The 72089-nt window shown below is 39.1% G+C and overlaps 1 protein-coding gene across 1 annotated transcript; it reads left to right on the top strand.

Annotated features, from left to right (window-relative positions):
* The first annotated feature begins 26139 nt into the window (after positions 1-26139).
* On the top strand, positions 26140-52526 carry OPRK1 (opioid receptor kappa 1). The gene is made up of 3 exons (XM_013954660.1): positions 26140-26399; positions 45492-45844; positions 51994-52526. The coding sequence occupies exons 1-3, from the start codon at positions 26140-26142 to the stop codon at positions 52524-52526; spliced, it is 1146 nt and encodes a 381-aa protein (XP_013810114.1).
* Positions 52527-72089: the final 19563 nt, after the last annotated feature.

The raw sequence follows: 72089 nt of genomic DNA, 5'->3' as shown, positions 1-72089 counted from the left end.
CAGGGTCAGAGTTGCTGGGCTGATTAATCTGACTCTTGGAATCATTTGAACTAGAGAGTAGGTTCTGTGGGAGGAAACCTCTCCAAATACCAAGGAAAGATACGGAGTAGCTCTAAGACAATAACTCACTGGTTTCACAATTGTATGTGGATGTAAATAAGAATGCTAGTCTATTGTTTACTAAAATAAAAAATGCATCCTGGACCACAAGAGAGCTGCATATGGTGGAAATTGCATTGTTCAGGCTCCTAAAGTCAGAGTAGGGAAATATGCAAGAGAACTATCCTGCGTCAAGAACTGTATTAGATGGGTGGACTACGGCTTGTTTATCTTCTGTGAATAAAAGGCTGGTTGGTCAAACTAAATGTCTGTGCTATGGTAAAGAGTAGTGAAGAGTAGTAACCTGAGTAGAAAAATACTGAAATAAATGAATGCAAATTAGGAACTGCAGAGTTTTGTCATCATGATGATAGCAACAGAGCAGCTCGTTTGATGTGATCGGACATACAATGTTATTTAGCAAGGGTAACACTGAGTGATGGGATATACTATTCTCTTCTGAGGGTGTCTTCCAGCTTACAACACCACAACACTTTTGCAGCTGGGATCAGTTCTGGTGCTGCACAGTAGGGCTGAAGAAATGACTTGGGACAGGGAATTTGGAATAAGACTTCAACTTTGTATGAAAATTTTCCAAGTACGATCAGAGCCTCTTAAGTTTAAAGACTCAAATTGGCTGTGTTTATATTTTAGCAGGAAATGAAGGAGTGTATGGGTGAAGATGCTCACTTCCTCTGGTTTAGCCCAGGATCTAGGTACAGATTTGGGAGGGATTTTTTTCCCTAGGGCAGACTGACAGACAGGAACCTTTAAAGGGGAGTTGTGCTCTCGTTTGGAGTTTGGGGACTGCTAGGATCATGGAGCCATTGAAGGAGGATGCCTGGGCACTGGCAATGGTATACTCTCCAACTGTGCTGTGTGTTAATTGTTTTGGAGGACTGGAATGTTTGGTGATATCTAATAACCACTTATATTCAGAAGCTTAGATTGTCTAAATTATCTTTATGATGTTTAAAAAAGTTTTAAAATGCAGTGTATATGCTACTACAGGAGCATGCGTATCATCTCTGTATAGCGCTTACCATGTGTATTGTCAGCAGAAAACTATCTACTCCTGTCTTGTGAAATAAGGAGGCATTCAGGTGTTTCAACAGTAATTGACTGAAAGAGTCATTGATCTCTTTAACTAGTGATCTGACGTCCCCTGTAATGGATTCCTTTTGGCGAAGGTAAGTATTATTCTTGTAGCACTGTTGTTGGTTCAGCTCTTGTACTTTATAGATAGCTGCAGATGCAACCATAGCTATTTTCTTTTTTTCTTTTCTTTCTTTTAGTGTGGAATTCTGGTCATTTAAAGCCTAAAAGACCAACAGTAGGAGTAGCCCTACTACCACATAGGGTTCAGACTAAGATTTCTTTCTGGTCTGTTTCTGACATATAGAAACAGAATAGGCTATACAGAACACTATACAGATATAGTGTTGTTTTATGATTGTTGATTACCTGTATGAGCATCCCATAGATTGTTGGTCATGATTCTTTTTTTGTCTGTGTGGTTATTATGTTGTTTCAGAGACACGAACACTAATAGGGCCTGACACAATGTAATAGTCTCATGTGAAAAACCAAGACTGTTTAATTTGATTTTACTCTTTCTGTGTCATCAGAAAAGTGCAGGTAGTCTGGCAACAACCTGGGTAAGGAAAAATCTTACTGTTTGTCACATTGGGATAACCAAACTCCTACTGCGGTCATCAGAAATGCGGTTATTCATTGTTTGTCAGACAAGTGTCTCCCTGGCTCTGCCAAGCCCTGGAGACATTGGCTACTCCAAATTTCCAACCTGAAGTTGAAAATGAGTAGTAGTGTTGCACATGGGTTCCCTTGTCATCCCTTCTCAAGAACAGTAGAGAGTCCTTACTGAAGGAATTTTACTATAACACTGGTGCCTCCACACATACCAGTAAATGGGTGACTTCTTCAGTCAGAAATTTTTTGGCCACTTAAGAGGATTAAAAATTATACTTATTCTTTCTAATATAATTCTCTTGGTCAACATTTATCTCTAATATTACAAAGTGCACAATTTCACATTGCTTGTTATCTCCTTGCTCATCTGTCTCTCTCCAAACATATTTTGCTCTTCTTCAAACAGCAAGTGCAAAAAAAAATGCCCAAATCTGTTAACAGAAAACACACAAATCTATTGTCTGTGTGAAATGTAGTCACTCTCATAAAGATCATCTGATATATTTAATTCATACCTCAAGTTTTTAATCTGCTCATTTGACTTTTTTGATATATTGTCAATAATAACTTTACTTGAATAATGAAATTTATCTGTTCCAACCACTAGACTGATTTACTGCCTTCACAGGAGGTTTTGAAAAGAATCATATCATTCAACTAGTACTAAAAGTGAATGATACAGTATTATGCAGTGAAATGGTAAATATGGCCTTTAGTAAATGTTAAATATAGTGAAGCAAATGCTTTGCAAAAAAATTCATGGACTATTTCTATCTTTGCTAAAAAATATAGAAATGATTCTTCAGCACCTTCTTCCAAGGGCTCCACAGCATTTTATGAATCCTCAGTTTCTTTTTTTATCACATTTTTTCATGTATGTATTGTAATCTGAGGTTCCCAAAAGTTTTGATGTGTTCATGTCAATGACCTTGTTTGAACCAATATTCAAATAGAATTGAAAAGATGCAAGAAAGCCTATGAGACACATGGCTTGAACATCATTTAAGAACCAGAAGAGGGAGGAGGGAAGAACAGACTAAAAATTTGAAAATAAATATTACTTTGGCCTGACTCTGAACTAAAGGCTTTCTAATTTGAGCAGGCTCAGAAGTGAGCAGATGATAAATGGATGATGAACATAACCGTGCTTCTTTCACCTTTCTTTCCAGCTGGGAAGATAAGTAGTTGCAATACATGGTAAATCAAAGAGAGTCTGCTATGAGAGGTGCTGGCTTTGTACATCTTTGCATATCCCCGAACTCAGAGTGGAGAGAGATGTTGCCACACAGCCCATACAGCTTCTTATTTTCACCCAGTGTTGAATTGAGACTTTATTTTCTTTTACAACTTTTCAGTCTATAGGTGAAATGCTGTTAAATTCAGCCTTAACTTGTCATTGTGAGTTTGAGGAATATTGCTGACTTCCCCTTAACAAATGTGATACCCAGCAGGACTTGTTCAAGGTCACAGAGAAAGTTCAGTCTGAGATTAAACTGGGATCTAAACTCCTGCAGCATCCCACAGCTGCAGAGAAGGCAGCGGAGTGCTCTGGATGCTGGCTTGCGCCCTCTGGTTCTCACGCTAATTATGGCAGATAAAGCTGTAGTGAGCTTTTCACTACACATCTCTGCTGAATATGTTCCCTGCATGAAGCAGAAAGCCTGAAGGTAATAAAACAAAGTTTTTCCTTTAAAATCTCCATGGTGACGCATATGCAAAAGAAGGAGAGCTGTGCAGATGAAACCAAGTCAAAATCAAATATCTTTCACTCTACCTTTTCTGTCTCTTCTGCGCCCAACCTGGGGAATTCTCCAAACTGAAAATGCTACCCTTAAATAAATAAATTGCAGTCATGTTAATTCAAGATAAATACAGTTTCCTCAGTAATCGGAAAGTGTTACTGCACATAAACACAGCACACAGCAGTTTCAAAAGAGTAAATCAATTTTTATAGTTGTGTATTTACATAGTTATGTGCATATATGTATATGCTTATACATTTACATTTATATACTTGATTTACCACAAGTCAATATAATATATTTTCATAAGAAGTTATGTGAGACTTGTTCAACTCCAACTTTATCAAAAGTTTTGTGTATTAATAAATATTTGCTAACAATGGTTTCTGCTTATCTGTATATCTGTAATATTTGAAAGAACATTTTGATACCAGAATCAAGACTAAAAATGCTCCTAAAATATGTTTTTAAAGCTTAGGTCAGAATTAAGGGATCTTGACATGAAATACATATTTCTTTGTATTCATTGCAAATATATATGGGTATTACAAGATGCATGACATCTTTCATGTTTTACTACTTTCTTTTTCAGTGTTTGCATTGAATAAATGTTGTGGTAAGTTTCTGTGACAAATATTTATTCAGCATTCTTTTTAATTGAGATTATGTTTGTTTTGGATGAGACAAACTGGAAATTTTTAGACAATCTGGACTTGATTTTTGAGTCCCACTGAGATCTCAAGACACCAAATGTGAAGAAAACTGGTTCACAGTTTTGGAAGTGTTTGTATAGTGATAATGACAGTGATATCAACACATATTGTCCTACTGGACCAATTTACCCCCAGAAATTTTAGTTGATAAGAATTCTGAATTTTAAGATGATAGTTGGTATTACTGGTGATAAAGTTAAAAAACACACATAAACAAACAAAACCCCAAAAACAACCACCAAAGAAAAAAGGTTGTTGTTGGTGGTGGTCTTGCTGTCTACGCCAGGGGAAAAGTTGCTCTGGACCCTGAACGCTTCAGCACACGAAGAGCAGGGCAGTCAATTCTCCTACTGTCACTACAGACACAGTGATGGTCAAGATTTTACAGTTCTTGTGTTTAAACCCATCCATCAAACTTTTTTCAGTGGAGGCACAAAACGTTGTCATCCCAAGTCTTACTGGACAACTAACTGAATGTTAAAGAGCAGTGCAAGGTCTTTTGGTACCACAGGCATCCTGTTTACAAGGTTAACAAGCATAGCTATGCTGTATTAAGGGGAAAACATTTATATAGAGTGTCGCCAAAGAACATTCCCCTGAAGCTTTTGTAGCTGCTTGAAAAACTGCAGCCTGATTTCCTCAGAGCCTTGTATTCTTTATAGCCTGACACAGGCAGAAGCAACAGGCTATGGTTGACAATTTTGGATGCAATCCTATGACTTCAGTGGAGCCAGGATTTCAACTCCAGGCCTACCTACAAGGAATAAAAATTCTGTTAATTAAAACATTTTATTAAAGAAAGTTAAAAACTGCCTTGCTCTTACCCTAGATAATGGCAGTTGTGTGGAAATAGATTAGCTGTTTTATAGTCTTCAGAAATTCATCATGTTAGAACACCCAGGGTCTTCTATGGTAAACATTGATCAAATGTAATAACATTTTGATCATGTTTTGGAGCACTTTTTGAAGCACTTTGAAACATGGCTGTTCTTATTCAAGCAAAGGAGCAGTTAGTGTCACACTGAAGAAATATGTTAGCCAGCATGATATGAACCCTAAATAATAAACCTAATAATGAACCCTAAATAAGATAAAGGAGGTGATGAGCTGATGAATCTCACTGTACAAAGTGTGATGGTGTTACAGGTGTCTCCAAAAGCATATGGTAAAGACATTGGGATTGCCAAAATGCAACCAAGGGGAAAACTTGATCTGCAGAATGTTTATTCCTGATTATAATGGGAAAAAAATCAAGAATTCTCCTAGTCTTCTAATCTGAGTTTAGTCTCCAAGGTGCAGATGGTTAGAAAATGGTCTTTTTATTTCTAAATTGAATATAGACTTTATTGAGGCACAATAACCATGAAAATCAGTGATGCCACTTTTGTGATATCCTATGAAGTGGGGGAGTACTCCAGAAGAAATGAAGGGAAGTAACTGTGCAGGGATATTGTATATTTTTTATCCCCTAGGAACAAAAATAATCTTGGTTTAAAACTCTTACATTCAAGTGCGAATATGTGTTGATATGGCAGAGAAGTAAAATGTAACAGCAATTTCAATGTAAATTTTGTTTTAAAGATGAATTTTCAGGGAAAATAAAAAGAAAGAAAATTTCCATGCAGTAAATTAAAGAAGCATAGTAAGAATGGAATTTAACATAATAATCACAGTCAGCTTTTACCATCAGGAGACCTTGCTTCATTCCCTCCAGACAGAATATAATCCAGCTGGAGAAGGGAAAAAATAGCTCTCTGTGAATCTCCAATGAATTTTTCATACCCTGTAGGACTATAATCTCCTCAGAGCAGGGAACAGGCTCTGAACTTTTTGTATGTAACACCAGAATATAACACGTACTGAACTAATGTGAATTTCTTGGGGGGGGGCGGGGAATTTTTTCAGTTCTCAAGAATTTTCTTTCCGTATTTCAAAATAACTTTGATACCAGGATAGGGAATAACACTAGCAGAGTTTGTAGCCATGAAGTGCTTGTCATCTAATCAAATGGCGCGTACCTTTTGAACTATGTGCATTGCATTGTTAAAACTGACTATTAAAATGTTAAAGGAAGCAAGGAATAAAGCACTAGCCTACTTACAGTGGCTATAGAATATTTATTCATCATGACCTTACAGAAAACCCAAAACTTACAAAGCATTTTATTGACTTTCTGGCTAAAGCAATGTGGGTAAGTCAAGAATTCTCTGGAGAACAGTTTAGTATACATTTGGGTTTAGTAACGTTTTAGAGAAGTTAATGATGTCAGTTATTCTTTTTATTGTCATGAATATGATTCAGGCTTTTCTTCAGCCTGATTTAATACTTGGATGGAATTCCCCTCCAAAATGCACCCTCAAAATAAAGTACATGATTATTTCATTTACTCATTATTTTAGGTTTAAGAAAAATAATCTGCGACTTCCTGATCTGGTAGCCATCTTCAGCACTGGGTCAGCGCAGCTACGGTAGGTGTCTGTACCAGTCATGGTAAGTGTCTCTCACCACCTGGAGAGGAAATGTGGAAGACCAGTTTTGAGCAGACAGTGAATACTCAGAGGGTGGAATGTGAATCACAGCCCTGGACGGGATCTGCCTGGTCGTCTTATTGCATAAGCAATCTGCAGTAGGCATAGACTACAGTTCGGTATTAGACAGCTCGGCATAAAGGATCTTCATTCTGGGTTGTGCTAAACATGCTGATGACAAGGACCAGTGACTTGATGGGTATGGAACATCAACCCTTTAGGGCAGCAGTATTTCCCCATGTCAGAACTATCTGCAAACTATTGTGGCTGATTATAGGAATCTCCTGCTAGTTTAACGGGAATCCCAGACCTGCTTCAAGGCCTCATAAATTGGGCTCCTGCCCTGCATGTGGAGGAGCAGGCAGGACTTCGCCCAGCACTGGTCATGGAAAAAGGATGTCTCTGGCAGACTCCATTTCTCCAGAAGTCCCTGGTGGCAGCACCCCAAACAGATGTCAGCTCTTTTAAGGCTCTGAGATCATCTAGTTAAGAAGCAAATTAGTTGCCTCAGGATTAGATGTGCCTGATTCAAGGATCAGAAATACGCTGAAATAATGTTAGCAGTTTCCTTTTTGAATGCTTTTGCTTTACTTCACAGCTTGTGCTAAGGACCAGGGTGTCTCATTACAGTTTACCTTCCAAAATGTTTCATAAGATTTATTTTCTCATTTTCTTTTGCATATATTACCCTTTACAAAGAATAATTTCAGTGCAAGTCTGCCATCATTCTTGAGGATTATTCCCTTTCCCCTGTAATTTAAGAAAGTCCTGAGACTTCTGCCTGCTTTGAGATGTGTTTTTTCAAAGAAACTTTCATCCCATATTCATTTTCAACAACATTTTCAATACAAATTCTCTTACTAATCTATTCTGTTACTGATTGCAGTTTTAGCAGTGCTTGATAAAGAAAAAATAGTAATCTACTTTTGCCAAAATTATTCCCCCTCTTCAAGTCCTTGTTTCCTGTTTCCTACTGATCTTGGAACTGAATTTTCCAGTTATATAGAAACATAAAAATAATAATATATTAAATATAGAAATAATGTGTCTATTACATATTATTTTATGTAGAATATCTTTTGTAAGTCTCTCAGAAAATTGCTAAAAATAATGTATGATAAACATATCTAAAATAAGAATAGATTATAAGTTTAGTCAAAGTGCTACTAATACTGTGTTGTTAATACTGTAAATCTATAGAAATATGAAAAAGGATGCTAAATTAATTAGGTAGTACAGAAAAAACCGAGGTGATAACTTATATTTAAAAAATAGCATGCAGTTGATTACTTAGAGTTTAAAAAAGAGGCAAGTAGAAAAAAAAATACTGAATTGAACATGATCAACATCATACTCCCTTTTTAAGATATGAGCAAGTTATAACCTCTCCTTAGAGGAAGGTTTTGGTTTTTTTTTTAATTGTCTTCACTTTGAAAAAGGGGAAATCTTTGTGTCTTTAGCTTCTGTGGGACAAGTATGTACTCATAAATTTCCCCTACACTGGTACCGGAGAGTAAAACAACACCATTTTCATAATGTTATCTTCTTTTAATCTCCAATCAACTGGAAATTGGTTAATTTTCAGTGTATGTCTTGATTGGTAGTGACATATTGTCCTACTTACAGAATATTTACAATTAGGAAGGTATCAAATTATGCCACTGACTTTTAGGTAAAAAAAAGAACAAAACTAAGTGTCATTCTGTACATGTATCTGTCTGTCTGTCTCTCCTGATGACTTCTGAACCTAGAAGAGTGTGGTGAAATGGGGTGACTGGACAGAGAAGAGAGCCCACATTAGGAGCCTCATCTGAGGGAGACACTAAAGAAGGAGGCTGGAAACAGAATGGGAATTGCTCCAGTACTGCTAGGACAAGTTATTTTATTTTAAGCAGTGAGTTCTTAAAGGTCAAATTAATTTTCTGGGGCACAGTGCCCTATTTTATTATTTACATCAGGAAGGCAAAAACAGACAAAGAGGATGTATGCCCAATGCCTTCCAAAGTAAGCACACTTTAAAAACATACTCTGTGATAAGTTGTTCAATAAATCTGTGTTTTCCAAGTGTCAGTGCATCATTTATTCACTTGGAACAGCGCAGTTTTGCCAATCCGTTGCTGTCTCAAAGTCTGTGATAGAGTTCTCTGGGAATAACGTGTTGATTAACTTTAATCACAACATGTAGCTGAACATTTTTTTCTCTAGACTGGGAAGATGTCACCTCTGTAGAAAATTTATAAACTAGTTAGAATATTATGTTGGCTTAAAGCATTAAATTCTAGATTAGCCATGAAAATTGTGTTAGCCTTAATACAAAAGACGTATTCATTATCTTCGCCATTTTTGAAGTATTAAAAAAAAAGCCACTGGATATCCATTCTTGCTCCCCCTTTTGAGAATCAAATACTCTACTTAATCATGTTCATAATCAAAACAGGCTTGCAAATTAAAAATAAATATGCTTTCATACTGAATTAATTTTATTTTCCTTAGACGCTTATGCATGCTGGTTAATTTTTTGTAGGGCTGATTTTAAGCAGTCAAATGTTGGCATAATTTTCCTTCCAAATTCAGACTTTTCTACTAACAACAAAAAATTCACCAAACTCTTCTTGTGAAATCTTATGTATGTATGTGGAGCATTTTCCGCATAAAAACCACACTGTTAGGTGAAAAACTTTGTCTTGAGAGGAAAAAAAGGCATGAGAATAGGTATCTAGTTAGGAGGAATTCTATGTAGAAAATTTCTATCTTTTGCATATAAAAAAAATTCAGTTTCTAAATTTCCTAAAACCCCTAAATTCTGAAAATTACAGATGAAGTCCTGACTGTAAAACAGTCAATGTGTATTTTTCTATTGACTGAAAAATGGCCAGGATTTTACCTCAGTTTTTACCACAGTTTTTATTTATGCCCATCCTATTGCTTACTGGAATTTTGCAGCAGGTTTACGAAGTAGTAACTGTTTTCTTCTCCAGACACATTTCTGGATCAAAGACTAAAGGATTTGGGGGAGAAAGGTGGAAGAGGAAGACAGAGGAAAGGGAAATAAATCTTCAGTCAAGGTTACATTTTCTGCTGTTTCAAACAAATCTGTTTTTTTGCTAATGGCAAAGAAGTTGTTAATTTCATTGTGGTGGGCTGAACCACCAAGATTCCCAGGCATTAGCATGGAGCAAATATGTATCAAAATGATGGTCCTGCCTGAGAAAGTGTGCAGACTCATAGCTGTAGAAGGCTGTCCATATCAGACTACACAAAAGCGGATAAAACACAGCGGGGAGGGTAACAAAATGACCCTATTGATAACAGTGATAGCACTGGTCACACTGCTGAATACCTGCAAGCATGATGGCAAGGAAACAACTAAGGAGCATAGGACTTGAGAGAATCTTTTTTTTTCAAGTCTGATTTCAGTTTATTACAGGGATTCACTTCAAATTTTCCTTTTTATAAACCTATGAAACATTATGAAAGGGGATAATTTCCTTGTCCATCTTGCAATGAAGTGGAAAATTAAGTAATTTTATGATATTTTCTATAGACTACTGAACTAGAAAGACAATATGGAGGAATGCATGAACATGATTATTGAATGTTTTTGCTTAGGAGGGGTCCTTCTGGGCATTGTTTGAAGAAGGATGAGCAGTAAGATAGATTGGAAAATGATTTAAAAGAGAATAGAAAGAACCTGTGCTTAGTAAAAACAAGTCTGAAAAGAGAAGGAATATGCTAAAGTAATGGTACAGAAAAATGAACTCAGAAGAACTGTTCTGAATAGGAATAAGTGGAAAATGAGCGTTTGTCAAGACCAGAAAGGAGGAGATTGTGCTAGTCAGATCCGGTGAGTGTGAGGGCCTGGATCACAGACATAGCTTGCGTAGGAACATAAATCTTTGGATCTTTCCAATGTTACACAGGAAAAGGTGTGTTTGCCAGTTACTCTGTCTTTGACAATCTTATAACTTAATCATTTTTATCTATACCTCTCAAATTCACATTACTTGCTTTTCAGATTCTTTCTGACTGGCTGAGGCTGCTCTGTGACTGTGGCTTTCCTCATTTTCCAGAAAGAGCTCTCAATTGCTTCCAGACTCGTTTGAGATGTCCTAGTTGCTTCCAGAGGCTTCCACTCCACTTACAGTTTCTTTGTTTGAACTTTTTACTTCATCCTAGTCTTCACTTTAAAATTTATTTTTATCCTACAGCCCTAGATCTTTGCCCTCTTCTGTATAGTCTGATATGGAGTCCTGAGTTTTGATTTGGTCCAGATGAAGCAAACCAAGGCTTCTGAAAGTTACTGTCCTGTGCCTGAATTTGGAAGAGACAGGGAGATGACATGCAAATCTTTGCATTTTTTAACTATTGTTCAATTATTTGTGTGCTGAGTGGCTACTGAAAATAAGGATATACTAGGAAAGAAATGCTAAAGTTGAATAGGTATGAAAAAGTACTTAGATGATCATAACTATGATCTTTATATGTCTGTTCACAAGCTTAAAATGAATTACAGTCTATTTTCTTAGACTGTAATCTCTCTACAGGGATAATCATTAAAAAAAAATCACTTTTTTGCTTGTAGTTGCTACAGTTATTAATTCACACTCTTAAGTAAAGGGAGTAGGCAAATGGCCAGCTGCTTTTGTCAGCCTCTGTCTCTTTCTCTGTCCAGTCTCCCCACCCTTCTGCTTCCCTTCCTTTCTGTCTGTGCTACTCTTTCTCTCCCTCTTTGCTGCCTTGGCACCAGTGGCAGGAACTGATGACCTGAGATTCCTGTGTTCAGTCACAGGTTAGACCCGAACCGTGCTTAATGTGACTCTTAGGAGATTCTTAGACTCTATGGAGATTCTTAGACTCTATGGAAATTTTGCCTCCCAAAGTCTGACAAGCCTCTTCAAAGCACTTACTAAGTGAGACTTTCAAAAGCTTCCAACAAAACACCATTTGGGGAATTTCCATATGAACAGTACCCACCTAGCTGAAGTGACTCTGTTCTGTAAAATATGAAGTCTGACTTCTAACTGTGTGTTAATACCAGAGTGCCTCAGCAAAACAACAAGGTAAAAACAAACTGCCTAACCTTGTTCTCAGAAGTGGCTGAATACTTTTCTTTTTTTCTGCCAATTTCTCTCAAAATCATTAAGCCAAAGGCAGAGAGTTAGCATGAAGAAAAAAGACAGATCCAGCATTAAAAATTCGTCAGAAAAATGAAAAAAGTGACTTGGAGAGAACACTGGTTGAGTATCTCTACTTGAATCCGTAACTTTTTAAAGGCTGTTTTTAAATCATTTGGGAATAGCCCTCCCTGGTGGTGGGGTGGAGGGTGGAAAGGGAGACAGGAACACTTTCTAATGCTCTGCCCATTGCAGAGGGAGATCACTCATTTTTTCCCCCAGAGATCATTGCTGATGCCTTTTTGTTGAGTGAGGCAGATGGGGACATAAACTTGTGCTTATTTTGCTGAATTTGGTAATTAGCCATTAGCTTATTTTTGTCAAAAAAACGTAGCCATCAAAGTCAGTGGGATCATTACCACAGTTTTCAGTGGAAACATATTTATGGCAGGGTGGGTTAAATATCATTTTAAAATATCATTCATTCTGGAAGTGTTCTTCTTGCTGTTCAGGCATCAACTGTTTTTGCGAGTTTGACAGTCTTTTGCTACTGACAATCTGACCTTACAGGAAGAGGTATCGGTAGAACTGTTTAAAGCCCTCTGAAGATATTTAATTTTGTTTATCAGTGATTTTTTTATATATATGTGTATATATGTATATACATATATACATACATATATACATACATATATACACAAATATACATGTGTGTATATGTGTGTGTGTGTGTGTGTGTGTTGCATAAATTAAATGCATGGTGTGTTTATAAAATAATTTTTTATTGAGGAAAAGTTGCTAAGCTCGTAAGTTTAAGATGAATTTGGTACTCCAGAAGATATGCATTCCAAATTTGAACCTGGGAAGCTGTTTTGCTACCATATCCCATATTGTATCTGCTACACATATTTATGTGCATAATTCAAAAGGCAAGTGGGTATACAGTGGAAACTAAGTTATGGATCTCATGGGCATGAGATCAGATAGTTCTGTGTTCCAAATTCAGTTGTGGCACAATTGATTGAAAAGGATGTATTTCTATTTTGCTGAGTGTAAAATGAAGAAACCCCAAGGAAGAACTTTGATTAAATGAAGACAGGAGGGGACTGGTACCAGTGCAGTTTGGAAAGATGGTCAAAGAAAGAAGAATATCTTTACCTATATTAATTTAGGAGCAAAAATATGTGCACCTTCTATTGCAGAAGGTCAGCTACGGATTCCATTATTTGATGGAGAAGAAATGACTTTGAGCCATTTGTTTATTTTGTTTTTAAAACTGATAGAATTTTAAAGTGCACAAATTTGAAACCTCCCAAAGAGGGGTGTAGTATAATTTGGTAGTTGCACTTTATATCTGTATCAATGTCAGAATTAAATGTGTCATCCTTTCTTATTTCTTGGTTGTACTGAAAAGATCATAAGGCTAAAACACTTTGATGGCTTGCTGTCTCTCATGTATGAATTCATACTTCCTAAGATATTCTTTTCAAATCTCCAAGATGTACAAAGTTTTTCATAAATGTAGGTTTGATATAATCATGTGTAATTAATTTGTCTCCTAGGAAGTGAAACAAAAACTTGTAAAGCAAATGGCATATTTCCTTTTTTATAGTTGTTGTAATTAAGCATACTTATAACTTCCAAAGTACAGTAGCAATGTAAGTACTAATTATTAATTATAAACATGCATTAAGTATTATATATATGTATTATATGTATTAAGTATATATTTTTATTTGTGGAAACAGTGTTTTCTAAGACTGCAGGTTGAGGTATTAGTCAGCTGCTAGGATGGCTGTTGTTCAATTTCTGAAATTACTGTCATGCATACTAATCAATAATTCTTTTTGTCTTGAAGGTACAGCACTAATGGGTCATGGTTTTTACGTCAGTAAAACTTCCATCGATCGTGAGTAAATAGGTTGCTTACATAATCCCTTTCATGCTTCCACATTGAATAAAGCCATATTCAGAATATGAAAGCTATTAATTTCCTGAATATGCAGGTAGTGTGGTTAAAAGGATAGGTCAAGATAGGTGGTGTGGATAAAAGGATAAGGATAAAAGGACAATAAGGATAAAAGTTTCCACAGGGTATGGTGTTAGGCATGCTAGGTTATTTCCTATCCCTATTATTAATGTAAAATCAGAGAAAAATAACCCACTATGTAAAAAGGCCTATCTTGTACTGCCTTAGTAATATGGGTAATTCATACTCTTGGACAAAGTTCTACCAACCTCTAGTGGATAGAGGTGGATACAGGTTGGTAGGTTTTTGATAGAAATGGACTATTTGACTCACAAGGGATTCTCAGGTCTGATGCATAATTAACTAGAGATATTAACACAGAGAAACATAGCGTTAGGAAGAGGAATGACAGGAATTCTTGCAGAAAGGCCAGATACATGGTCAGGTAAAGGAGAGAATAAGTAGAGAAAAGAGAAGGGACTTCTACAGTCTGCTTCTGGCCATACCTCTGTAGCTCTGGAAGTACAGTATAACCTTTCCATGTTTTCTCCATCTTACGGAGAGTCTTTTTACTATAACTGCCTCACAGCAGTATTGTGGTGCTTAAGCAGTCTGTAAAACACTGTGTTAGAATTAATCAGAGTGCACAAAATGAAGAAAGTCCCCATCACCATGATTATGGCATTTTCCTTCTTCCTCTACTTCTGACTTGTTCAGAAAATTTTGCCTGCAGAATTTATTTTATCCTGTCCAGTTATGCACAAAACAAGGCTTGTACAAAAAAAAAAAAAAAAAAAAAAAAAAAAAAAAAAGTTGGGGGATTTCAAAATCTTCTATTTACATGGACGCATAATTATGATGAAAATTGTTTTAGTTATATTTGGAGTGTGCCCCCCAAATCCTCTTGCCGCATTGCCATGGAGCATGCTGGGGCAGTCACAGAGGGCAAGAATGAACTCTGTGTATATGTTATATAGGTTGAAAAATGTTGAATCTGGATCTTCTCTTAGAGGGTCTCTGTAGAAAGCTCAGGTTATGTAGATAAGATCTACTATTTCACCTGATTATCATACTACCTTAGGTGTGTAAAAATGATTGTTCTCTAAACAAAAAAAACCCTTTAACCGGAATTATCACAATTTGTCATTAAACTTCTATTGAATTCTTAATGATTTCTTCTGTTAGATATAGTTGCTTGATACAACATACTAGCCCATGGTCATAAACTGGTAACTACAGACTAGGAATTGCAAGGATAATGGATGAGCCAGGAAAATTGACAATTTGAATGGAGGGCTAACAAGTCAAGGCAAACCACAGACACAGAATAGTAGCGTCAGCTGAAACACACCAACAAGTCTTCAGATTCCTCACAGAGCTGAACTATAGGCTTTTTGAGCCAGGCTGCCAGTTGGTAATTGCACAGTAAAGGCTTATCAGGGTGTACAGTTACTAAGAAGCTTCCATGGCAACATCTATGAAAAGGAACCTTACCTAAAACACAGCATGCTCATATGAAACATTTCCAAAGGTTATGGAATTGATCTAGCCTGTGAAGCTGGGCAGAACACCAGGGATGGCCATGAACTCTGAAGATCTCTGGTTATTTCTGTTGTCATAGACACACACAAAAAGAAAAATCTAATTATGAGAACTGCTTATCAGCTTTTTTCCCCAAAGAGATTTTTAGTATCTCAGGAATGTAACTCTTTGCTGCAACCTTGGGCTTATTCTATTTTTCAGAGAAAAGAAAGGCAAGAGCAGAGGCCTCTGTCTGATTCTGTCTGTTTTCAACTGGTCCTTGTCCAGACTATATTCAAAACTTAGGGTTGTAACCACTGTTGCAGAAAAATAGCTCTTCATTCTTCCTTCATCCTGCCCTGTTCCTAAAAGGTGGTCTTGTATTTTTCAGGACAATCAAAATTTCTAATAATAGAGGGAAAGTTAGTGCCAAGAGGTATCCTGCATTTTTTTCTGAAGAGCATAAAGAAGAACTCCTCATTCTGATCTCTTGTACTGAATAGAGCTGTCTTTTAAACCCAAATCCTGCATTTTCTTGGAACTAGGATTCATCCCTGCAATCATCTAAGACAGTCTCTGAAACTCTGTACTGACATAAGCCGTGATTTCTGAAAAAATACTTTGTAGGTCACTACTATGCAGCATTAGAAGGACACAGATTTTTCTATGCTGCAATAAATATTTTAATCTTACTAAACTCACCTGATTATTCCAGAACAGTAGGATACCAGTTATCTCAAAGAAGTTTTTCTTTCTAACCTTTAGCCTCTTACATTTCATTCATAAACAATAAACATATCCTGCTAGAGGACCCATGATTGGGTCCCAATTTATTGCTGTCTGCTAAGAGAATAAATTTAATCTGAATAGGTTTTAAGACTCTCCTAACTCTTTGCCGATTTAAGATGTAGATTAAGTAGTCTACTACCATCACGTGCCTCTGCACTATACACTATAAAAACACTTGGTAAAATTAAGGTAAATGACATTTAAAATTTACAGTAAAAAATTCAGATTTAAATGACTGAAGTGAGATGCTCAGATTCACACTGACAAGTTTATAGGAAGATTTTTTTCATTTTCATTTTGCATTGACAATTTTAAATTTTATTACTAGAATTTAGAGACTACTGAAGCTATCAGCAATCTAACTTCAGACAATAAGCTGTTTAGGGAAGGAATCTGATCTTTATATTTGTTTGTAAAGCATAATGTCCTGCTACACCACAATATTATATTTAGACAATTTATTTCATGAAATCATCTATTGTTAGGTTTAATTCTTTTATTTTGTTTTGTCTTTTCAAGATCCTGACAACTTGCTGTTTCATATTTATAAAATAGTTTTGCCTAGACAGACGCGTTAATGTTGAGCTCATATATTATGTTAGCCTTTCATGTATATTGGTTTTGTATTTCCTTGTCTAATTATATTAATCTATCAGAAACGTAAAAGTGTGTATTTTGGTCAGTTATACTGAAATGTAACCTTTAGTTTTTCTTTATGCCAGGAAAAATTTCTTGTATTGACTGCATTCACCTGAGGTCTTAGTTTTGATGCTGTGTAGATTTGATGCTGTGTTTTTGATGCTGTGAAGAGTTCTGTTTCCTAGAGAAAAAAAGTTTTAAAGCTCTGATGGGAGGACAAAGTGGAATAGTTCTGGATGAAAATGAGCATGTTTCTTGTGGATCACAATAATGAAAGGCTCACTTGGATTGACTGATAGCACTGTGGCATTTGGCCGGCATGTGCGAGATAAAGATAGTCATTATATTTGATTTGGAGAAAGGAGGTGAGCCTTGGCTTTCCACATGTCTAGAAAGAGTTTTAGCCACTAGACTAGAAAGCAGTCTGCCTTCCTCTGAATATTTGTTTCTCTAAAATGGACTGGGTCCAAGAGAAAAGACTGAGACCTAAAGCCAGACTGTTTCTGTAACCCTCAGCACCAGCCTATTTGTCAGCCTCAGCCACAAGAGCTCCCTCTCTCTCTCCCACTCGCCCTGTAAGGGTATCTATGCATGCATCTTCCATCTTAGGCAGTAGTAAAGTGTCATTGAAATAGATAGTTTCTATAAAATTGTCTTCCAGAAACGCAGAAGTTTCCAGTGGATAATGTTGCACTGGAAAAAGAACTGTACCTAGTTGTTAACAGATCTTGAGCTATTCTGGCTCAAGGAAAACCTGTTATACAAGACATTGTCTTTGCCAGCTGATCATGAGACAGCCCCAGGGAATTTATTTGTTGTGCAAAATTTTTTTGAGTCATTGGATGACACACCTAAATAAAAGCTTTTATGTTCTGGTTAACTCTAAGTAAATTTTAGGAGAAACACTGTGTTTTTAGTTATGACACAGCTTGTCTTAGAAACAGTGCATATCCTCTAAGATGGATATTTCTTAGGGGAAGAGTTTCTGTCTGTAGGATGCAAAGGATTACATGTCAGAAACATTACAGGCTGTAAGAATATCTCTCATTTTCTAATGATAATCAGTGGTTTGTTTGTGTCATATACAAATAAACACTTTTTTGTGTGTTTAATACCTTGTAATTTAATAGCCTGTGCAGGATAAAAACAAGATCAATAGCAGTTACCTGCTTAAAATGTCTGACTGGTCACTATCTCTGCCCCTACAGTGAAGCAGTTTCTGCCATTTTGCATCACAGAGCAAGTAAGAAGTCACAGGCGGTAAAGACACACTGGCATCTTCAGTTAAAGCATGTTATTGAAGCAATGGAACTAAAACTCCTGGGCCCTAAAATACTTTCTATTCCTGAGGTTTCAAAGGATCTTTGCATTTACCCTCCCCCTATTCCTCCCCCACCCAAATCCTTCAATACTTAAAGCAATTAGCAATCTTTTTTTACCACGATAAAGTACTTTGGCAAATTAGCTGTTAAGGGATTCTAATTTATTCAAAGTAAAAGGAACTGTCTTGGTGAGATTTACAATATGAATATGCTGATAAATTGTAATAATAGGCAGTTATAATAATAGTAAAAGAGGAGGAATCAGGGCAAATGCAAAGATAACCCAGTTGCATGCTATAATTCAAGGTAATGCCTAAGCTGTCAATAATTTTCTTTGTACCTCTGCCAAGTTCATAATTTATACTGGATGTTCCTTTTTGGTGCCACTTGCTTGACCCAATGTTGCCTAGTCAACTCTTTCTCCTTCTGTAGGCAAGTTTTGTTCAGCTTGGCTTGATCTTGCAGTTTTCTGTTTTATACTTCTAGTGTGAATTTTCTTTTCCCTCCTCTCCTCCTTGTCTTTCTCAAACAAATTTTTAGCCTGGTATTTTTATTCCATAAACAATATCATGAATTTAGTGGCACTGCACACAGCAAGTAATGCCAGTAAAATTGGGCTTTGGTATTTTATGTGACCCATTTAGTATCCTTCTAAGTGAAGTACCAGTTTTCTAGTTTGATTTCCAACTCAGTGTTAAGCAACTGACAAACTGATCGCAGACTCATTTTCCTCTTGCATCATTTATTTAAACATATGTCTCACAAAAACGCACTTCCATATGCTGCAAAACATTGGCATGATTTTTCAAATTCATTTCCACACTTAGGAATTTGCAATCTAGTAACAGCAGCAAACAATACAGTGTAAGATGCCCATTCATTCTCTTGGTTTGTGACTTCTATATATGAGTTGAAACGTCTTTTAATCTTTGTCTTCTAACACATGTTGCTGTTTCATACGTTGAAGCAAATGGCTGCACCACTGATAAGGTCTACAACACTTCACAGACAGAAAGCTTGAGCGAGACTTTCTGCCACTTTATACAGCTGAGTAATTACAATTGAGAAAAAAATGAATAACAGTATTTGATAGCATCTCCAAATCTTTTCTGTGGCCCAGTATGTGCCAGTAGATACATTGGGTCGATTGTCCAGTGGAGAGCACTCTGCAGCACTTTGAGAAGGGAGAAAGGGGATGGCTACAAGGAGGCCTTCGTCCCTCGCTGCCTGCCGGCATCAGCTGCCTTGCACAAGGCGAGTGCGTGAGCTCCATGGCCTCCCCTGCATGCACCCTACACGTGAGGACTGTGGCCACCCAGAGCGCAAACGACAGCCCCCGGGGCAGCCGGTCATCCACCAGCCTCCCACGCAGCTGGGGAGGTGGGACAGGTCTGCGGTGGTTTGCAGCATGCAACCCCATTTGGTTTTGGGTGTCTGGCTTGCTTGATGATACCATATTGTGGCACCTACACCCTCTGCTGTTTGTTCTGAAAATAGCTATCGCTGTGATTATGCTTTTATCTGCTTTCTTCATCAGTTTTGCTTTTTTTGGGTAAAATAGCAGCAGCAAATTAGACCGAAAGCCGGTAGTGCTGCTGGAGTTTTTGTGTGTGCACAGGCGGTATCTAATACGATCAGGATATTTGTTATTGTTGTACTGCTATATGTTATCGTTAGACACTGTAATCTTTTCTCCACATGGTTGTACCTCCTCAAATATCACTGTGTTTGTGCAGCTGGCTGATACACAGGTTGTTCAATCCCCTTCTGGTAGAGGACACTTGTTTTTTCCCCGGTGTGCCCTCCTTTCCTGCTAAATGTGCCCTCAGGGCAGTTTGACAAAACTTTGGGCTTCCAGCAGAGCCTCCTGTTTGAGTAATTGCTTACCAGTTCTTAACCCTTTATTCAGTGGTCCTCAAATAAACCCTGTTATTCAGGGTTTGCTTTGTGAGCATTGCTGGTGCATGTGTTTAAGCAGTCCCTCTTACACTTTTCTCTCTTGCATTTGAGGAAAGCTTTGTCCTCCATGCCTGATTCTCCGTGGTACCCTTGCTCTCAGCTTTGCTATTAGCACACTGTTCACTCCTACAGCTCAGGTCGGTTCTCTAAGTATCAGCTGAGCAACTAATAGGAGAAGAAGAGCGGGGGAAAGGGAAGGGGAGAATGACAGAGGGAGCTTCAGCCTTCCCTGCTCTACCCATAGGTAGTAAAGGCTGGTATGGTCACCTGTTGCAGGCACAACCTCTTATTCAGTGAGTCAAAATCACCCTTCTCTTATCACAGAGCTTTTGTTTTTAAAAAATCAATCATGTATGAATGAAGATACCAAAAGCTAGGGCGCAGAAGAGGGAAAGGAGGTGGGAAGAAAGTTTTTACGTCAAAAATTTTCTTTTTCTTCTCTCGCTTGAGCTATGTCACTTGTTTTCACTCTGATTCTTACTTCTGCTAGGCATCAGGAAAAGCAAACAAGCAATTCTAAGCCTGAAGCAAAGAGGTTTAAGATTGGATATCATTAGCATATATTTGCCACGTAGTTCTTACCTCCAGAAAATGCATCCTCTTTCTTCCCTTGCAGTAAAGGTAAGGAGAAGGCTCTCCAGGAGCTTGTGCTCTTTGGGGAGAAATTAATACTCATCCCACACAGTCCACTAGGATCTTCCCAAAAGAAATGGCCAGAATAATCTTAATGTAATTTTTATTTATGTCCATAAAACCTATCAGTGGCATCAACAGTTATGTGTATCAGAGCAGGAGCTGAATGAAGTTGGAGTGGTATTTGCTGATCCCTACTCCCTCCCCGGAGCCGTGCATCAGCTGCTGGCAGTACTATGCTATTGCCAAGCCACACTTTAACATGCTGGGCAGCCAAATTATTGCAAAGGATGATTAACTGATAGTGCTCCACAGGAAAAGGAGTTGTAAATAATCATTAGTAAACAATAATTAGAGAGACTTTTAGGATCAGGTGGTGGTGGTTTATTTTTTTTTAATAAGACCTGGACTGCAGATATCTGAGGGTTACTACAATTTTCTCCTTTAGAAAGGCACTAAAAATTCTCCCTCGGGTTGCCCTTCAGCCACTCTCAGTTTGCTTGCATTCCCCCTGGGAGCCCTTTCTGCCGTTTGCTCCAGAAAAGCAGGAACCACGGAAAACTTCCAGCTGGGGGCCTTAATTAGACAAAATGTAGGGAGGAAGGTAAAGTGCTTTGGCCTGCTTTGACAATTTTGCCGTTGCTCCTGAGACACTGCCCTGTACCTTGAGACAGGCTTTCCCGGTAGCACTGCCAAGGAGTGGCAGGGCCGGGGCCGGTGAGGGAACAGGAGTTTTTCCCCTTCCTTCCCCTTGCTATCCTTTGAGGCGGATAAATATAATGTTTTCCGAGAGCTGTGTTCACGCAGGCAACTAAGGTTTCGGGATGCACAGAGACAGGAGGACTTTGTTTCCCTGGCAACTGCAACCACAGGAAAGCTCTTACCGCATCTCCTCCCTTCATTCCGGCTCGCTATTATTGCAGCCTTTGGTCAATCAGGTAGTAAAAATAATTATGGAATGACCTAAAAAAAGGATTTGATAACCTGCTCCGCTTAACTCATCTTGCCTTCCTCCACACCTCTAGAATAAAAAGTGACCTTTGCAAATGATCCCGTATCAAAGTATCCGGTGTCACAGTTCATGGCTGAACTCCAAGATTTGCCCTGTTCTGAAAATCCAGCTTAAACCTTGAAAGATGCCATGGTCTTTAGGGGAACAGCACCAGAAACTAAGCAGCTTTTGCAGAGCACCAGCAACGTGCGTGTGCTGGAGGAGTGCAGCAGGCCCCTGCTGCAGCACCGCGAGCGGGTGCTGCACAAAGTCATATCAGTGATTCAGTGCGTCTCATTCATACCTCTGAGTCAGGGCTGAATTAATGTCCCAGCACATTGTTAATGTTTTGAAACACTGCACTGATGGAGGAGCAGCTTTTTAGCTTAGAATTTGGTTAAAAAGAAAAAGAAAAAAAAAAGGTAAAGACAATGTTGAAGCCCTTCCTACCTGATACTGTCAAATATCCCATATCTCCCTCCCCCCATGTTCCCTATTCATTCAGAGAATTTCACTAAGATTGCAGAAGGAAGAACTTTACAGTTATAAAATTCCTAGTTTATAGTTTTCCTTCCACCTAAATGTAGCCATATTGTGTAGCTGACCTGTGAATGAGGCAGGGATCCTAGGGAAAAGACAGCATGGTTGTGTAAATGCACCTGTATTGTACTGCCTTAGCTATAGGACAACTGGATGTGGTATTTCTTTACCTTTAAGGGCTAGAATTTACAACTTAAATAATGTTCCTTTAATACAGAGTTTGGTATGGAATTTTGTCCTTTTAAGGGAAAAAGGTCCAGGCAATTTCTGTTGTGTCTGCCAAAGTCCAGTCAGGTGAACTCTGAATCTCCACCATTACAGTGAAAAAATCTAGGGTCATGTGAGTCACAGATCTGCAAAATCAGTACTGTGGCAAAGCTGTAGCTGAGTGGCTGAGACACTGTGTTCTTAGGCTGTCTTTTTTCCCCAAGAACAGGACCCGCTGTCTCACATGATCCCTCAGAGCAGATAAGGACTTCTGGAAGAGTACTGGTGTGTGGACAGACTGGGTTAGGTTGACTGCAGACCTTTTCTTTCTCTTCCCTCATGAGGTCAGGAGACTTCTGTCCTCCTCCCAGGACTATCAGAAAGGGTATAAAGGCACTGAATGGTTACCTATTGAAGGAGATGAAGAAGGTGGCTGACCATGGTTCTTCCTCTATCCTGGGTTTTTCTTTTGATATCATTGCAGGTGTTTCCAGCCCCTTTGCTGAGCCCAGTCACTGCTAATAACCCAGCTATTTAAAATTTCCTCAAGAATGCAAACACAAAAAAGGAAAAGATTATTTTTAACAGTTTATGTGAATTTCATTTGACCTTCAAAAGAAAAGGCACTTCTCTAGACCAAGGGCTCCTTCCTGCTGAATTGCAAAGGCCTATAATGAATGATAGCTGGAGTTGAGCCTCTCACAGGGAGGACACACAGACAGAAAGCATGAGGCAACTTGTGTGTTGTCTCTGGCTTGCCCTATAATTTGCAGTATTCTGGCCAAATTCCACCTCACTTCCATTTATTTGTAACATACCCTTACTCCACTAAGGGACAGCGGGTGTGCTGTTAGCACATCTTTTTAGTGCTAACTCTGAGATCACTGAAGAGTTTCAGTGCAGAATTTAGCTAGAGAAAGCTAAAGGACAGTAGTCTACTGTCCAGCTTGAAAAAGCTGTCAGTCTACTGTTGTGCTTGAAAAAGCTTTGAGTTTACTGTTAATTAATCTTACTGATTTTTTCAGGCCATCTACGCTTTAGATTTATGCATAGCAATAATAGCCTTTTCTTCCCCATATGGATGTTTCTGATCCACCTATAGCAAGTGGAGAATTGCAAACTGCTGCTGATTTCTCCCTCTCTACAGACTAACCCTTAAAATGCATTTATTGATTAAATAGCTATATTGCAGTTGTGTATGCTTGCACTTAATGTACTTCTCAAAACAAAACAATTGCTCATAAGAAATGGATTATGCTAAAAATATTGCTATCTTATGGCTCTCCAGTATACTTTAATTCCAGAATATGGAGAAGTCCAGGGAAAATGAACTTCTCTGGATGAGATGAAGTAGCAGTAATAATTCCTTTCAGTACTTTTGCAGAGGCCAGTGGATTGCAGAGATTTAAAAAAAAAAAAAAAAAAAAAGGGACAGGAGTCTCTCCATTTTGTGTTAGGGCCTTGCTTTGTCTTCCAAGAAACTATTATTTTCTTAGGCTTGTGTTTAATCCTTAAAATGTGTTTGGCTTGGGAATGCTTTTGTTGTATATTTTCTGTCTTGCACTTGTTGACAACTTCAATAAAGGTTAAGCTTTTAAACAACTTTGTACAGATGGTAGCGAGCAAATGCTGTGATATACAGGTCTGTTCTGGACAAAGCAGTGACCACAGTCAGACCCACTACCACCTTTGATCTTGAGCCTCTGCCGCTAAGAGAAACGATTCTATACATTTTAAGTTTCCTTCATGACTTTCAGCTCTACAGCAGACATTGCAATTTCCTTTTTCTCACCTTGATTATAGGCTTAGAAAGAAAAAAAAAAATTTCAAATAGAAAGCTCAGCCTGATCGCAGAGGTTCTACAAGAGAAGCATGAAGTAAAGTTTCTACATTAAAAAAGGATGAAGGAAACCCACAGCCCCTTCTCTGGCCTTCTGAACTTCACCAAAATACAGAGAAATGCCTGGCAGTCTGCTCTTGGCTGTAGAGACCTGCTTTTCTGCTGTGTGTTTTGAGATGCAGCCAGTCTGGCTATATCCCACCTCTTCTGGGGGAGTGGGAACTACTCAGGGTCCTGTCTCACCTTTCCAATCTGGCATTTAGAGGGAGTTCTGGTGGGGGTTTCAAGGCCTATATGTAAATGAAGGGATCCTGAACACAGATTGGGATTCCAGTCCCTGCCTGATGGAATATTTTAGGAATTAGCTCTGAGGGGGTTGATTTCTGCACATAATGACCCTCCACCCTCAGCCACAGCTGGGACTGGAGGAGAACAGATCTCTGATGGTGGAGGTTAGTGTGTGGTGCAAAATGGGATTCTTGGCTTCCAGTACAGTGCAAGACAGTTTTAAATAAACTATGGACAGCAACTAGGGTGTGTCTTCAGCTATTCCTGGATCTCTCTCTCCTTTAGTAGCCAGCTTCCGACATTCCTCCAGGTTATAAGTATAAAGGAACAGCGCACAGCTACCCAACAAGAAGTGGCTTGGATATGCAATTACAAAGCTGAGTCACAAAAGAACTGATGGACCAGCTGAGGAGTCTAAACTGAAAATTCCTGTTTTATTCAGCATCTACTAGTCCAAATCATGTGGGATTCATTGCTTGAGGCCTGGGGTGCAGGGGAATGAGCAAAGGCAATTTGGAAAGTGTATACAAATTATGCATTCATTTAGTGTAGAGCTTATTTCTTCCATTTCTTTGAATTTGTCTGCCTCTCAGTGTTTAGACAGAAGTCATGTGAGCTTCTGAGCTGCAGGGATGGAGACAGAAGAGAAATGTGTGTTTTAGTGCAGACTGCTGCTGGAGCCCTGGCAGAGTAAGAGGGAGGCAGAGAGAGTGTGAGAGTGAAAAGGGGAAGTGGTGGGAGCTGGAACAGCAGCAACTGCTGCTACTGCGTCGCAGCTCGTGTCTGGGAATCAGCTCTGCTGCCAGCAAGTTCCTCCATCTCCAGAGGTGCAGGTGCCTCCGGTTCAAAAGTCCTAGAAGATCCCCGACACTTCCAGGAGCTAAGCGGGGGCTTTTTTGCTGTGAAGAACATCTCTTTGGGGACTCTGCTCTTTTTCCAGGACTGAAAGAGGTATTTTGTGTCATTAATGTGTGTCTTCTCTGAAAGCAGGTGCGGGATCTGAAAGAAAACAATGCAGGGAAGGATGTCAAAACAAATGTGGAGAGAGGTGGTGTATTTTCATATCTCTTCTCCTATTTAGGAGAGCTAAAGCAGTAAGGAGCCCCAGTCATTAGGATACTGTTTAACTAAAAATATGGAGGATGGGAGAGAGAGGGTTAAAGTGTGGGGGTGGATTGAAGCTGTTTCCCATCTGCAAGGTGTCTCTCCTGATTGTTTCTCTGTGTAATCTCTGGAAGTGAAGGAAAACTTTTCTTGTGCATCTGAAGAAGCAGCACTTACCCGATACATATAAAGATATAAAACTTGTATTTATTGAATCTGAATGTGGTTTGCTTAAATCTCTGCCTGGCAAATTACAGTTCCCGCCACAACAGAGCTCTCCTTAACATATACAAGTTTTTGAGGTCTTAATGTCCAGTGGCTGTGATAGCACTTCTCTTTCATTCCCTCTCTTCTATCTTTCTAGTGTACTTGCCTTCTGCTGTCTGCACTCTCGTCCAGGCCTCTCTCCTGCCCACGGGGGCTGTGGCCCTATGGACGCCCCGGTGCAGATTTTCCGGGAGGAGCCAGGCTCCACCTGCTCCCCAGGGCCCTGTCGCCCTCCCAGCACCAGCAGCAGCTGGCTCCTGGGCTGGGTGGACTATGACAGCAACGCCACAGGGACTTTTGGGGATGCCCAGCACAACCATACCAGCATCTCCCCTGCCATCCCCATCATCATCACTGCTGTCTACTCAGTAGTCTTCGTTGTTGGCTTGGTGGGAAACTCTCTGGTCATGTTTGTCATCATAAGGTAAGGGGAAACGGTTGGTTTTGGAGCACCAGTTGAAAGAAATGCACATGACAGTCCCAAAATTTGTTGAGGGGAGGGGAAGTAGTTGTGGCTTGAAGAAGCTTTCTGGGAGTGCATACATGAGGAACTGGAAAAAACTGACTGGAATGAGCTCAAATGTTATCACTCAGAGTAGTTTGCCTGGAAGTGCACTTAGAAACAGAAGGGAGAAGCAGGTTAAAAGTGATAAATCCTGCCGCCTGTGGGAAAGGTGTTATGTGCCTTGGAGCCATGTTCATCGGGTGCCCTCTAGGGATGAGAGACTGCTCTTGTCAAGGGAAAGCTGGAGTGGAAGAAGACAACCTCTGCAAGGCAGCTTTTCCCTGCAAGAAGTCCTCTAGAGAGCAGGATGGTTTATGTGTCTACTCTTGTGGACGCTGATATATTGCTGCCTTGTTGTCTAGTTCCTCATTTAGCAAGGTGGGAAAACTGAAAGTGATAAAAATATGTGGAAATGCTCAATGTAAAGCAAGGAATGTTGTTGCTCTGTTTAGTGGGTAGAAACTCCAGTTGCTGCTGTTTGCTTGATAAAAGCAAAGTAGATGCTGAAAGGGGTCTTTGTTTCATGTTGTTTTTCAAGAAACAGGAAGAAAGCAGTGTATCTGCACTAAGTTTTCACATTAAACTACTTAGTGAAATCATATTTGTACTTACACTTACACTTGTGTATGGTTGTATATTTTAGTCTGCACTCTCTTTTTGTCCTTTCTATTTGCAATTTATAAAAATGTTCTGGATAGTGCAGATAGTGCAGATCAGCAGCTGCGAAGGAGAAATTCAACTTTTTGGACTCTTGCTTCACATTCTATATGAAACTTGCAAAAAACCCTGAGAAAATAACTTTGTGGAGTATTCATTGCTTAAATGAAACCATCCTTTACACAAAAAGGAAACTGGAGGTATTCAAAGGTATCTTGTGAGTAAAGCATGCATGGTAAGGGTCAAACAATTGCAGCACGGTGAAATAACCTGTCGGACCTGATATAGGGGGAAGTTAACTACACTGGAAGCAGGGTAGTAATTGATTACATGCTTTACCAAAGATCAGTTATAACCACGTGAAAATCCTTGAAAAATGGAAATAAAATCCCCTTTAAAAAACAGTCCAATAAATAAAGATGCCTGTGGTCAATGTGGAAGTTTGCTCCGGCTTTGTGAGGCTGTAATTTTTATACTCTTCCATGCTGCTTTACCCATCATACAGAGTAGAGATTTCATTTCTTTTTGTATATATTTTGCAAGAATAGAGACGCCGCAACTGACACACTCTTTTCCCAGCTTCAAAGGCAGAGTTTTTCTAAGCCATCTGTCACTAAAAATGGTAGTGCTAATTAACTGCCCCTGGCCAGTGGAAATAAATTCAGACTTAGCCAGAGCTCTGAAAGTTCTCTCTCATGGATTACACTGTTTTTATGTATTTCTTTTTTCCACTCCTTCTTTTACCATCCTAAGATTATTTTTGTGAGGGTCCAACTAGCTATGACTCCCTCTCCTACCAGTCCCTGCCTTAGGTCTTTGCTGTAGTTTCCTCTTTGTCTATCTCCTAATTACGTGATCAAAGAAATAAATAAATAAGTACTACAAAACAACTTTTTCAGTATCTCCCTCTCCTAGGATTTCTCTGTGGCAAATGCTTTAAACATTACTAGAATCATTACATGAATATGCCTGTGGTATGTATACACACACCTGCAGATTCAAATGTTTTTATTTTATAAAAATATTTTTAAAATATTCCAGATGTTCATGCAGGAATTGTCTTTTTCTAATTTTGTCTTAACCACTCATCTTCCTCTGTTTCCCTTACAACTACTTTCTGCATGGCTGCATCTCGAGATGGGTATTCATGAGCCACTGAAAAATGTAGACTGCAATGATGTCCTTCTGTGTGGAAAGCCAAGCTCTGTGGGAATTTTGTGAAAGACAGTGGCAAGAGAGGGGGTGTCACAGCCCCTAACCATTCCACACTGCTTTTCCTTCAGCTGCTACAGATCTCAAGGAGGGTGGGGACAGACTGCAGCTCTTCTTTACCCAGCATTTATGCTGAGGATTTGTGTGAGCCCCCTTGTTGCCATTTCTCTTTTCTCTGAATCCTAGAGCTACCGTTCTCTTCCTAACACTTACTGGACTGGTAGGCAGCACAGGCCTGGCTCCTTCTTCTATTTCTCTTTTAAATAACATCTGATACTGTTGCACACTGAGTCATCTTTTGGGTGACATACATAAACAACATCCCTTATGTCCTGAGACTCTTGATGAAACTGTTGCCAAGTGTCAAGATTCAGGAGCCTCCGAATAGTCTTGAGATTCCTCAGAAATAGGCTCAAATCCAGCCAAAAACTGTGGAGTAGGCAGGCCTCAGCCTATGCCTTCCTTTAATACCCCCCTCAGGGATTGTTTTCTACTTCTATGCAAGGCTGCTGAAGAAGCTCGTGGAGACCAGTGAGTTGGTGTGGTGCAGAACATCTCAGCAGCCTATGCGCAGAGGGCTGCGTGTCTGAAATCTCCTTCAGGTGTGTGCGGGGTGTGTTTCTGCCTTACCTTTGTGGATGGCTGAGAGAGAAAAAAACACAAAAATAACAGGAGAATTGCAGCTCAATGACATTTACAAGCTCCTGTCAAAAAAGTATCTGAGTTTGATATGTCTATACAACTTTTCAGTCTTGATTAGGAATCAAATCATGTAATTACATGATTTAGTCAGGAGAATGTAGTTCTTCCAAATAACTGCCTTCTTATGTGACTATAACACCCACCTTACTGGAGGTCTGGGCTAGGCAACAGACCTTGGCTCTTTCCTAGGCCTCCTGTTGGAGAGCATATGTTCATGTATCTATGTGACTATGGAGGAAGTGTAATTTTCCTCCCCGCAGTGATGAGGAAAAGGAAAGAACCCTCACATAGAGGTTGTATCCCTCCTGAGATAGCAGGGAGGAATGAAAGAGGATTTTATACTCTAGGAAAGAAGCACCAAAGAATAGAGAAGGGGGAAAATGAACTAACGAAGACTTTTACTTAAGATAATACAAAAATAAAGAGAAAATTGCAGGTCAAAGAGTGTGGGGATAGGTGGTCTGCAGTCTAGGGAACTGTTATTCTCAGTAACTGGAGTGGAAGGGAGAGCCAAGAGAAATACAAACATTCCTAAAAGATCATCTCCATAGAAAATAAAATCTCTATCATGTTTTCTATGACAGAGGTCACTGGGGAAAGTGACAAGAATGCTTTCTAGGAGCTGATGGTGAAAGGGATGTCCTTTTGATGTCCTCAACTACGGAGATGGGAAAAGAAGGAAGATGGAGAAGAGAAACTGGTTTCTACTTCAGTGAATGAAGAAATGGAAACAGGAAAAAAAATAGAGGAAAAGTATTGAAAAGAGGTGAAGGAAAAAATAAACCTTATAGGTATGGGAGGCAGTGCTAGAGAGAAAGGAGTAGGTTGAGACATAGAGGTAGAGACATACTCTTTCCTATACTTTAAAGGCAAGGGGAGAGAAAATGCATTAATAGATTGGAGGGAGAGAGAGGGAGAAATATATCTCTTTAAACTGTTGAGAAATTTCTGTAATGAGAAAACATCAGAGCTGAAACAGGGTAGTAGAGACATTTTTCACCACTGTTCAAGTATCTAATTTCCTCATGTTGGTGACCATCCATTCCAGCTCCCCCAAACAGAGGTTTGTGTTGAAGTCAGAGGAGGAACGGTAGTCTAGTACTGTGGTGGCAGCATGGCCTGTTAAAACATGCCTTGGGAGATCTGAATTCTTTTTTTGGTTTTGCTACCAGGTTTCAGCACTTTGTCTTGACCAGAGAAGGTCGATTCATGGTCCTGTGGCTCAGTTTCTTCTTGTTTAAAATGGAGATATGGGTATTCACTGTCTTTAAACACACAAAAACAGTTAGATTTAAAAAGCAAAATGCAATCATTAAAAATCCTAACAGAACAAGACCAGGGCTGTTGTAAGCACTTGGGGTTCTTAAAGCACATTGTGGATGGATATTTTTAGTATGCACAAAGAGCTGTGCATTGTATATACAGTGCAATCTGCACTCTTCTCAGTGTAAAGTTGGGTCTCACAGTATGGATGATTTTCAGTAATTCTCCCTGTGTTTGCATCAGCTGTGTGGGGTGTGTACAAAGGCCCAAGGGGTCCAGTGTCAGACCAACAGCAAACTGGATGGACTGACAGTGTCTCACTCACACCATGCACATGCAATGTAGTGCTCTCTTGCAGTGGCGTCTTTTCCTGGGGAAAATATAAGACAGTAATAGGAAATCATGTTGCCTGCTGCAGTGGTGGGAAATTCAGATACTATGTGAGAAGCACAGTATAGTCCCTATAGAGGAGAATGGGAGGGATGAAATGGGTACATAGAAACCAGGTGGTATTGTCTGAACTCACCTGAGTAAATTTATATAGCTTTTTGTGTCTTGGCATGATCAGCTTCTCTATTTTAACCCCAGCCCTTTTTTTTGAGACTGGTTTTACCTCAGAAATCTTAGAAGATTCGTCTGGAAGTTAAATAGTTGGCTGAAGCTACTATATAGAAATACTCATTCCTGGAAACAGAAAAGTCCTTTTCCTCTCTTCCTCCTCCCTCATGACTTTTATTTCCCTAAAACTTACTTCTGACTTATAGCTGGAGGGTCCTCAGAAAATGGAATCTGGAGAAAAGTCCTCAGAATGGAATCTGACTTACAGTTTTAGCTATGGATTTACTCTTGTAAAAAGCATAAACATACTCCTGTAACAATCCTGTGAGAGCCATTGACAGGTGCCACACAAGCAAGCATGGGACTCTGGATGGTGCAGCCCATAGAAGAGGGGTTTGCTCTGGGGTGCTCCCCAGGAGTTAATGAACCCCAGGTGCATCAGGCCAGTACCATCACACTGTGGGGTTGTTGTAGCCTGGGGGCACATCCTCTAATGACCCCATGACTGACAAGTCCAGACAAAGGAGAAGTGACACTGCAGACCCACGCCATGGACATCTCGGTGCTGTGGAGCCATTCCTCAAAGAACCACCTGCTAATGGGCGCGTTGTTACCTGCTGAGCAGTGTTTGGGCTGAGCACAAGGTGACCTGCTGATGTGCACACTGGTATTGACTAGAGTCATGCAGCCTTTGTATGGCTGTGGACTAGCATTGTTCTGACTAGGTATAAAAGACAGTAAGCCACGTATGTTTGTTGTGGACTTTGACCCACAGTCAGCTGGCTTGAGGACTTGAAGACCCACCCATCAGCAGGGATGCCCCTGATCAGGGGTGACCCATAAGGGGCAAGAGTGGTAGCTGTAACGTGCACCCATTGCTTGAGAATCCAGGGAAAACTATACCGGAGGGGTGGCCCACAAAGGGTGAGAGTGGTCATTGTATCATGCACCTGTGATCGAACTGTAGAGCTCTGATATGTAAATATATTTTCAGTTCTGTTATATTTCTAGCTTTGCTATACTGTTAGCTTTGTTATAACCTCTTAGCTCTAATAAATTCTCACACTTGACAAATGATGATCTCTTGAGTTCAGTACAACTAACCCCAGAATCTGAAAGAATCCCGGACGCCAGTCTAGTGGTGTGTTACAGACATGTGGCTCTCTTACCCATTCCAGATCCCCCTTCTCCATGTACCCTACCTCCATTGTGCCTGAAGTGATTTATTGAGGAGAGCAACTGCTATCATCAAGATCTTGAATAACCAGTCCTGTTTCTTTTAAATTTATCTTTCAAGCTTGCAATGATCTGAATAATATTCTGCATTCGAAAACAGTTTTAACAAGAAGCTGTGTCACAGATATGTAGATTCATTCCTAACAGAAAAGAAAAAGCTTGTATTTCTCTGCTTAGTCTAATGTTTAAGAAAAATTATAACTAGTAATACATTTCTGTTCTGATATTCATTGAACCCAAGAGCATCTTATGTAACAGGAAAATCTATTAAGAAATGTCATTTAAAATCAGCTCCTTTCCAGATTGCTTTTAAGTCTTCTCCATCATTCTTTCCAAACCAGGATGAACATATTAAAAGAAAAATTATTCAAAAATAAAATTGATTCAATATACTGTTTTAAATTAATATTAGATTTTTGATAACATCAAAAGATTACATGTTAATTTGTTTTAAGTTATTGTTCTAATTTTATTAAACTATTTTTGGAAATAATATTTTTCTGAAAAGAAAAATGTACTTCCAGAAGAGACAACCTAATTGAATTGCCTGTTCTCTATTGCCCATAGTCAGTATGACTTCATTCTTTTATAAAATCACAGGGTGAACAGCTAAAAGTAAATGTGTAGCTGTAGTGAACTTGGGAGTTTATGACTTTTTACCTATTGGTGGCTTGATTAAAAAGTTGACACATTACTGTATCAGCACAGAGATATCAAATGGATTGACAGGTAATTCTTCATTGAATTTCAAAGAGCATCTATTAGCATCTCAGTGAATGGAGATAATTTGGTAAGTTCTACATGTCTTGGTCAAACATGGCACCATTTCTGTAGGACTTTGAAGACAGATCGCTATTGATGGCTTTTATAGATAACACAAAGACCAAGGTAGTGGGAAACATGGAAGAGGACAGATTTGTAAAACAGTATTGGTGGTTTATCAAGCCCAGCTCATTTAAACAAAATTTGAGTGATTTTATACATTTAACACCTTGTAGGTGTCTTGGTAGGCAATGACTAAGTGAGATCTGGGATTCATAAGCAGACAAGAAATTCAACATGAGTTCCCAGTATGATGCTATAATATGAAGGACTGATAGTGAAAAAATACAGAGAGTGTATAAAAGGGTTGAAAAGAATATTTATTAAAGAGAATATCAGGGTGAGGCTATAGCTTATCTGTTTAGTTTCTGAACAATAACTTGATATCCATCCATACACTTCTGCTGGGATTGCAGCCAGGTATTCATTTATTTCAGAGAAAGGTGTAACTGGAATCAATGGTTGGAAGCAAGACAAACTATGGAGGCCCTTTTGAACTGACAGAAAGTGAAAACCTACAAGAACTTTCCAATTTGGCTGCTGGAGAGGCAGAAAGCTTGAAATATTTTCCTGTCCTCAGCTGGAAGAGAGAGTGGTGAGGAATTTCATGTTACTCAGCCAAAGCGTGGAGTGGGAGTGCAGCTGGGAGGCAGGGGGCAGACCAGCTTAGCCCTTCTGTTGAGTAGGATGGAGGGTGAAGAGGTTGGGACCCTTCATTTTGATTTTTTCAACAGAGTATTTTGAATTTGCTGAAAGGGTATTTTGGCAAAAAAATCTTATCTCAGTGACTTTGAACAGCCTATGATGCACCAAGAGTAAGGCACGATGAACTTATTGGCTTGCTACTTCTACCCTCTATTCAAACTGTGATTAATTTCTCTTGAGTGAAATTCATTGAAACAGATGAGTTCCTAAGGAGAGTTTTGCTTTCAGTTACACATTGCTTTCCAAAAAAAAAATATCTGGAAAAAACTCCACTTCTAGGAAGTTTACTTCATGTCTCTGTTTTGACCCTCTCATCTGTAAGAATCAGATATTTCTTCCAAAGTGTGGAGCCTGTGCTCTTCTCCTCAAGGAAGACTTGGTGCTTTGTTTACTGTTATTTTCATTTGTGAAGTTTGAAAGGCATGAGAAAATGGCAGCATGAATGTCATTTTGTCTACTGACAGGCATGAGTGCACAAACTGAATTAGCTTTGGGGGAAGGACTGTGTAAAGATGGAATGAGAACAAGGAAAGAGGAGTCTTTGAGCAATGCTGGCATACTGCAAAATGTAAAAAGGATATAAACAGAGAATTTTTATGGTCCTGTTGGGAAGTTTGCCTGCTAGCCTGCATATCATCTCTGAAAATTTTATTCCTCCTGGAGCCACAGGGTTCAGATCTTATTAGATTCAGCTTCTCATCTCTAGGAAAGTGAAAATTAGTTCTAGGTAGTTTGCTATTTTCAGTGTTGAGAAATTATTTAAAATGAAAACATCCAGGTGGGAAAAATGTTCAATAATATTTGTTGCTTCCAACCAATATCTGTATACATACCTATTGCATTCAGAACCTTTCCCCTTCCAAATAAAAGAAAAAAAAAAGAAGGAAAGTAAGACCCTGAAAGCCTTCTGCTGGAGCTGCTACCTCTGTTTCCTTGAACAATGAGATCTGTTCTCTTTGCCAGGCAATTTCTGTTTCATGGCATAGAAAACTGCTTTTCACACAAGCACACAGGAAGCATTTTGCTCAGCTAAGGGGTCTCATAATGTCCTTCAAAAAAAAAAAAAACTTTCAGGACATAAGAACAATGGCAAAGGTGAATTTTACTAGAGACAGAGAATCAGGACTCATTAGGAGAATGGACCCATGGTGAATGAGGAGGATTAGAATAGGCTGTGTAACATGATGGGAATTCTCCATAACATGACTGGTTGCCTGAAAGGGTCTGTATCAGCAAAAAGTTTCTCAACAGAGACAATCAGCTGCTTGACAAGGTCTAGATTCATCTTACTTGCCATTAGAGATCAAAAAATCAGGAACATAGTCTAAGCTAATTGTCTAGGCTCCCCAATAATAATATTAGACATATTGTTCTTGGATAGACAACCTATTTTTTAAAATTCTGCATTCTCATTTTTTCAGTTTAAGATGTGATATATCACACTACCCTTGAGTTTTCTTTGAGCTCCCCTAACAAAATCATGGAAGCACAGTTTGCGCAGCAGTTCCCGCAGAAGGGTGCAAGAAGGCGCCGTCTCCAGTCATAGTAGTGTACGCTTCCTCAGATATGGTTATGACATGCCACAGTGCGCATTCCCCAGTAGCTGTTGGAGTTGCTGTGTCATCTGTATCAGAGGCTTCCACCCAGACAGACCTTCTGGCAGCAGATGCAGCTGTGGTCTCAGGCTGCAGGGAGTGCCTGGGACCTCTCTGTGAGGCTGGGGCTGACAGTCAACTTTTCTGCAGAAGATGTGCTGATGTGGACAAGTTGTGTCACCAGGTAAAGGAGTTAACAGGAGGAAGTAAGCATGCTGCACAGCATCTGAGGAGATGAGCGAGAGATAGATAGGATATTCTCAGAGACCCTACAGCTTCAAGAACCTCAACCCCCCACAGCAGTGAAGGTGCAGGCAGGCTCTGTGCCATGTGGAACAGTAAGTCATTACTGTGTAGAAGATGAAGGCTGGAAACTGGTCACTTCTTGTGTGAGGAGAAAGGCTCTTGCTCCTCCTGAAGACTTGCAGTTGATGAACAAGTTTAGTGCCTTCCAAGCTGAGGAGGAGCTGGGCATGGCTCTAAGTGAAGCAACTGAGCTGATGGACCCTGGGCCACGCAGGACAGAGGCACCCATTCTGCCGACCTGACCTCTTCTCTAGAGAGTTTTGCTGCCTGCCGAGGGCTCAGACCTGAGATGTCATGGACAGACTGCCGAGGCTTGTCCACTCATCCGACTATTACCCCCTATTGCTCTTCCACGTGGGCACCAATGATACCAAGGGCAACTTGGAAAGTATTAAACAGGATTTCAGAGCTCTGGGGATGGTCATCAGGAGCCTGGAGGCCCAGGTCATTTTTTACTCGATCTTGTCAGTGAGAGGGAAGGATGGGAGGAGGAGCAGACAGATAGTCCAAGTAAACAGCTGGCTGTGCCACTGGTGTTGGCAACAGGGTTTTGGTTTCTATGACCATGGGACCCTGTTTGAACTGACTGGAGGAGATGGGATCCACCTCACTAAATGGGACACATGCGTCTTTGTCAACAGGCTGGCCAACCTGGTAAGGAGGGCTTTAAACTAGGAAAGATGGGGGAAGGAGAGACTTACAGAGACCATGCAGTCAGCAAAACAGGGCTCAAGTGGGGATACCTCCAGCAAGTGCATGCAGCTAAGGAAGTACCTACAAGACAAGACTATGGGGAATCCTCTTTCACTCCTCCTGGCAAATCTGCATGCTCGAATGGCTCTCTGAAGTGCTTGTACACAAATGCACACAGCATGGGAAATAAACACGAAGAATTAGACATCTCTGTGAGGTTGCAGGGCTATGATCTCATTGCAATTACAGACACATGGTGGGATAGCTCGCATGACTGGAATGCTGCCATGGATGGCTACAGGCTCTTAGGGAAGGACAGGCCAGGAAGGCGAGTCGGGGCAGTTGCTCTTTATGTAACAGAGCAACTGGAGTGTATCAAGCTCTGCCTAGGAGTGGACAAAGAGCGGGTGGAGAGTTTATGGGTAAGGATTAAAGGGCAGGCTAACATGGGTAACACTGTTGTGGGTGTTTGCTACAGGCCACCTGATCAGGAAGAGGAAGTAAATGAGGCCTTCTGCAGAGGTCTGGAAGTAGCCTCGTGATCACAGGCCCTGGTTCTCATGGGGGACTTCAACCACCCTGATATCTGCTGGAGGAACAACACAGCAAGGCACAAGCAATCCCGGAGGTTCCGGGAGAGCACTGATGATAACTTTCTGACACAGGTGATGGATGGGCCAACTAGGAGAGGTGCACTGCTGGACCTTGTACTAACAAACAAGGAAGGGCTGGTTGGAGATGTGCAGGTTGGAGGCAGCCTTGGCTGCAGTGACCATGAGATGGTGGAGTTCAGGTTCCTGTGAGGAGGGAGCAGGGCAATAAGTAGGATCACAACCCTGGACTTCAGAAGAGCTAACTTTGGCCTCTTCAGAGACCTTCTTGGAAAAATCCTATGGGATAGAGCCCTATAAGGAAGAGGAGTCCAAGAGTTAATAATCAAAGATCACTTCCTCCAAGCTCAAGAACGGTGCATCCCAATGAGCAAGAAGTTGAGCAAAGGAGGCAGGCGACCTGCATAGATGAACAAGGAGCTCCTGGCAAATCTGAAACAGAAGCAGGAGGTTTACAGAAGGTGGAAACAGGGGCAGACCGCTTGGGAGGAATATAGGGACGTTGTCCAAATATGCAGGGGTGGGACTAGGAAGGTCAAGGCCCATGCGGAGTTCAATCTGGCAAGGGATGTCAAAGACAACAAGAAGGGCTTCTTCAAATACATCAGTAGCAAAAGGAAGACTAGGGGGAATGTGGGCCTGCTACTGAATGGGGCATGGCCCCTGGTGACGAAGGATACCGAGAAGGCAGAGTTACTGAATGCCTTCTTTGCTTCAGTCTTTACTGCTCAGGCCAGCCCTCAGGAATCCCAGATCCGGGAGACAAGAGAGAAAGTCTGGAGAAAGGAAGACTTTCCCTTGGTGGAGGAGGATTGGGTTAGAGATCATTTAAGAAAACCTGACTCCTACAAGTCCATGGGCCCTGATGGGATGCACCCACAAGTGCTGAGGGACCTGGCGGACGTCACTGCTAGGCCACTCTCCATCATCTTTGAAAGGTCATGGAGAACAGGAGAGGTGCCTGAGGACTGGAAGAAAGAAAATGTCACCCCAATCTTCAAAAAAGGGCAAGAAGGAGGATCCAGGGAACTACAGGCCAGTCAGCCTCACCGCCATCCCTGGAAAGGTGATGGAGCAGCTCATCCTGGAGGCCATCTCCAAGCATGTGGAGGAAAAGAAGGTGATCAGGAGTAGTCAGCATGGCTTCACCAAGGGGAAATCATGCTTAACCAATCTGATAGCCTTCTATGATGGAATGACTGGCTGGGTAGATGAAAGGAGAGCAGTGGATGTTGTCTACCTTGACTTCAGCAAGGCTTTTGACACTGTCTCCCATAACATCCTCATAGGTAAGCTCAGGAAGTGTGGGCTAGATGAGTGGACAGTGAGGTGGATTGAGAACTGGCTGAATGGCAGAGCTCAGAGAGTTGTGATCAGTGGCGCAGAGTCTAGTTGGAGGCCTGTAGCTAGCGGTGTCCCCTGGGGGTCAGTACTGGGTCCAGTCTTGTTCAACTTCTTCATCTGTGACCTGGAGGAAGGGACAGAGTGCACCCTCAGCAAGTTTGCCGACGATACAAAACTGGGAGGAGTGGCTGATACACCAGAGGGCTGTGCTGCCATTCAGAGAGACCTGGACAGGCTGGAGAGGTGGGCAGAGAGGAACCTCATGAGGTTCAACAAAGGGAAGTGCAGGGTCCTGCACCTGGGGAGGAATAACCCCATGCACCAGTACAGGTTGGGTGTTGACCTGCTGGAAAGCAGCTCTGCAGAGAAGGACCTGGGAGTGCTGGTGGACACCAAGTTAAGCATGAGGCAGCAATGTGGCCTTGTGGCCAAGAAGGCCAATGGTATCCTGGGGTGCATCAGGAAGAGTGTTGCCAGCAGGTCGAGGGAGGTGATTCTCCCCCTCTACTCAGCCCTGGTGAGGCCACATCTGGAGTGCTGTGTCCAGTTCTGGGCTCCCCAGTACAAAAGGGATGTGGCACTACTGGAGCAAGTCCAGCGAAGGGCTACAAAGATGATTAGGGGACTGGAGCATCTCTCTTATGAGGAAAGGCTGAGAGAGCTGGGCCTGTTTAGCCTGGAGAAGAGAAGGCTGCAGGGGGCTCTTATCAGTGTATACAAATATCTAAATGTGGGGTGTCAAGAGGATGGGGCCAGACTCTTTTCAGTGGTGCCCAGCAATGGGATGAGAGGCAATGGGCACAAACTGAAACACAGGAAGTTCTGTCTGAACATGAAGAAAAACTTCTTTACTGTGAGGGTGACAGAGCACTGGCACAGGTTGCCCAGAGAGGTTGTGGAGTCATTGGAGATATTCAAAAGCAATCTGGACGCGATCCTGTACAATGTGCTGTAGATGACCCTGCTTGAGCAGGGGGGTTGGACTAGATAATCTCCTGAGGTCCCTTCCATCCTCAGTGATTCTGTGATCCTGTGAAATTTCACACCATTGGTTCTTATAAAATTAAGCATATTTTGTTCAAAAAGGAGCTCTTAATCTCAGACAAAAATATTAAAAATCTTTATCTTAGAAGAAGGAAAAAAAGGTCATTCTTGTTGAAGTAGCGTGAATTTTTCTTTATTTAATAACCAGGATATATGTATGAATCTTCTTGAATCTTCTCTTCCCTGAATTCAGAAGCTGGTGATTTTCTTCATTAAGCCACTTAAAAATAGGTACCTACAGGTGCTTATTATTACACAGAAGTCTAATTTAGGATAATATCTTATAGGCAACAAATACAACTTTTGTAAGCTCCCAATAACTTTGAAGTTAAAAACAGGCAACATTTAAATGTGTGCACTGACAATGTATGTCTTTCTTTAAAGCGTTTTTTGAGGTCCTTTCCAGTGTTAAATTCTGGCTGTTATTCAAAATGTGATAATAACATATAACCCAATGTGAACCTGGAGACTGCAGCATATTTATTTTTACATTCTTTACATAACCTCAGTCTTCGTTTCATATTGGCATAAACCTTTTATATTGAATTTTTAGATCCAAAAGATAGCACAGCCATCATATTAAGTTGATGTGTTTTCGGAATAGATTGTTATCTTTTTTTTTTAATGTTGTGACGCAGTATGGTATTGAGTGTACCCCGAACATAATCTTGAGATTTGGAGTTTCCCTGACTAAACTTTTCAGTTGCTTGATCCTCATTCAGAGAAACCTAGTGGAATAGAGCCTACATCTTGGTGATAGGTGTTTTTTCAATTTGCTTTTGTATGTGCTTTAGCCTTCATTTTCATTCAATGACTCAGGTATCTGCCAAAAAATATGTATTTGTTATACCTTGTTGTATTTCACGCTTTTGTACTTTAGCTATGCTACCACTACTGGAGAACACTGTTGTAGTATGTTTGTTAGACTTGCTAAAAACATCTTCTCATCTCAGATTTTATACTTCATGGAACATTTCAGCCTATTAAATTAAAAAAAAAAGAGCTTTCTCAGCTTTTATTAGCTTTATTAATGCTACGCTGTACTTTTTAATTACATTCCTTTCCTCTGCCTGAGATTTTAAGAGGATCTACTAGCAGATTTAGCTTTTGGGGCATTTTGATTTTTTCTGAAAGTACATCAGTTTCTTAATAGCATGCTTCTTTCTTCTATAACCAAAATTTCATTGACATGATGGAAGTGTGATTTCTTCCTATTTACTGTCTTAAAATGATGTGTAAAGTAAGTCCTGCTCCAGAAAGAAAAGTACAGTAATGATAAGTGAAGTGAAGACTTGTGGAAGTTGTCTAAAGGTCAGTCTAAGTCAGTCTTGGAGAATTCACTTTTGAAAACAGAAGTTAGGCTGAATTGTGATAGTTTTGAGAATTTTGCTTTTGGTATGTAAGTAGACAACAATTTAACCTTGCTCCTTAAAAATCATCATCATATATCCATCCAAAAATACATCCAAACCAAAGATTTCATTTTCATCTTGACTCTATTTTTCTGCTGGGTTTCCATATATCTTCCAGTTATTTACATCCCACAGAGGCTTGAGTCCTTACAGCTTAGCAAGTAGTCTCAAGATCCACCAACTCGCTTAAGTCATCAGAAGTTACTTTGCCTGTTGAAATTAGATTCTAGCATCTGATTTAAAAGAGGGACCTTCCATTTATCTATAGTATCAGAAAAGCTGTCACCTTGTTATGTGCATTTAACAGCAATTGCATTTAGCAAACCATTTTCTAGACACATAATTTTCAGTGAACAATTTATAGAGCAACGGCTAATAAATATTTTAATGATTTCTGAAATTTTTATCTCAAAGATGCTAGGAAGATGCTTGTCATTAATTACCACTGTGTCATGTCTACTGCGGTTATGCTCAGGTTTCCCGTATCTACTCTGCTAGACTCATTGAAGCAGGTAGTAGTATTTTCCCCTTAAATGAAATTCAGCTATTTAAACAATAATTTTAATTTTGCAAAGGAAAACATGTTTCCCTTACTCCATCAAAATTTTCACCTTGTTTAAGTGCAGATTTGGGTGAACCAAGGGAGGCGGGAAACCCCAAACCATACACAATACTGCCTCCTATATTTTAGTGCCATAGAATGAAGTTGTAGAAAAGCAGCAAGTCAAATCTCTCATCTTCTGTTAGAGTTAAGACTCTATCAGGCTCCACTTCAAAGTGTCTGACACCAACAGCAGCCATTCTATTAACAATTAATTTAATTAACTAATAAGTTAATTCTATTAACTTAACTGGACTTTTGATTAATCCTGTAAGTGCAAATCTTCAGAATCATCTAGGCATTTAGTAATTTTAGATACTTAATTTAAACAATTCAAAAGGAGTTTGGATGACTGAATCCAGATTCTCAAAGGCATTTCTGAACTTATGAACTTCTAAATGACTGTATGATTTAATCCATATTGCCTAACAACCTTAAAGGCCAACATCTCATTTACATGGAGGCCATTGCTTTCAAGTGAGAATAATTGTAATTAAGCACTTTGCAGTGCTAATGTGAGGTAAGCAGAATTTAAAGTTACATCAGTAAAATATATTTGGACTTAGCATTGCAGTGTTTGACTAGTGAGACCTTCATCACTGAGCAAGGCACCCATGACCCCTCTGTGGGCAGGGAGAACTGATTGCCTAAATGTAATTAAGTATTTATTGGAGCAGAGATTAGAGCCCTGGTCTCCTTCATATGTGTTCAAAGTCTGGCAGAGAAGGGATTGGAACCTGTTTAACAGGTGCCTATTCTGGCCTGGAGTGAATGGGGGCAAAGACGCATCTGGCTGTGGTTTGTGAACCTGGGTAGATTTGCTCTCTCCATATGGTTTTGGGCCCAACCACTTAGTTGTGGGAAGGCCAGGCTGGTGAGTTGTGGGGAAGCGTTAGGTGCACAGCTGGTACGGTTATCAAAGATGAGGTTGTTAGGTGCACATGTCACTGGAAAAAAACTAAAGCTTTTCAAAGAGCTTTATTGGTGGAATGGCACACTGTGCAGGTTTTTCCTATTATGTGTTCTCTCCCATATACAGCTTTGATTCAGTTGCACTGAAAGTTGTCTAAATGATGATGATTGGATGAATCTATGTTGCTTTTACCTGTGAATGATGAAACACCCTTCCTGTTGGAGCAATGTAGTGAGGAGAATCAATTTTCTTATATGTGTGTGTGTTGTTTAGTCCAACAAATCAAAACTGCTCACTTTAAATGTATAATATCATATACAGTATGTATATGCTCAGAGAACATGATTGATGTTCCAGCTTCAAAAACTTGAATCTTGAAGTTGCCTGAAAGATTAATTCTGTTTTACAGAGGGTCTTTCCTATTCTACCACTGAAAGGGGAGGGAAAGGGGGTATGGGGAAAATATAGTATATGATCACATAATTAAACTATGTCACAGTGTTGCACAAAAAAATGAATTGAATTAAGGTTGCAAGGCACAAGAAGTGCCAGATATGAAGGCTTTCAATTAGTTCATTTGTCAAATCTGGTACAATTCTCTAATTACTGGAGTATATGTTATATATAGGAGTATATAGGAGTTATTTTCATTGTAATTTTCTAATTTTCATTTAAAGGAGAAAGATAAAAGAAATTCTTGTATAGGCAACAGCAAACTGTCCTTATTCAAACCTTTGGGAAAGTTATTAAAGATAAACAGAAGTAATGATTCAGAAGAACTATTAGTTATTTGACTTTTGTTTATCACATTTCATTTCATTTAAATATTTCTGCACTGAGCCTTGTAACTTGTATTTGACTAAAGCATAACTTTTTGCGAAGCATCAGACATTGATTTGAAGGCATCAAAAGATGGAAAAATTACTCCATTCCTGTGTAATTAGTTCCAAATAATAATCATCCTAGTTGTTAGGAAAAATCCATCATTGTTTCTAAGCTGAGTTTGTCTAGCTTTGACTTTTACGAATTGGTCCTTTTAATGCTTTTCTCTGCAGTCTGAAAGAGCTCTTCAGCACCTGCTATTTTCTCCCTGTAAAGGTCTTTAGACACTGTAATCAGGTCATCTCTCAGTGGGTTTTTTTTTGATAAACTAAATGTATTGAGCTTTTTAAGCTACTCACAGTAAGATTTTTCTCCAGTCCTTCCAGTTATTTTTGTGACTTTTATGTGTGCTTTCCAACTTTTCATATTCGTGGTGGGTATTTTTTTTGCACTGTGAACAAGACAATAATTCCAAATTTCATCAGTGCCATCCGTAGAAGTAAAACTGCCTTTCTACATCTCCTGTTTCAGACATTTAATGAAAATTAGTCCATTTTAGCACAGATTTGCAGTCTGAACTCTTAGTGAGTTTTTGTTCAGTCTGACAGCTGAGTTGCATTCAGAGCTGCTTTCTTTTCCAGGAGGAAAATTCCTAGTCTGTTAATATGTCTTATATTTCTTTGTCCTAGCTTTATACTCTTGCTTTTGTGTTTCAACAGTGTCTTACAGGCTACAAAGTGAACTACAGTACAGACCACCTTATTTGATGGAAGGCCTGTTTGGGACATTGATCTGGAAGAGCTAGGGATGCCCAGCTCCAACTGGCACATGTGCTCTCACCTCTGCTCTGCCCCTGATCTTGGAGGAGTTCAAACTGGGGCAGAGGGAGACTGAACCATGGGGGTCATGCAGTGTGTGTAAAGCTTTTGTTGCTGCTTTCTTCTGGTTCTCTTTGACCAGATATCCCTAATGCATCACTTGCTGTAACTTTATTCAAGATATAAACCTGGATTTGGGCTATACATCAGGCAGCAGACAACACGTTCCCGGGAAGCAAATATCAGGAATCTTTACAGCCATTTGCAGCAGGTGGTAGAGGGATAGGGTATAACTTGTTGGCATCTGAGTGAGAAGAGTTTACGTTCTTTTCCCTTGCAGTTCTCTTTTCTATGCTTTGAATGAACATTTGGTTTCATTTTCTCGACAAGTTGTAATCTGAGTGATTTAGAAAAACTGATGGTTTTATTTAAGGCTTTATGTTGGTCATAAAATGGCATTTTTGTTCATATTTTAATTAAAAGCTAACTTACCTGGCAGGCTTATTTGTCAGTACTCTGAAACACTGCTGAAGATTTTTTGCAATTGTTTTTGATGTTACACATTTAAAGGCAAGTAGGCATATTACACTGTATAATGTTCATTAGCTGGACTGGCCAAGTCTTATATTTCCATGTGTAAATTACTTAATGATGTGTAGCAAAATCTGGCTAGACATGTTTCTGTGTGCTTCGCGTGTGCACCTTTTAGTTAGAGCACACATTCAATGCAGGTGAAACAGTTTTGAGCAAGGAAAATCTGTCACCGAATCTCATAATAAACTAATACCAGTGAGAAACAGTAACTGCTTAAGAAAAAGGAAAAGGAAGCATTTCAGAATGGAGTGTTGAGTATGTCCCTATATTAATAACAGGAAAAAGACACAGGCTCTCCTTCACGCTTTGCATCCATAGCAGAGTCAGAAGCAGTTCTCCGCATCCTCGAACACAGTCTATTGCCCCAGTAGTTAGATTATCATTGTGGCTACACTGTTCTGTGTAGGTTAAGGTTCTTACCAGTTAAGTATTTCATTTTAATGAAATTAAAGGATACAGAGAAATTATTGCTATGATCTTTTTTTTCCACTGTGATTTCCTACTTAAACCTTGTTTTATCCATGTTAAATCATGTTAAACCATGTTAGGAGTAAAGAAGGGAAGTTACTAAAACTCATATAGGCTGGCATTGTTGCACTGAATTCAAGTGAGAAAAACTACCCTATAGGACAGAGTCTGGCCCATCAGACATAATGGTTAACATGGATTCTTACCAGAGAATGGGATGCCTATTACCTTCACAAACCTCCCCCCCCTGCAAAGCTGGTAATCATCAATAGTTAGCTATAAGTAAAGGAAGTTCATTTTTGTCACTTCCAAATGTAAGCAATGGTATTTGTTTTTATATTGATTTGAGAAGATGGAATTGAAACCAGTATTTGAATAAGCTGGATTAAATTCATTCATATATCTGTTTTTGCCTACGGCGAACAGTTCTAATTGATAATGCAGTTGCTGAGGGACTGAATGAAATGCATTTACTATCATCCCAACGGACCTGAATGTGTGTGTCCTTCTGTACAAATTGGAAATGATAGTAAAAAACTAACTATGACAAAGGTTCCCTGACAAATTATTACATATTTGAATGTGCTGATATAACAATATTTTGATATAGTAAAGTCTTATTTTTTGTTTTTCAGGTATACAAAGATGAAGACAGCAACCAACATCTACATTTTCAATCTGGCTTTGGCAGATGCACTAGTTACCACTACTATGCCTTTCCAAAGCACTGAGTACCTGATGAACTCTTGGCCGTTTGGGGATGTGCTCTGTAAAATAGTTATTTCAATTGACTATTATAACATGTTTACCAGCATATTCACACTGACTATGATGAGTGTTGATCGATACATTGCTGTGTGTCACCCTGTGAAGGCTCTGGACTTCCGTACTCCTCTCAAAGCAAAGATAATTAACATCTGTATCTGGCTATTGTCCTCATCTGTTGGCATATCTGCCATAGTTCTTGGAGGAACCAAAGTCAGAGAAGGTGAGTGTGAGCATTCAGACCCGAGCTTTTTTGTTTCTCAAATGACATAAAATGTAGCTTGGAATATTGACTAAACTGGATTGAGTCATATTTCAATAATTTATGCATGCTGTCATATTGCACATAAAAGATCATCCACATTCCTTGGTTAAAAATGTCTAAATTTCTGATATTTTGAAATATATTTTGGAACATCTGAGTATGAGATATAAATAATTTAAGCTCAGCTGCCGTTGCCAACTAAAAGAACAAAATGCACTTTGAAATATTGTCCTTGCAAGGATGAGACCATCAAAAACTAAGAGTGGACAGCAGGGGAGAGTAATCAAGGATTTGAACACTGTGGAGAGATCAAAGATCAGCTTAGGATGAAACTTGAAATGTGGATTGAAGGTGCTTTTTATAGGTTTTGTGAGAGTAGTTTTGATGAAGTTCCAAGAACAGAAACTAGCTTGCCTGTCATTAGTATTAGTATTAAAATCATCATTAGTATTAAAACCTGAGAGCTGATTATAAACAGTCAATCCACAGAATTTAAAGGTGTGGTGAAGGAAGGAAAGATGTTAATAGCTAGAAGGAGAGAATTGAGCTAAATGCCTTAAAAAAGATGGCATCAGAAATTCTGGTATAGAAAGGAATGGGGATGTACATGAAGACTTGGAAAGGTTGAGAATAAAACCAGCAGGGCGATTGGGAATATAGAGTGCGGCAGAGAAGCAAGTACAAGAATGCAAAGTCAATGAGCTCTGAATGCAGAGCACCTGTAGACTTGAAATTTCCAATCCGTAAAGGACTGCAGATTTAGTCCCTCTAACTAATGTTTCATTACCAAAACTGGTCATCTAGGGTGTTGAACTTATTTTGAAATCCTTCTTGAGAAGCAAAGGGCAGAAGCTTTCTCACGCATGTATACTTTATACCCTTAGGCATGACACCCACAGTGCAGGAACAGTTCTGTGTTTTCAAAAGGCTTGAGGCCTCTAATGATGTCCTTGTGTTGAGCTTATCCTGTTACTGATAGCTCTATAAAATACAAGAAGTCATGCATATTTATTTTGGTGGTAGTGTTGTTTGAAATGTAAATAATCTTTTGAAGAAAGATTAATAATTTCCTATATTGACAATCTTTTCTAGTAGAAATGTTTCACTTCTTCCAAGAGAAATGGTAAACTTTATGGGACATTTTTATCCGGCAGTGAAACAGATGTCCAGTATTAAACTGTTTGACATAGATCAATGCAAACAAAACATCAATGTACATTAACAGCCGCTGAAGGGTTGATTGGTTTGGTTGCTGTTCAAGATGTATAGATTTTGTTCTTGGTCTTGGTCTTCTGACAGGTAAGTGCCAGGAGAGTCCTCCTTCTTCCAGCCCTGCAGAAGATCAAGTGTCCTGTTTTGTGGCACCTAACTCTTCTCATCAGTAAAGTTTTGACAGGCTCTATAAAACAATGTCTGGCTCAGGAAGAATTCACTTTTAGGCATCTTTATTTGGGGAGAATAATTGTCCGACTTGTACGTATGAAATCGTCAAGGCTCTGAAACATTGGCTGAGTCAGGTGTTCTGTTTGGAACATGCTTAACTAGCAGAATATTCCTGTCAATATAACCATCACATTTAGAATAGGGGGCTGCTCTGAGGCCAGAAGAGAGTAAAGTTTCTCATGCCATGTGGCAGGAGCCTTCCCCCCCCGCCCCCCCAAAGCAGAGACTAGTAATACACATCTCAGCTGGGCAAAATGAGTTCTGAAATTATGGGCAAATGCTCCTCAGTCCCTACTATTCAGCCCTGCTTGTCTGGTCTAAGGTCTCTCTTGAGCATTTATTGCCAATTATCTCATCTAGTGTGTTCATGAATTGATCTGATAAATGGTACAGGGGCTGTAGCAAGGATACTGCCTTGGCCTGACAGCTGGAGCTCAGGACTGAAATTTTAATTTTTGTTGGTGAAAATATTTGCTGCTTATATACTACAGGGTCTCTATGGGATTCACATTTGGACATCAGCTGAACATCAGACAGGAAGTGTCCATATCTGAAACTTCCACCTTATGCTCAGTTAGTGCCTTTTGTTCTCACAGTATGGGATTGTTCCCAGCGGTATGTTTTCTGATATGATTCCCCTGCAATGCAAATTTCACACCTGTGTAATTTTCCCTCTCTGGCCTTAATGGAGTTTTTCTTGCTAAAGGTTCATTCACTTAAAAAAAAAAAAAAAAAAAAGAGAGAGAGAGAGAGAGAGAGAGAAAGGGAGAGGTACTATTACTATTCCCAGTGACAGTATTAAGGCTCTAGTTCAGTATGGAAGAGCGTGGACACTTAAAAGTGGAGGTAATTAATAATGTCTGTCAGAAATATATTCCCTGTGTCAGAATTAAAATTAATTTTAGATGGTGCCTTATCAAACACATTTTAAAATCTATTTATACTAAAATACTAACTAAAATTCAGTATTTTTCTCTAAATATATTAATCTCGTTGAAATAGCTACCTTCCTTCCTGAGTAAGAAAGGTCATCATGAAATCTTAAGTGCTCACTTTGTGACACTGATCTTAATTCTACATATTTTCAGGCCGTAAGAATAAAACATAAATTGGATTTTATTCTCTTCCCAAGTTGCTGGAAAAGGTTAGGCTATTGTGCATCTTTTCCAAAAGTCTTTGATGGTTAGCTGGTTGTAAACTGGGCTTCCATGCATTTCATTGTATTATATATATCAAGCGAAACACATGAATATTATTGAATTTTTTAAAAGATTTTGCATAGAAAGTAAACAGCAGTGAGATCTAAAGCAATAATTAATTTTGTATGTGATTATTTGAAATTCTAAAGTATCTTGTCACTTACAAATCGTATTATAGCATAGCAAGCATGCCCATATTTACTCCAGATTTTAAAATATTTTGAAAAGTTATCAGTACTGAAGTTCACTGATATGTGTTGGAATGTGTATTTGTGACTTTTTGTAAGCAAAATTTATTTTTGCCTTTGTTATGCATCAAATTTGAGTTCCACATTGCCCTCTCAGATACAGTCAAATTCCATTGTTCTGAATCAAAGGATTCTAGCTACATGACAATTTTTAGCCAAAACAAATAACTATCATAGTTTATCTTCAGTTTCTTGAGTATTAAAAGTAAACTATGGTTTAGAATTAAATACATGCTGATTACTGTTAATGAATTTCATTTTGCTAAACTGTTTGTGATATTTAATCAAAGTTAATTAAATCAGTTATAGGTCTCACCTTTTATATATATTTTTCTTCTAGAAGACTTCCAAATTTAATTAGAACTGAAAAATCTCAAAATGGCACCTTAAAATTTACATGCATCAAATTCACTTATTAACTAGAAACAAGAAGGTGAATCAGTTATTTTTCTTACATTGTTCTAACATGTTTCCAAGGAGATAATCAAGATTCTACTGATGTTTCATTTTTCATTTTGTGGGCAATATAATGATTTTGATTTTTTTCTCTGAAGAAGACAACTTTTGAGAATTTTCTCACAAAACAAATTTCCAGAAAAGAAAAATTGAGATCAACTGAGTCATTTGAATTTGAGTCTATTATACTGATTTTGTCATTTTTCATCTTTTTGAGTGTATTTATGCCTACATTTTATATTTGAATATGTTCCTATTAAATATTATGTTAATATAACTGTATTGACAGTACAGGTTATCTTAATGCTATGGCATTGATTTTAATATTTATTATATATAAAATCAATTCTAAACTTTTTATCTTGATAAAGTACATATTATTTATAGTATATTTCAATACAAAATTGAAACAACTGAAACAAAAATTTACTATGAAAAGGAATATCAGCATGATCCATTCTGATACAATGGACATGAAACATTACCATTTTTTATTCTTTTCCTGTTTTTGCTTTCAATTGTTTTTGATCAGAACTAGCATGCATCAGTGAAATACTTTATTCTGGTGAATTATCATTTCTAACCAAAAATTACCTGTTGGAAAATTTTGGACTAATTTCTGGCCTTTCCTTTTCCATGCCTGGAAATCCTATCTGCATTTTTAGCTCTTTGACGTGAGATTACGGTTGGGCTGTTGTTAGACTTGTTTTTCCAGCTGCAGCTGGAAGTGTTTCATGCTTCCAGCACAACTCCAGCAGTTCACCAGCTTCGTGTCATAGGCTCCTGTCCCCTCGCACGTAGCAGCGTAACTGCATTTGAATACCTTCCCATGGCTTTGTCACGATGATTCGGCTAGCGTACACGTTTTAAACAGTACTGGTTATTCTAACCTAATTATTTTGATAAATCTGGGCCAGAGACTAATTGTGTATGAAATTAGGGTAGTAGAGCTGAAGAGGCAGCTTCCCCTGGGAGGGGGTTTCGATGACCAGCTGGATGTGGTCTGGAGCAGTCAGCCCTGATCACACACCAGGTTTACCCGAAAGGGCACATCTGACTGCAGCCGTGCCAATGGGGCTGCTGTGGCTGAATCCTAACTTCATTGCTGCTGCTAGGCCATGATGTGCTACAGCAATAATCAATGTGAAAACTTCTTTGAAGATGGTTTTTGATGTTTCTAGAATAAAACTGAATAAAAGCAAGGTGCCTTAAACATAGATCACAAAAGATTTAGACAAGTGGTCTAAGAGTTAAATTGTACTTATGCTGTCAGCTTAGCATTCTCCATCAGGCTTGAAAGATATGTCTTTTCACATTTCAGCCTTCAGAATTGTCCATTAGTCATTATATTCTTTATAACAAAGACTCAAAATGTTTTACTTTAATTTCAACTTTTTAATCTGAATGTTCTAGCATTCAATATGATCCAGTAACAGTTTTCTGATGTGTAACCATGAAAATGCCTATATGATATCATAATGATAACATTTTCCCCCTTGCCAGTTTTCAAAACAAATTCTCTATCTGCTTGATTTGTGAGGCATTCAGATATCAAAGAATTATGGTTTGATGGAATTTTCTCTGACTAGTTCTGCTGGACACATAAGAAAATGTGATGTGCAACAATATATTGAATCTTTCCATCTTTAAATCTGATTCAATAAAAGCCAGTATATAATAATTTGTAAAGGAATGATGAATTTGGTAGGGAAAATGAAAACACCCTAAAGAATAATGCAGTGCTTGAGAGGATAAAATCTAAACTACAACTCAGAATGCAAAAATCCCTGTGTTACCTTGACGTGTCTACAGGGGAGTTCATCTGCTGATAGCGGTTGTAAATTTATCCCTTCTCTTGCTTTGCGATTTATCTTGTTTCTTGTTTTTCCATATAGTTTATATACTGGAAGGCTGCAACAAGGTCAGCAAGTGAAACCTAAAATAATTAATTCCTTAGCAGTCTCCTGTCAGATGGAATATTACTAGGACATCAAATAATTTGCCTGCCTGTGACTTTGAATCCTGGTATAGACAAGGAGAAAGGGAGTAGGCCAGATTCTGCAGGCTCTACATAGGCTGAATTTTCATTGACACGGTTTGTGGAAAGAGCAGATTATGTTTGACTCTGCACAAGCACACATTATCTCTGTCTCTATTTAACTGAAAAGAAGCTGTTGCCAGGAAATACGTTTTCTGAAAGCAAACGCTTACACGTATTTCGTTTGCACTGAAGAAGGCACATGGGAAAACATTATTACACAGTTCTCACATATTGGCAAAATCTTACTATGATCAAAAACCTCATTTAGCTCCCACCATTCGTGATGCCAAAAATCTGCCTCCTCCCACAGGCAAACACATATATAGCTCAGTGATAACCAAGAGATTTCTACTCCGTTAACATGGAACTCATTCTGGCTTTAAATCCCAATGAGATTCAAAGGAAAACAGTTGTTCAGCCCATCTTCATATATTTTTATTTTTGTGCCTCTGCATTTTTATCTCCTCCTATGGGAACCAAAGTTTGTACAGTGTTATACATTTTAAAAAGCCTAACTCCCTCTAAGTAATTTCTAGAGACAGCCATGTAAAACCAGTTTCAATTGTAATTGAAAGCATTCCTTGGCATGATGTAATAACTCCATTTATTAGTACCACATTACCTGATAATAACTTTTGCTAGTTTATATTATGACAATGTGATTGTTTAGAACATGCAATAATAACGGAATTTTCTTCTTGTTGTTTCTTTTATTCTTAGATACTGCTAGCACTGAGTGTTCCTTGCAATTTCCAGACAGAGATTACATGTGGTGGGACATCTTCATGAAAATCTGCGTCTTTGTCTTTGCATTTGTTATTCCAGTTCTCATTATAATTGTTTGCTATACTCTGATGATCCTGCGTCTTAAAAGCGTACGGCTTCTCTCGGGGTCTCGAGAAAAAGATCGAAACCTGCGCCGCATCACCAGATTGGTTCTTGTGGTTGTGGCAGTATTTATTATCTGTTGGACTCCTATTCACATTTTTGTGCTGGTTGAAGCTTTAGGGGATGTGTCCCATAGTACTGCGGCTATATCCAGCTACTATTTCTGTATTGCTTTGGGTTACACCAATAGCAGCCTCAATCCGATCCTTTATGCTTTTTTGGATGAAAACTTCAAGAGATGTTTCAAGGACTTCTGCTTTCCATTTAAGATGAGGATGGACAGGCAGAGCACCAGCAGAGTCAGAAACACTGTGCAAGACCAGGCTTACATGAGGGAAACAGATGGGACAAATAAACCTGTATGACTAGTCGTGGAAATGTCGTCTTACTGTCCTCAAGAGAGAGAAGAATCCAATGACCTAGGACTGACTCAGATTACTACTGCAGTTTGAATTAGACTCACCCAGAGAGACATTTCTGGAATATTTAAGAAATCCTAGTAGTTTGAACTAAAGCAAGTTAATTATTGGCAAACAAGAAACTCCTGAAAATAAGCTCAAATGAAAAGGACCTGACTGGAGGGCAGGTTTTGGGGCCATGTTTACTGTAGAGCGTGTTTGGGGACATAGGAGATGCTTATTATCGTATCAGCTGACTCTGGATCAGGAAAGCTCTGGCTTTTCTCTTTACGATGTATAAGGTAATATTAAGCAACATTTGGTCATAACACTGAGTTATGCTAGAAATACAGTTTTGACCTGATGGTGATTGCTTCTGAAGTACATAGTCTGAAAACTTGATTTGTTGTACTCTTTTACAATGAAGAATATTGTTTATGTTTCTGCAGAACACTGACAGAGCTATAATCGATATTCTCTTCAACTAATATATCCATAATATTTGTCTGTGCTGTGGAAATCCAAGTTAAGCATGATCTGCCTACACACCAAAGTGATTTTATTGAGTCTGTATCTGGTAAAGCATTTCAGTGTTTTAAAAAATGTATTGGGATTTAAGGCAAATTGTTAGTATATTTTTAGCACATGCTTAGTCACCTATGTGTTATGTTTTTTATGTGTGATTTTCTAAGATGATTGCATATTTATTGATTGTGAATAATATAATATGCATTTCAGCAATGTATTTGGAAATACATCAGGAATACATGAAAACTTCAGATTCTTCATTTGTTACAAAACTGATGAAAAATTGTCCCCCATTCATTATACTGGAACATAATATTTGCATTCCATTTTCAGAAAAGGACATACTTAAAAATAGTGTTGTACTTGTTTTCCAGGACAATTTGCAAGCAGACCAAAAAAAATATTTGAAGAGTTGTTATTAGAAACCAGTACACTGATTAAGTGGACTGGTACAGAAGAAATTATATGAAATATATTGGATGCTCTAATGGCACTTGAAAGTGAAAGTTCTCATTTTACTGATGATAATAAGTTTTTCTGTGATACAGTCCTATGGAAGCAGTAAATTTCTCTGTTTTTCTGTGAAGATGGAGAAGCCAAGGCACAGAGAAGTTACTGGCTTGCTGAAGGTAAGTTTATGGCAAAACTGAGTCTAACCTGCCACCTTCAGTCCATAGTCTTTAGTCTTCCAAACTGTTAAATATTACTATCCTTATTTCTGCTCTACCTGAGGTTCGGGGAAATATTGTCATTATCTTCACTGAGAAAAGGTTTAGCCACCAGAAGTCTTGATAACATTTTGGTTTATACAAAATCATCAGTAAGCTTGGTGCCTTTCCTACATTGTAAATTTGCTGAGAAACAGTCTGGTTTGGTCCTAGTGGACCATGAAACCAACCAAACAAAAATTCTTTGTGCACACCAGTACAAATCATGAGATTTGCCATTGTAGCTTGCAGTACAAGTCTTGCGGAAATGCTGTAGAGGTGCAACCATCCTGCAAACTTTGAAATTCTTTATTTTCAAATATAGTCATGTATGTCAAATAATTTTTGTACTGGGTGAAAAAATGCAGCTACATTCATCTTGCAGTACCAAAGTAATCCTGAACAGTCAGTGGTCTTTATAGCTGTTCAGTGGAGCTGCTGTGGGGAGCAGACCTTGTGAAAATCAGTCCATGAAGCTCGGTACTTCAGAACTAACTGCTCTAATGTAATTAGCTTTGTTAGTGAAAATATTTAAGATAATCTCTACTGGCTAAATCTAGCACTTTCTGATTGTTTCTAAGTGGAAAGTGAATAGCTGACCTCAGGATATCTCATTTGCCTGAGGAAATAATGATGTTCACACAACTGACTGTATGATTCCAACTTCCTCTGTCTGTCTGTCTGTCTCTCTCTCTTTTTTTTTGGAAAGCCTCTCTGTAACATGCATATACATTTCTAAATAATGTTCTGAAGTTTAAATAGTCACAAAAAGAGAATGTTTAAGGTAAAAACTAAAACTCAGAAACTTTTATCAAGTTAGGAGTAAATGAACTGTGAAAGAAATAGGCCCTAATGAATTATTTTCATTCAAAAAACCCTACATTCTTGTCCATGTTTCACTGGTGTATTGTGTATGTTCATCTGTTTCAATAGAGTTAATGTTCCATACATTATGTGCAGTGCTGAATTAAAAATCAATATTGTTCTTAAGTTATAAAAAGGTGAAATCTAATAATCAAATTTCTGTGATGACTTTTTTTTTGTAATAAGATCATCTTCCCTATCATACTTGGGGGAAAGTATGAGATCCTAGCAAATTTTCTGGGTCTGAAAACATTAGGCTTGAAAAGTGATACAAAAAAAGTATACTAAAGATTGATTTCATTCCACTGAACACTAACACAGAAATTAGTTTGGATAAAGGAGAAGGAAATTTTAGAGGTTTTCTTGTAAAATTAGAAGGCCTACCATGCTTCAGTGAACAGCAAAGGAAAGTTGGAGTTGTTCACAGAATCTGCTTCCAGATGCTCAATTTCCCATAGTTTGTCCAATAGTTCCCAGACTAGAATGATTAATAGGCAAGACCAGTTATTTTCACAGGGACATGCACAGGGACTTTGGAAACCTATATTTAATCCTTGTAAAGTACCTTAATTTCTGTGTAACTCCAGACAAGTGATTTGCATTCACTCTTGTTTAGCCACCTATCTCCCCAGCTGAAGAATTTTAGCATCAGCTTCTTGGCATGTTCTGTTCCCTACCTGCAAAACAAGGGAGTTTTAGGGCAGCAGACCTGTGGTAATAGCTGATGAATCAAACACCTTCGTACACCTTCAGAGAGTTTCAGGAAACTCAGTTTCGCAGAAGTATGGCGCAAGCAAAAAGACAACAAACGTTTGTCCAGGCCCCTCACCCACTGCAAATGAGTGTGTTATTATCTATGTCACTGGTACTGTGTCTGTTATAGTAGTGCTGGTATTTACTTCACGGTGTCTTCCAGGCTTAAAAATTTCTTGGGATGACATGAAGGTGGATTGCGCAGCTGTGATTACTAGACATGCAATGAAATATGGGGTTACCTCCTGTTGCAGGCTCAAAAACCATGCTCCAGATTTCCTTTCACTTCTTCCCTGTCTCTGGAAACTCACGTACTCCAAGCACCATACAAGACACATGTGGCCTGAGAGAAAGTGTCATTTGACCTGATAGAGGGGCTTATTCCCATCAACTAATTGGGATATTAGGGAAGCACCTTCTGCGTTCCCTACTTTTTAGCATTTAAAAATCCTATATATGGAAAGCAGAGCCCAGGTTCAGTGCTTCTGTCTATACTTCAGAAAGCACAGCAAAAGAGCACTCCTCTTGAGTGTTTCCTACAGAAGCTTGTAGACCAAGTATGTTCTCCAAAATTTCACTTAGACTTTACAGTGTAGAGGCACCAGACCAAGTAGAGGGTGGAGGACTGTTTTGGTCTCACCTCTTTCTCTTCTATGAGGTTTAACTATCCTTAAGATTTACATACTTTATAGTTGCCACTAGACAACCACTATAGTTAATTTTATATACTTTTTAGTGAGATTGCAAAAGAACAATTAAGAGTAAAGAATGACTAGGAATTTTGTTCAAATCTCTCTAACCCTGAGGATTTAACTTGGCCCACCTGTTTTTGCATATAGATGAACTTTTCTTAGAATTCCACAGGGAATAATAGTTTTTTTTTTTTTTTTTTTTTTTTTAAAGATTGTTTTCTGGGGTGATGAAATCCCAGTAAAAGCCCTGTGTGTCACATGTTCTTCACTTTCCTTACTGTTACATAACTTCCGCTGTCATGGAGGAGTGATGCACTTCACTCGTAAGAGGGAAGCAGGACTATGTTTATTGCGGTAAGATAGCAACTTAACAAAGTTCAGTTGTAAATAAGAACGATTTAACGATGTTTGATTGGCAAGGTTCACTCAGTTATTTACTGCATGAAGGACAGGGTCAGATGCGTGTGCAACGGAGACCCTCCCGTTGAGTCACAAGGTTCAGACTGGACCCCCTTGCTTTCTAAACTCCTTCAGAGAGGAGCCCAGGTGCAGTTGGATCCAACCTTAGACCCAGACTTGGTCAACAGTTCATGTTTAAAGGAGTATGTGCGAAGGGGACCCTCCCGTTGAGTCATGAGGTTCAGACTGGACCCCCTTGCTTTCCAAACTCCCCCTCGGAGGAGCCTAGGTGCAGCTGGATCCAATCCTAGCCCCAGACTTGGTCAACAGTTTATGCCTTAAGGAGTGTGCACGAAGGAGACCCTCCCATTGAGTCACGAGGTTCAGAAAGGACCCCCTTGCTTTCTAAACTCCTTTGGAGAGGAGCCTAGGTGTGGCTGGATCTGATCATAGTCTCAGACTTGCTCAATGGTTTATGTCTAAGGGATTGTGTGCACAATTAATCAGAGATATAACTCAGCAAAGTTTTGCGAAGTTTGCAAAAGTTCAGCATGCTGTTAATCACTTACCGAGGATCTGTGGCGGGTAAGGAATCTCTCAACCTCGAGGAGTAACCTTGAGAGGCGTCCCTGCTCAAGAGGAGGTTCTGCAGTGCAGCCCGCTGCTGTGCAGGAGAGCTCAAGGGGCTCTGGGCTGCCCCCTATTTATGGGGGGGGAGATGATTGACTCAGTCATATTTGCATGCTAGACGGGCCTTAGTTGGTGCATGCTCCATTAGCCCCTGCATATGTGCTGTTTACAGGGAGGTCAGGTTGAGGGGAAGAGAGCACATCAGGGTGGGGGGGGAAGGAAAGAAGCACACTGTCATATCCACACACCGAATTTTTCTTTATTCAAATATGAAAGCTATTGCCTACTTTCAACATTGTTCTCTAAAAACCAACGTGACCACTGTTCCTTTTGCCTTCAATTACAATTCAGTAGTTCATTGATTCTTATTGTCCACAACTACATTATAGCAGATTTTTGTTTTATTTATTTAATGACAGTCATGGTTTCCTCCTAAGCTAATGAAAGCAAATAGGTATTGAAAGAAAGACGAATTGCATAAATAATTTCCATGATAGACACAGACTGGAAACAGAAAGAAAATATAATTAGATCATTAATAGACGGAATACTGTTCAGGCTCTGTACATCATAACAAACAATAGAATAAATAAAGGCAGAAAATCTCACCTGTGATGGTGAGAACATGAAGGATGGGATGTGTGTGCATGAGAACTAGCCCTTCCTTTCCTTGTGTGTGCACATGTATGTGTACGTAGAAAACTATTCAGTGCCTCACTGCTAGTACATTCAGCATACATTAGGTTGAAGAGGACACAAATATTCAATATTATTTTTTCTGGCTATATGGATAAAGTGTTAAAGGAAGATTATGCATCATTGCTAAAATACAAAAAATAAGATATGCTCTCCTACAGTGTGTGAATGGGAACAGCTCTCTAGACTGAGGTGATTAGTTCTGAGAGATGCTATCTTGTTTTGAATTGGACTTGAACATTCAATTTAGCATCTTCAATTTAGCATCTGGCAAAGTAGCTAACAAGCTGCCACTCATGCAGTCTTACATTAAACAACTGGGCATAGAAGGAATCTTTTGAGCTGCACAAAATATGTTCATTTCCATGTTTTTCTGTGATGATACCAGATGGGACCAAAAGAGCAAGTTTCACAATAATGTGAGAACAGTCAGATTTTGTATTATTTCCAGCACGCTAAGAGGAAAACTTCTTTTTGTGATCTATGCTGCTCACTGTCACAGATCTATGCCAAGTTTGTGATATTTAAGGTGTTCCAGGGGAAATATATGACTCCTAAATGTCCTGGGGGAAAAATAATACACAGACATTGCAGTTATCTGTCTTTCTTATACATAGTGACAACCGTTTTCTAATAGGAAACCTAAAGAAGGATAAGGCGTTTTACTCAGATGGTTTAATTTAATTTTCATATTGTTCCTAGCTAAAGCAAGGGGGCGCACCTGGTTTTTAAGTCAGAGCAGCACCCTAAACTGTTCAGCTATGACTGTTCACCGTTCAAAAGGAATTTATGTCCTAAAGGGAAAAGAAGCTACTTTCAAAATTAGGCGTACAACTATGTATACAGTTTCTAGTAGGCTTTAAGTGTCTTCTCTCATTTGTGCCTTTAAAAATTTCCTCTCCACAGTAATATAAGTCATAGCACTTTATTTTAAGGCTAGGCAGTGAGACATTCTTTGATCTGCTAGTAAATGAAAGAGAAGACAGGAATCAGTAAGGTTTTTTGTTTGTTTGTTTGTTTGTTTTAAGAATTTTAGACTTGAAAGATAAAAGATGTCAATGAAGTGATGCAATTTTAGATCAGATAAAGATTTGGGTAATGGGGTTGACAGGGCAGCCACTAAGGTGTTGCCTAACATCCAAAACCACTTTTCAAGTTCACAGAGAATGTCCATTAAAAACAGCCATCTCTAAGAAAACAGAATTTTCCTTAAAAATTCAAACCTGCTCACCTCTGCCAAGTTATGGTCAATGTAAACAGGCTGTTACTGAAACAATATAATTGCTTGTTATCAAATGTTTGATATCCAGACTTCATATTAAAATTCTGAAATGCCATTTTTCTGCTTGCATTTGTAACTGGCTAGAAAACTTTTATATTTATTAGCTTTTAGCCAGGTTTGTTGGTAGAATTTGGCTCCCTTTTAAGCAACGTTGACTGTATAACAGAAATCCTAGAAACACATTTTTGAGGGATTATTAACTATAGAAACATTGGAAGGAAAAGAATAAAGTGGAGCAAAGCCAATTTACCACACAGGAGGACAGATTGCTTAAAAAAAAAAAAAAAAGACAGTTAGAGTCATTTGATGTTTCCTTTCCATACTCTTGTTGTGAAAGATTACTATGAGCAAAAATTATATGTTGGGCCCTATCATAAAAGATCAAATTATTCTGGATTACTGATTTCAAAGTGCTGGTCTTAAGATTACAAAGTTTGCTGTATTAATGTTGCTCTCTGATAAGACTCAGTTACTAATTATGCATGCTAATAAAAGGCTGAAGAGACATAAAAATGGCAATCAAGCAGAATAGCCTTGTTTTCTCTGATCCATCTCCTCACAGAAACGTAATATTTCTGAATTTCTAGAATTCTGTTGCAGGTCTAAATAATTGTGATGCTGCCTAAAAGACAGAGCTCTAACATGATGAATGCATGTATGGTAACATGATGGCACAGCGCTAGTAGCAAGCTGTTTGACACATATGAAATCGTAAAACTAGCAGATGACAGAGAAATGACACTCAGATGCTGAGAAATTCCAAGCTCAGTGAATGAGCAATACCTTAATATGCTGAGATATTTTTAGGAAAATTTAAAGGGAAAATTCTATCCTTTGAAAGACAACAGGAAAACTTTCAATGATTTAGACCAGGATTTCTCTTTGTTGTGGTAAATGAACATAGACCTTGAGGAGAAGACAGCTAGGGTAACTATGTTGCAGTATTTTTTAATTACTTATCAGTTCTTAATCCATCATAACATTTGTTCAAAAGGAGAGGTTTCAACTGGCGGAAATAAAATATTTTGACTTGTTTTGTTTCTTGAAAAATCCTGGAAGTTTGACTTCTTATCTTGATTCAGAGCCAAGTGGGAAATTTCAGAATTTCCCACAGAAGAGGGAATTTGCTGGTTCAATATAGTCTTTTCATTACCAGTCAGGAAGAGGACCAGGATGCTACATATGTGATAGCAGCCAGAAGTAGAAGATCTTGTGAGGAGAAGACCTTCCTGGACATGAACTGGTTTGGGTATCAGTAAAGTACAGCGGTGGTACAGCGGTGGCTGCATAATGCTGACTAGAAGGCAGAGCTTCTTAAAGCAGCATTGCCATAGCATAGCCAACCAAATAAATGTGCAGGATGCTACCTTGCATTATGTGAATTTTTCCGCTTGGTTTTCCATTAGCTAAGGGTTTCCTGCACTGAATTAGCTTGTTGACTCTTGGAACAAGCACACAGAAGATTAGGTCTGTTCAGTTTATAAAGTGAGTTGGACAGGTCACACTACAGACAGGTGTAAAAAAACCAGAGGGGTGATAAAGGAGGTCTATCATCACAGTGCAAGAATAAAGATACAACTTTTTTTGGAAAAAAAAAATTGAGAAGAAGTTGAAAAGTCATAAGTACTTGCATACGCAATGTATTATTACCATGTGGAAATTGTTGCCAACACACGAAATTAAAGCCCATAGCTCAGTCACAGTCCAAAAGAACTATTTGTATAGTGGAATCAGAAACTTAGGAGGATAGAAACTGTCATGCTTTAAGCCACCATTTCAAGCATTAAACCAACACTAAACTGACCAGGAGTATAAAACAGACTCCGGGTTATAGGACAAGGAACAGTACTGCCATCAGGGAAGCTGTTGTCCAGCTTTGTTCCAAGCCCCTGCTCAGAGCAGCAGGGCATCCGACAGATGTTGCTCTGGGAAGGATACCCAGGGATTTTAGGATGAACTACAGTGACTGATGAGAAGAGAAACTGATTGTAATAAGTCCTTTTCCATAGGATTGAGAAATTGCAATTTTAAAATGGAATCTAAAGTGAGAACTACTGCTCAGGAAAGGAATAGTTGATGACATACTTTGGTGTATGTGCAAAGGCCTTCTGTATTTGCTAGATAACAGAGAGGTGTTATTTTAGGGAACTTAAGAAAAGATGGATATTTTCCTAAAGTAAGTTCTGGTGAACAAACACAACAATGTTGACTAACTGGCTAATTTTAACAACTAATAATATATTTTTTTATATTTATATTCTGTGCTTCCTTTTGATATATACACTACTTAAAAAAAATTTTTTCCATCATGCCAATATTTGACCATGTGTTAAATGATCTAATGGTGAAAAATAAAAGAGGTAAAAAACATGTTTTCTCTTTCAGTATCTGTAACAGCACTTTGCATGTGTGGCATGGGGATAATTGACAACATAATTCTATTTTAAAAAGCACATTTTTTGTCCACATCTTCAGAATCATCAAGACAAAGATTCGTCTCAAATCATGCATGTGACTGATTACAAAGTAACTGGAATTGAAAACACTTTCCTTCCTCCTGCTGTGCCTGTACCACATGCAAGCAGTAGGGCATGTTGTTCAGCATACTTGGTAACATATTTTATGAAAATATTGAAAGAGTGAAGCTTTTTATTGTGATTGCAAGTAGAATGCTAAAGCTGAAACTTTCCCAGAAAGCATCTAGTTAGATAAGACTACTCCAAGGAGTTAAAAAATTAACATTTTTGTCTGTGTGCTTTAACATATTTTCAGCCCAAGTTAGAGAATGCTGTGGACCTTGTTATGCCTCCCTTAAATGGGAATTTAGCAGCTTTGAGCATGTCCTGGGGATAGATCAGAATTGTGTGGCATCTGGTAATTAGAAAGCTAAGATTTAGCACTAGTTTTAGTCTTCTGTCCAGGTTAATATTTGGACACTGAGATTTCTTTGCTAACAGGGAAGTAAGTATTCTCCTCTTCGAAGGGGAATGCAAAATTCTGGGTGAATGCACAGCAGTTTTGCTAAATCAGAGGCATAGTGGTATCTTTCTTCATAAATGATCTGCTCTGGTTGCAATGTTGTTTTATAATTGTTCAGAAAACAACAAGCTTGACCTTCTTCTTCAGATAACTGGGTAGCTGTCTCCTGGATAGGAGCTGATACTGTGAAAACATGTCCATGAACTCAGCACTGGATTTAATGGTATGAAAATTGGAAAGTAGGAAGTGGGACATGATATGAGCAAGGTCTAGTGACAGGGACTTATAGTAGATGCTTAGGAAAATGGTTTATGCTATAAAATCTAGGAGATATGAGAAACAGAGTGTGTGTGAATGCGTGTGTGTCTCTGTGTGTGGGTCTGTGAGATATCTTTTTTTTCTGATTAAAAAAAATGTTTATTTTACATGAGGTTACATCAAAGAAACAATTGACTTGATCATCTGTTTCTCCTCAGAATGGAAATATTCCACAAGATTCCAGCATTAAACATGGATTTAATCCTGGCCTAGCCTAGAAATGAAAACTGCATGAAGTTCCCGATTCCACAAAGCACAAGAGTTTTAAAATCTTTTTTTGTGGATTCCTCTCTGTGACTTCAGATATAGTCTTCTTCCTAATACTTGTTATAAATGTTTAGTTTTAGGCTTTCCCTCGTACGTGACAGTGTGATCACCTGCTCAGCTGTCTGTTGGAGTGAGACTCCTTGGGAATTTCATAATGGGAAGACACGGAGCCCTGATCTCACAACTTTAGAAAGCTACTGTAAATTATAAGTCAGTAGTTTTGGGTAAAAAGAAAGTTGCTGGTAACATCACAGCTGTGGAGCTGGAGCCTCAGGAAAGTATAAAAATGCCAGATGAAAATAGCACCCCTTTGATTTATACTGGTTGGCAGTATCTGCAGAGATGAAGTGCCTGGCTGAGTTAATGTGAGCTAATCCTCTCTACAAACTAGCTGCTAGGAAAGTTTGATTGCTGGGTTTCTTCATTCACCCTAAGGCAAACTGTATTAATAGAATATTTTTTCTTAAAATAATTGGGTTTCTAGTGTTATGAATTACTGTTTTGAAGTACTGTGTTATGAAGTACTGTTTTGCAGAAGACTGGCTCTGGAATATGAATTTTTAAGATGCTAAGTGTATGTATTGTGGAGAAACTTTTTAATGGTCGTCAGCATCAAGACTGGGTGAAATATTTTGTCTATGGCTGAGGTAGCATTTCAGTACAACAGCGCATGTTTGCCATTTCAAGGTCATTTCTAATCTGCAAAAAGGAAGAAAGGGGTGTAAAAAAGTGAAGAAAAACTTTCGTCAAAGGAAACTTTTCAATGTGGCTTTGAGGACTAAGGGTGGAATTGGAATGATACTCTGAAGTGCTGTTTAACTCACATTTTTTAAGAATTTAAAAGGAGAAGGCTTCTATCTTTTGTCTTGAAATGAGAACTTGTTTAATTTGCATTTTCTCTTGTAGCTTATAACACACAACGCAACCAAAGAAAAATCAAAATATTACCATTTCAGACAGAATGTTTTTATCAATTCACAATTTAAAAATATATATATTTGAAAAATAAATGCTTTTCTGAAAAAAATGAAATAATTTCATGTATTTTCTAAAAACTGGAAGTTCATATTTCCTCCTATCTTTTTAATAAAAAAGCAATGTATCTCTCTTCTAATCAACTGAAATACGTTCTGAAAGGCTTAAAAACATTAAGAATTTAAAAGGCCTCTATGTATGGAAGTAAAGTAGAAAAGATGGGTGCTGATATCCAAAAGAAAGGTGTGAGATTTCATAAGGTGGGAAGAAGGTGGCAGGTGAGAAGTGTGACTGAGAAAGTTTGTGAAATACTGAAATATATCTTGATAGAGGTCATCATGTCTTGAAAGGCTACTTATTACTGTTGATGCTTTTTCCTTCAGATTGTTTCCTTTCAAAGTAAACACTTAACTGTTTACCTCCAGAAAACATGACCTTTCTTAAATTATTTTCCTGTACAAGAAGTTTTTCAAAAAGCAAGGCCAGAAAGCAATCATGAAGGCAGTTTGATGACAGACCTGAGACTAAAGGCCGTTCTTCAGTTATTGATGTTTACTATGGACAAGAAATGTATTGAATGTATTTATTTTCAGTTTTTAAGAATCTGAAACAAGACATTGAAATTCTGCATCTGTTGGACAATTGCTTGATTCATCTGTGAAAATACTGTTATATTGTGAAATTGAAACGTGTTTGGCAAAGCCAGTGTTAAGTAGCTAAGGAAATGGCAGGAAGCATTCTGGGGATATATATATATGCCGTCTGTCTTCCTCTTCATGTAGAATAAGAATTTTTTATGGTCAACTGTCAGGCTAAGGCAAGAACCAGACAAGGAGATGCTTAGCTTGGGTGTAGTCTGGGTATGCACAGAAGAAGAAGATTTGAGCATGTGGAAATCTTTAAGAAAACCCATGTGTCTGCAAGTTAGGCTTCTGTGGAATTAAATGACAACCTGGCAATATACTGAAAGTATTCTATGGGTGTACAAAATTCTAATAAATTCTACATATTCTTTAAGAAAAGGCAGTCCTTTCTCTTTGCAGACTTTGTCCTGAAAGTATTGTTTTGTGGGTGACAGAAATCACATTTTTCATGAGTGAATTTTAAACAGAAAATAAAATACAATAAAGTCACACAGTCCTGATGATAATCCCACATACATCACAGCCATAACTCAAACCACATTAAAATCAAGTGATCAATATAGATCTCTTTTTATGACCTTAACAGTTCTGGCCAAAAACACATAAATTTTGAATCCTATGTACTCAGGTAATATTAACTGGTATCACATATGCAACAAGTCAGATTAGGTACCCTGATACAATCACTGTACAACATAAGTATAGCTACTTTTGTTCAATTCTTAACCTGTTTGGGAGAAGGTAGAAAGACTTTTATAAAGGGATATTTCACATTTATATGGCTTTAAAAAAAGAAAAAACAACCCCCCCCACCAAAATCAGATGACAGTAAGGACAAGTATCATGCTGTTCTGTGGGAGACATTTTTGTGTAGTCTCATCATATAGCACAGAGCTTAGAAATAAATTAAAATAATAAAACAGTATCTTTTTATAGCCCTTTTCATTTGGAGGAATCCCAAAGTACTTAATAAAATGCATACAAAGAATAGAAATTTCTTTCTAGCTAATGAAATTCAGCAATTGAATTGATTGTTGAGAGAATTGAGAAGAGCTTTCTGTTCATTTAAATGTAAGCCTAGAGAAATTTTGGGTAGGTGAACTGCCAGGCTTGTAATTGGCCAGCTCCTTTGAAGAAAATGCTGCGGTTTTGCAGAAAACAAGCAGACAAGGTTTTCAGCCAGTCTGATGTTCTTTACTCTGGAGAAGTTCTCAAAGAGCAAAGAGAGGGAGAGAGATTGGTTGCACCAAGTATGGGAGACCCTGGAGGACGCAGGACTGGAGGTAACATCAAAGGCTTGTTATAGGGCACCGAACGGGCTCACCTGGAAGAACTGCCAGCAGCTTCTGCAGTTCTAAAGCAGGACTTTCGTTCTCAGAGTACCTCCCATCCAGACAGCAAAAGCTGTTTTCAGAAGACATTTGGGGCCTCAGAGGATGCTTTGAGGCCCTTCTATTTTACAGAACAACTGTATCTTGTTAAGAAAATTCAAAGGCTGAGGCAGATACAGAGGTATTACAGGAGTGTCGTCTTCTGACCCTGTAGCCAGCACTGAGAAATGCCGTTGCCCAGTGTTGGTTTGTGCTTCTTCCCACAGAAGGAGCTTGGAGGCTTACACTGGTGAGGCTGGATGTGAATTTTGGGGGTTCAGTGACTATGAAGCTGAAATAAGTAAGAATACTTTGGATATATGGATACTGCCATTCTCAAGTGAGAACACAGGGTAATATCACTTGCATCCTAACAACATTCATGTCAAATGCCTTTAATGCAAGGTTTAGTGCAAGGTTTTGCATCATGAAGAAGACAGTAAATAGAGGGCTAGTAATGGAGGGACAGTGAGACCATGCTGCAAATTCAAATTTGCAATTTTATTTCAGTCTAGTAACCATACAGGTCTCTACAGCAAATGGTAATAGGGTTTTTATAAGCAGATGTGTCCAAATTTTTGCCTTTCATTTTGTATTTTGTCTAGTTTTACTTGCCAATATTGCACTAAGCTTTGCTATGGACTACCTAGAAAGTCAGTTGGGGGGATGATTTGAAGATGGTTAAGGGAGGAGAACCCACAGTCAGGATGAATATCTGAGATACTAAAAAATGCTATTAAAATATTTAATTCATTCAAAAAAAATTCTTGAAATTTCAGAAAAGCTAGAAAAATATTAGGTTTTTTTAGTTCAAATATAATCAAAATATTTTTCTAGCATAAAATGTTTAAAATGAAAAAAACTTTTCTGACAACAACTAACTATAGGAGTTTGTCAGAACTAACCTTTTCCTATGAGCCATACTAAGCCCTACAAAAGTGGCATTTTCAAGTCAAGGACACATATTCCATCAAATTTCCTGCTGCCGCCAGTCAAGATGTTCTAGGTCAATTTATAACCATACTTCTTGATCTTGCAATGTTTTGTAAGATTAATGTGGTTTGGAGTATGTCTGTGCAAGACAACACCGGGTCAGTATGGTGATGGTGACTGTTACCTGAGCTAGCTTGTCCCAAGTTATCTTGGATATCTTGGGACAAGACTACAGAATGCCATGCAGATGAGCCCTTAACTTCAGGCTTGGAAAACTTTTGCTGTAAAGATGTGCCTATATAGGGGCTTTGTCACAGTCAAATACAGTTAAGATTAAAATGTGCATGTGGATGCTATAATGATGGCAGGCATATAAAACCCAAAATAAATATTTGAATTGGGCTAGGGAGTTGAAAATTCCAGATACAGTCAAAACAAAATGTTGAAAAAAAAAAAGCTGAAAGAAAGTATGGATAACTACATGCTTGTCTATATGGGAGCATGAATGCAGAGCAAATGAGGCACTGAAGTGAAAGTGCACTTGTTATCCCTCACGACTTGCCCTATGTGCACTCTTATTCCATCCACTTCCTTTGCCCCATTTACTTTAATTCACCTTGTCTTGTCCTTTATCACAATATATAAGTGCTATAAAGCTGATTTAAATATTATTCAATTACTAGTATTAAGATTATTTTGTCTGCTAGAGAGTTGTAGTGAAATAATTGATACCACCTTTTTGTCTGATTTGTCAGCATAGTGTCTAGTCATAAACTGCTGAACTCTACACACCCCAGCAACTTTTATTATCCTTTATTGTATTTTATTTTCTTGCAATCTAATGAACTTTGTGGCACCTTATGGCAAGATGCAAATAACATGCAACACACTTCTAATGAAAAGATTGTGCTGTCTCAGCATATGCTGTGAGAAATTTGATCAGCTGAACTGGAAAACACAAGCTAAAAATTGTTACACTGACCTTTATTTCAAAAACTTGTACAGTTTTAGGAAACACTTAGAAGACACTTCTTCAATATCCTTTACTCTTTTCACCTTTTTTCTGGTTTCCTCCCGTAACAAGTTATATGTGGCAATACCTTTGGAAATGTGCCTTTAAAGAAAATAGTCTTTTTCCACAGAAGTGATATCTAATTTCCCTAATTCCTGCAATGAGAGATTAAAAAGTGCTGACTTTTAAAGAGCTATTAGCTACTTCCAGGGCCAGACAAAGCTCCAATAGTGATAGGGAAGCTTGGCTGCTTGCCAGCTGTGCACATGCATGATTGGGAGTGTACGCCACACCAGAAGATGCTATAGGAAAGGTTAGAGAGGACCACAGCCTTCACATATCTGTTTTGTCTCTGCCTACCCCCTATTTGCTGAATGTTTATTTTGGGGAATAAAATTGAAGGCATGTTCTATTCTTAACTCAACCTCCTACTTTTACTACTCTTCAAGGCTTGGAATAAACTCAGGCAGGGCCCAAAGAGTTAAATATTTAAGGTGGTTGTTTGGCAAGAGGGGTCTTCATGGGATGAGAACTGTGGAAGTTGTGTGAGTTGTCTTCCCCCAGCAAACAGAAAGAGAGGTCAAAATGTGGAGATGAGAGAAATATTTGTGGATTACTGTGATATTAACAGCTTTCTGTGAAATGTGTAAACTGTGTAACATCTTATGGCTTGGTTTGATACGAACATTTCACATATCCTGTAAGTCTTACAGAAATCCTCTGAGGTGCAAAATGAACCAAGCCATTAATAAATAGAGGAAAGAAATAGAAATTTGCTGCTTAGCAGAGAAGTGGTTGGTAGAAGGGAGAAATTGCCTTGTTTATGATAGAGCTGGCTTGAAAATGGAATTTATTTTAGTAAAGCATTACGATGGGTGGAGGGAAAAAAAGAGGAGAGAGAACAGAGTCCTTTTCCCCCACCCCCCACCATAGAAAGATGACCTACAGCAGGTTGCCTGATTCCCTGACCTCCAGCCCTTGAGGAGGCCGGCAGCCGCAGGGGGGAAAATGGCCGAGGAATTAATAGGAGCTGGGGGCACAGGGAGCCAGAGCAGCATCCTGAGCACCTTCCTTGACACCCACAAATCCATGGGCTCCGATGGGATGCACCCATGAGTGCTGAGGGACATGGCGGACATTATTGCTAAGCCACTCTCCATCATCTTTGAAAGGCCATGGAAAATAGGAGAGGTGCCTGAAGACTGGAAAAAAGCCAGTGTCACCCCAGTCTTCAAAAAGGGCAAGAAGGAGGACCCAGGGAACTACAGGCCAGTCAGCCTCACCGCCATCCATGGAAAGGTGATGGAGCAGCTCATCCTGGAGGCCATCTCCAAGCATGTGGAGGAAAAGAAGGTGATCAGGAGTAGTCAGCATGGCTTCACCAAGGGGAAATCATGCCTAACCAATCTGATAGCCTTCTATGATGGAATGACTGGCTGGGTAGATGAGGGGAGAGCAGTGGATGTTGTCTACCTTGACTTCAGCAAGGCTTTTGACACTGTCTCCCATAACATCCTCATAGGTAAGCTCAGGAAGTGTGGGCTAGATGAGTGGACAGTGAGGTGGATAGAGAACTGGCTGATTGGCAGAGCTCAGAGAGTTGTGATCAGTGGCGCAGAGTCTAGTTGGAGGCCTGTAGCTAGCGGTGTCCCCCAGGGGTCAGTACTGGGTCCAGTCTTGTTCAACTTCTTCATCTGTGACCTGGATGAAGGCACAGAGTGCACCCTCAGCAAGTTTGCCGACGATACAAAACTGGGAGGAGTGGCTGATACACCAGAGGGCTGTGCTGCCATTCAGAGAGACCTGGACAGGCTGCAGAGGTGGGCGGAGAGGAACCTCCTGAAGTTCAACAAAGGCAAGTGCACGGTCCTGCACCTGGGGAGGAATAACCCCATGCACCAGTACAGGTTGGGTGTTGACCTGCTGGAAAGCAGCTCTGCAGAGAAGGACCTGGGAGTGCTGGTGGACACCAAGTTAAGCATGAGGCAGCAATGTGCCCTTGTGGCCAAGAAGGCCAATGGTATCCTGGGCTGCATCAGGAAGAGTGTTGCCAGCAGGTCGAGGGAGGTGATTCTCCCCCTCTACTCAGCCCTGGTGAGGCCACATCTGGAGTACTGCGTCCAGTTCTGGGCTCCCCAGTACAAGAGGGATGTGGCACTACTGGAGCAAGTCCAGCGAAGGGCTACAAAGATGATTAGGGGACTGGAGCATCTCTCTTATGAGGAAAGGCTGAGAGAGCTGGGCCTGTTTAGCCTAGAGAAGAGAAGGCTGAGAGGAGATCTTATCAATGTATACAAGTATCTGAAGGGAGGGTGTCAAGAGGATGGGACCAGACTCTTTTCAGCAGTGCCTAGTGACAGAACGCGAGGCAATGGGCACAAACTGAAACACAGACAGCTCCATCTGAACATGAGGAAAAACTTTTTCACTGTGAGGGTGACAGAGCACTGGAACAGGTTGCCCAGAGAGGTTGTGGAGTCTCCTTCTCTGGAGATATTCAAAACCCGCCTGGACGCGATCCTGTGCAACGTGCTCTAGGTGACCCTGCTTGAGCAGGGGGGTTGGACTAGATGATCTCCAGAGGTCCCTTCCAACATCAACCATTCTGTGATTCTGTGATTCCTGCTTGTGGCACGTGGCTGTGGCCAAGGGGCACAGGCATTTGGGGTATCTTACTGGCAGAGGCTAGATAACCTGCTTTGGTTTTAAAATTTGTGGATCTTGGAAAGAGCTAGGTAAGGCAAATGATGAAATACTAAACTTAATTTACAATCTGTGCTAGTTTCTACATGTGGCATTCACAGCATTTATTTCTAAAGCAAGGTCAATGACTTGTAGAGAAGGTGGTGGGTTTGAAAGAGGAGGAGGAGGTCAGGTGATGCCAAGAGGAGCCTACTAAGCCTTACTGTCTCTTCCTGGAGACTTCAGTCTGTGATTGTTGCAGGCAGAGTATGTTTTGTTCTTAATAGCAGAACCAAAATGTGGTATATGGTAGAGATCTGTATCATGGTGCCAATATAAGGAATTAGGCTAAATTAATGCAATCTCTTAAATGGTACTGTTTTAATTAATGGTGATCAATCCAATTTTATAATATTATAAAAGATGGAACTGTAAATATACTTTTAATTATTTTTGTCTTGTGATTATAACCTGAAGGGTTTTTTAAATTATTTTTGCTGCTTCCACTTATAATAGGAATTACCAGAAAATTTAATTTTGAAATTCCTCTACTCACATTTTCAGAAATGTTGTTTCTTCCACTTTCGAAACATATTTAGTCACATATTAGCCTCTGTTCACTATTTTTAAAATTTGTAACCTGACATTCTCCCCCATCTCTGACTGTTTATAAACCTTTTCATATCTTCTTTTGGAGTCTTATACCCTTAATCACTGGGGTGGGAGATCCAGAAATGAGACACTTGCTAGCAGGCCATGTGTCGCCTGTAAACAGAGATGTTATAGTGATGCCTACTTTTTCTCATGCATAGCATTATGAAAAGTTCTTCATGCACTTATGATTGCATGACATACTGTGCCCAGAAAGTAAGACAGTATCTTTGGTATTTTTTCTTCAGGCCACATTTCTTGTACATTTCTTATTAAAGGGAAATGATTCAGTTTAGTCCCAAAGTTATAGACTATATGCAGTTTGATGCCTCTCATTTTTATTCTGGAAAATGGTTTACACCAGAAATGTCTCTACTATCTCAGCCTTATGCTTCTTTATCCCCCTTAAGGAATTAATCTGACAGTATTGTAATTGTCCGCTAAGAAAATTTTTAGCCTCACTTCTTTCTCATGCATTGTGTTTCAAAGCTAGAGCTTAACAGGTTGACAGATCTGATTCGTGTGTATTTATTTTGCCTTTAAATGATTTTAGTATGTCAATATCTTTCTTTCTTCTTTTTAACACAATGTTGAAAAAGCTCCTTGAGACTTTTTGCTAAAGACATTATGGCAGATTTTCTAAACATGGCATAAAAGTAGAACTCCAAGAGATCTAGTTTCATAGGACCACAGAACGCAAAACTGGAAGTATCTCCCAGTATCCTACCCCAAAGCAGCATCGACTAGACTCATCTCCTTTCTGATAGATGTTCCCCTACACTGTCCCTTGTCCTTGACCTCCAGTGATGCTCATACTCTTCAGGAAAGAGATTCAGAGCTTCATTCTCCCTGATGTTGGAAAGTTTTCTCTATATGTCTAACAAACTCCCTTGTAATTTAATCTCATTAACTGCTTGTCATAGAATCTCAGAATAATTCAGGTAGCAAGGGAATTCTGGTGATATCTAATCCCATCTCTGCTCAAAGCAGAGCCAACTAGATAAGTGCCATGTCCAATCTAGTTTTGAATATGTCCAAGGATGGAAATCCCACAACCGCTTTGTGCAACTTGTTCCAGTGTTTCACCAACCTCTCGGTGAGGTTTTTTTTCCCCCTCCCTTATGTCTAATTGGAATTTCCCATGTTAT

This window comes from Apteryx mantelli, chromosome 2 (assembly GCF_036417845.1).
Source record: "Apteryx mantelli isolate bAptMan1 chromosome 2, bAptMan1.hap1, whole genome shotgun sequence".
Classification (NCBI taxonomy): Eukaryota; Metazoa; Chordata; class Aves; order Apterygiformes; family Apterygidae; genus Apteryx; species Apteryx mantelli.
The sequence above is the reverse complement of the archived record's forward strand: the minus strand, read 5'-3'. Positions and strand labels throughout refer to the sequence as shown.

Excerpts from the sequence above, each read along its gene's own strand:
- OPRK1 (XM_013954660.1), top strand. The coding sequence starts at position 26,140 with ATGGACGCCCCGGTGCAGATTTTCCGGGAGGAGCCAGGCTCCACCTGC. Across the intron at positions 26,400-45,491 it reads GTCATGTTTGTCATCATAAG|GTATACAAAGATGAAGACAG; the intron begins GTAAGGGGAAAC and ends TTTGTTTTTCAG. Across the intron at positions 45,845-51,993 it reads AGGAACCAAAGTCAGAGAAG|ATACTGCTAGCACTGAGTGT; the intron begins GTGAGTGTGAGC and ends TTTTATTCTTAG.